The sequence below is a fragment of the Gossypium hirsutum genome, chromosome D11 (genome assembly GCF_007990345.1).
Source record: "Gossypium hirsutum isolate 1008001.06 chromosome D11, Gossypium_hirsutum_v2.1, whole genome shotgun sequence".
Lineage (NCBI taxonomy): Eukaryota > Viridiplantae > Streptophyta > Magnoliopsida > Malvales > Malvaceae > Gossypium > Gossypium hirsutum.
In genome coordinates this window covers 55,122,453-55,194,541 of record NC_053447.1, presented here as the reverse complement: position 1 = coordinate 55,194,541, position 72,089 = coordinate 55,122,453, and the positions used below count along the sequence as shown (strand labels likewise).

Here is a 72,089-nt window from a genome sequence, read left to right as displayed (position 1 = left end):
CTTCTATTTCACATTTAAAAGTATTTGGTTACACATGTTTTGTTCACGATCCAGAAGAGAAAAGAAGTAAGCTGGACAATAGATCACAGCCAGGGAAATTTGTTGGATATTTATTGCATGTAAATAACTAATACAATTGTACAAGTGTACACGTCATTCAAGTAATAAAGTGATAAGTAAGTATCATCTCCATAGGGATCGAAAATTTGTAAGAGATTGGTTAAGTTATTATAATATTGTTAACTATACTAAATAGAAAGAAATATTGTTAAATTGAATAAGATGTTGGTATAATGAACTAACATAATTTAATGCTAAAAACAGAGGATTGATATGGCAAATAAAATGTAGTGGCAAATTACAGAGAAAAGCAAGAGTAATTCTGTTATCGAATGAATAGGGCTGGAATTATTTACGTGAAATGCTCATATCAAAATAATATCATGGCAAAATATTGTCTAATCAACTACTCGGAGAGTTACTATTGTAACCTGCCTCTTTCGATAGTTAGATTTTAAGCTAAAAATTTAAGTTACTGTATGTCTACAGAACTCTAGATTAATAACTACAATGAATGTTCTTCTCTACACAACTCGCAACATCTATATCTAGAGTACTACGAATATTCTATCAAATATTCACTTGCATCAAATGATTCTAGATCCAGTATATTTAGCCTTTTCAGAATTAAAAATACATTTATGAACACAACATACAATCAGCTATATTTAGAGCTTGCATACATGTATTTAAAATAGGCATAAATCAAATGAAGTAGTGATATATACAATTTCAAATCATGAGCATTAGAGATGATAAACATCCACCCAAATAACTCCAACCCAAAAAAGATTTAGTTCATGGGTGGAAAAGTAAACACAAAATTTAAATCATTCATCAACATTAAAGAAGTTTGAATCACAGAAATCAGGAAAACTGAAGGGAGAACTGCATGATTTCTCGCCACACTTCAGCTTCTCTTTTATCTTCTGATCATACGTAAATCCAGGATAGATGTCTCTTCCCCTTTTTCACGCATGTATTCTGCTCTCTGTAGTTTCTATCCTTTCTTTCTCTAAAATTCTCTACTGGAGTTTTTCTCTGTGCAGAGAGAGGATTGTTGTACTAGTCTCTTTCTCACACAAATTCTCAACCTCTTTTCTTTTCTTCTTCTCTCTCCTTCTTTTATTAGGTAGATCTGTCCCACCTCAGCACACTTTTTTCATTCCTCTTTTCAGGTTGGATTTTCTAATACACGTACAGCTGGCTGAGAATGACTGGATAAAGTACTGAGTCATATTCTCGAAATTACCATAGCAAATTTGTTGGCAATCAATTTCACCATTTCCCACGGCAATATTTCACTTCCTTTATTTTTCCCTCTTCATCTTCTTGCTCCTCTCCAAATAATATAATGACCATTATATCACAACCCAAGCTTTGTTTTGTAATGTTCTAAAAATATCCTAAAATTGAAAATGTATTCACTTAATTACAACCAATTAATTCTATTTAGAGGCCTTAAATATAACTCTTTTCAAGAGTTATCAATATTCATGTGTTAAGAAAGGATGCAGAATCTATAATCCTTTCACCAAAAAGGTGATCATAAGCAGAGATGTGAAGTTCGATGAAACAAAAATATGGAATTGGATTGCAACAGTTGAAGAGATGTGTGAACAAGGGAGTCCAAGACCAGATCTACGAAACACTGTAAATAAAACTGAAAATGATGTAGTTGATGAGCAACCCGTGTGAGGACATCACTGAAATCTATCAATAGTGTAACCTAGCAAGGCAAGAACCAATCACTTTTGAAGAAGCTAAATGGCGAACAACTATGAAAGATGAGATCACCATGATTAACAAAAATGAAACATGAGACTTTGTGGATAGACCAGTTCATAAGAAAGTAATTGGTGTTAAATGGGTGTTTAGAACCAAGATCAATACTAATGGATTAGTCAACAGATATAAAGTAAGGTTGGTTATGAAGGGGTTTAACCAGCAATATGGAGTGGACTTCACTGAAACCTTTGCCCTTATTGCTAGGTTAGACACCATAAGGCTGTTTTTGACTGTTGCTGCTCAAAAAGGTTAGAGAATACATCAAGTGGATGTAAAGTCAACCTTCCTAAATGGTTATTTGAAGGAAGAGATTTATGTCGAACAACCGCAAGGGTTCACAGTTCTTGGGTGCGAGGCCAAGGCGTATAGACTGCACAAAGTGTTGTATAGTTTGAAGCAAGCACCAAGTGCGTGGTATAAAAGAATTGACAATCACCATATAGAAATGGGTTTTGAAAGAAGCATCAGCGAGCCCACTTTATATGTGAAGAAAAATGGTAATGAAATACTCCTCATTATTTCATTATATGTTAATGATTTACTTATGATTGGCAGCAACAACAAACTAATGATTGTATTCAAGGATCAGATGCAAGACAAGTTTGAAATGGCAGGCCTAGGTGAAATGACATACTTCCTTGGTCTAGAGATGAACCAAACTCACAATGCAATCTTTATAAACCAGAAGGGGTTCGCAATAAAAATCCTGTGAAGATATAGCATGGAGAAGTGTAAACCTGTGAGCACCCCTATTGCTCAAGGTGAGAAGCTCACTAGCAATGAAGATGTCGAAAAGTTATGCTACAGAAGCTTGGTAGGATGTCTGCTTTACTTGACAACATTCAGACCTGACATCATGTTTGTTGTAAGCTTGTAGTCAAGGTTCAAGAATTGTTTTAATGTGAACCACTACAAAGCAGCAAAAAGAGTTTTACGATACATAAGAGGAACTCTCGATCATGGAGTGAAATTTATGACTGAAAAGGTCAAGCTACTTGGGTATTCAGATAGTGATTGGATTGGATCCACTGAAGACATGAAGAGTACCTTAAGTTATTTCTTTACTCTAGGATCAAGTATGTTATGTTAGAGCTCGAAGAAGCAAGAACTAGTGGTACAGTCAACTATAGAAGCTGAGTATAGTGCAGCTACAGCTACTATAAATCAAGCCATTTGGTTGAGGAAATTGCTGAATGATTTAAATTTGAAGCAAGAAGAAGCAACATAGATTAAGTGTGATAATCAATCTGTTGTCGCAATTGCAAAAAATCCAGTGTTCAATGGTAGAACAAAACATTTTAAAATCAAGTATCACTTTGTGAGAGAAGTGGAGCAAGCCAAGGAAGTCACACTAGTTCACTGTAGTTTACAAGGTCAATTATCTGACATCTTAACAAAACCTCATGGGAAAATGAGGTTTGAAAAGCTACGTTATGATATTAGAGTTCAAAGCATGGAGGTTAAGGAGGAGTGTTGTGAAATGACTATCCATGCGAACTGCGAGCTCACTAGATGAGCTCACCAAGAACTATGAGCTCACCAAATTGTGCGAGCTCACCAAGACTGCGAGCTTACCAAACTTGAGAGCTTACAAGTTGCCAACTTACCAACTTGCATTGAAGCAATGATAATTTTGATTAGACATATTGGCATGTGATTAGACAAAAACCAACCAATGAAAAAGAGAGTTATATGAATCTAGTCTCTAGATTAAAGTCAAGTTGTAATATTTTATAATTATTTTCAGCTTATTTAAGCATATTTTCATGTAAACTAAGTATCAGTTTTTTAATAAAACAGTTCACCAAAAATTAACCTCTCCATTTTTCATCATTTTGCTTCTATTTCAACCCCTCCTTCATAAAAAAATCCAACATTTGGTAAGTGTAAAAGTAGTGAAGTAATTTTCTTTTCTTTCCATTGATGCAGTTTTTGTTAATGGCAAGTTCTGCAAAGACCCAAAGCTTGCAACCCTAGAAGACTTCTTCCTTTCAGGGCTCAACATTCGAGGAAATACATCAAACCGAGTAAGATCAGTGGTCACTCCAGCCAATGATGAACAAATACCAGGACTTAACACTCTTGGCATTTCTATAACTTGAGTTGACTATTCATCTTATGGGTGACTAAGCCCTCCTCACGCTCACACTCGTGCCAACGAAATCCTAGTCGTTTTGGAGGGCACACTCCGCGTTGGCTTCACTACATCGAACCCGGATAACCATCTCTTCACCAAAGTCTTAAACCCTGGAGATGCTTTTGTTTTCCCAATCGGTTTGATTCACATCCAGCAGAACATAGGGCAGACTCATGTTGTTGCCTTTTCTGCTTTCAGTAGCCAAAACCCAGGGACTATTACCATTCCAAGTGTACTGTTTGGTTCAGACCCTGCCATCTATTCTGATGTTCTTGCCAAGGCCTTCCAGATGGATAATAATATCGTTAACCAAATTCGATCCAATTATGGTGGGATAACCAAAAACTTGTCTAATTGATAATCGTCTTGTCTGGATAACGTTTCATTTGTTGCTTTGAATTTTGGTATTTCGTGGATTGAAATATAAAAATAAAAAATAAAGAGGTTTTGCTTATGTACTTTGGCTTAACAAAACCTTTCTGCATGTTATTACGATCATATGATATGGAATGTTGTACAATTACTGTCACACAAATCAAGATTCAAGAGTCATCCGTACACCCCCATCAAAAGTTTTTATATAAACCTTCAATAGTTTCACTGCCTCTCCCCCATGCGTTTCAAACACGAAACAGTGTCTCTCAAATTAATAAAGATTGAAAGCTTTGAAGAATCAACAAAGGCAGAAGCAATGGGTGAAATGACCCAAGAACAAGGCTTTGAAATTCCAAACCAGGAAGAAGATGACCTTAAACTCCAAGAACCCATCAACCTATCCCTCCTCCACCTTGATAACTTCAAGAACAACCAGCAAAACCGCCATTCGTGCACAACCTGTGCCTGCAATGTCACCGCTTCCAACCCAATGAAACGTCCTTCTCCTGAATCAATCGCTGAACACAAGTCCAAAAAGCCTTTGCTTGAGAATCACTACTCCCTTTCTGGCTTCTCCAAGATCCCTCTTCCTCTGCTTCAACGCTCTACTTCTGACCCTTATACACCTACAAAACCTAACCTTTCGGACACTGCAAAGGCCTTAGAAGATACCCCACTGTCAAAAGGAAGTGCTTCTTCTTCATTGCCTCCAAGAGCCCCTGTCTTAAGCAGGTCTATATCTGATCCCATTTTTTCTCCTGCCAAGTCCTTGTCAAGGTCTTCAAGCTCCTACGAGATGGGGGTGGAATTGATCAAGGAAGAGAGTCCCAGTGCCAAGGTTGGTTTTCTCTTTCATTTCAAACTGCTTTTGTTATTTTCTTGATCCATGACTGATTTATTATACATGCGAATGCCAGAGATTGAAGAGAATGAAGGAGCGGATGAAAGAAATGAGCAATTGGTGGGGTGAGGCTATGCGAGAAGTTGAAGATGTACTGTGCACCACTGAGGCAATCAAGGTTTGCTTTTCTAATTTCTGTGGCGTCTTTGCTTATTGGTTGCTGTTTGATTTCCAAGAAAATGGTGGAACTAAAAGGATTTTTGATTCTTGGTATTAATATGTGGAGCTTGTTGTTATAGGATAATGGTGAGCCAGATTGTGAAGAAGCTGTGAGAGTGGAGAAAATTGGGGAATGTTTGGACCTTCATTTCAAGTGCCCTTGCGGAAAAGGCTATAAAATTCTTCTATCTGGAAAGAACTGCTATTACAAGCTCATCTAGATTTGGTTCTTACCATCAACGGTTGAGTGCTCATCAATCATTATATGTCAACTTCATTTCTTTTGTTAGAATTTATTCTTCTGGTACCTGCACCAGTTTGAGGAATTGTAGCTTTTATTTTCTTTTTGGCACATCTTTGAACCGAGTAACCCGTTTCGGACTCCAACTTGCTTACTCTGATTCTTTAGATCACATCAATCATTCTTTTAGGTGAATTCAGATATACTTGTGGCTTCAATCCTGCAAATAATTAGTGTATGAATGAATGTAAGGTCTTGCATTTATTCTGGAGATCTGTAATGGAATAGATTTCTTTTGTCCATTGAACAACTTGCAACTTCATCATATGCTATAATTCAAACAGACAGGCTTATATAAGTAGAGAGAGTCTATAAGGAATGTTTGCATTAACAAGGGATGTCAATCATTCAACATTGCAGTATCATCAGAATTTGGATTGGAGACTTTTCACCATACTTTTGTCCAATTTAAAGGCCTTGGAAAGAACATCGGGATTAATAGATGGATCTGATCCAAACACTGCATTTGCTATTGTAATAACACCAGGATCTTGGCTGCTCAAAGCAGCAATAGCAACAGCTTTACTCTTTCCTGGATTGAATTGGAAGTGAACGAGACCAACTGGGAACACAAAAACGTCCCCCTTGTTTAAGACTTTTGCAATTACACGATTATCTGGGTTGGATGTAACAAAACCAACATAGAGCGTGCCTTCCAAGACCACAAGAATCTCCGTGGCACGAGGGTGAGTGTGAGGAGGGTTTAGACCACCATTAGCTGCGTAGTCAATTCGAGCCAAAGATATCCCGAGAGTGTTAAGTCCTGAGATTTGCGCAACATTAACAGGAGTGACAGATGACCCAACTGAATTTGATGTGATTTTTCCGATATTGAGTCCAGAAAAGAAGAAGTCATCTGCTGTGGCAAGCTTTGCGCCTTTGCATACTTTCCCATTTACAAACACTGCATGAAAGTAAGAAATGTCAGTAATATCATACCATCCATAAGAAAAGGGGTTCCATTAAGGTAGAAAGCAGCAATATTCTAGGTCCATAGACTGAAAGCTAAGGAAGATGGAACGTACCAGCATCATTGGGGTCATTTATGGCTACACAAAAGTCCTGAAGAGGGCTAGGATCAGAGGCATAGGCCAAAGAGGATGCCAGAGTTAAGATGAAAAGGGCTTGGAGGAAATGAAAGCCTTCCATGGAGGTAAGGTAGCTTTTTCTAGTTTAGATGGTTACAAGTTTTATTGATCGATGAGATATGAGAAGCCTTGCATGGAAGGACTAGGCATTTATAGGTTGAATACGATTGAACTAGTCTATGATGTTGGCTGGTTTTCTCTTAGTTTTATAATTTATGTATTTTCAAATCACTCTGTGAACCATTCTTCAGCTGGCTAATTTAACTCTTCTTCCATCGCATACACCAGTACATCTTGAAACAGACGATATCCTTTTCAGCTATCCCATGTTCCCGTCTTTTTTTTAGTTATGCTTCCGTCTTTTCTTTCATAACTTTTTCTGTTGAACTATAGGTGTTGGTCGGTTGGATTTTGACATCTGGTTTTCTATTTTTATTTTCTAATGGTGGAAATAGTCCACTTAAAACTCAATCAAGATAACTATAGAAATTTTTTATATATACAAGTAAACAATCACCTTATAATGGAGAAGGAGAAAAGGTTTGCAAAAACAGGGTTAAACCATATATCTTATATCAATCAATCACATATATTTGCCGCTGAGCCATCGGCAAAAATAAACCAACTTCTCAACTACCACTGCACTTCTCCACATAATAATTATAGAAATTTTGCTTCAAGCAAGTTACGCACTTAGATGATACCAATTCAAATTATATCATTCTCTTTCACCTCTTGCAATATTTTAATCTCAATATTGTAATGATAAAAAAATTATAATTAAATATTTCACCGTACTATAAATGAATATTAATTTTTTTTACTAAAACTTGTTACTATACATTAATTGACATTTTTTTAGGGTATATTTTAATTGACATTTATCTATACTTGAAGAATATAGGTAACTTTATCACTTAACATTTATATGATTGAACTTTGTCATTAAACTTTAAATCTTATTAAATTCTCTCACCAACTTTAAATTTTAACTAAAATTTAACATTTGATATCGATTTTGATAGTTTAAAAACAAAAAATATAATGAAAAATATCATTCAAATAATTTACTTTAATAGTTAATAATAAAATCAATAATTTAAAGACAACTAAAATTTAATCAATTAACTTCTAATTTGATTTAATAAAAGAAAGGCTTGAAAAACTTAAAATATAAAAGAGGAAAATTAATTTTTTATTATTATTATAAAATAAGAGGATTTTTTAGAAATATAAATAAGAGTTTAGTTTAATATTTAACATTATATTAATTTATTAATATTTTATTAAATTGTCCTCAAGTTATTTAAAAGTTAACTTTGGATAGTAAAATTCAATCAAGTAAACTGGTAAATTTTAATATAGAGTTAAAAGTAGAGTGGTAAATTTACCTTTAGTTGAAAAGTATAAGGGCAAATTTTAAAAAATAAATTAAAATATAGAGACAAATTTCAAATTTTACCTAAAAGTATAATGGTAAATTTGTGCATTAACCCCCAAAAAAGATATTTTATAGTGTTTTTCTGACATTAATATTACCTACTAGCTTTGGTAATAATAAATAAAGTAAACTACCCTATTAGTCCCTCTAAATATGAGTCGTTCCTATTTTAGTCATTCTATTTTTTTTTTGTTAATTTGACCACTCCACCGTTGAATGGTAACGAAAACTAAAGGTGCATTTTCACATTAGTCACTATAAAATTAGGGTAAACTACTCGTCAGTCACTCTAAATAAGGATTATTCCTATTTTTGTCACCCCAATTTTTTTCCTATAAATGCATTGTTAGTCTTCCGTTACTATTTAACAATGGGATGACTGATTTGATCAATTTCTTTTTTGGGTGTCCAAATTAACCAAAAAAATATTTTTGAGGTCACCAAATAATAACGACCCCTCTTCAGGGTGACTAACGATGTAGTTTACCCTAAAATATAATATAATTTCTCCAATGAAACCTTGGTGTGTTGGTTAAGATGGTTTTTGAGTATCTAAGTTCAAGCCCCACCATATGTAGGTTTGGTCTAATTTTTTTCGATTCTTCGTCTACTGTGCTTTTGTATTGGTTTGATATTCTACATTGTAGTTGGTTGGACATTATATTTGTAATTTTATTATACCTCTAACTGTACTATATTTGTGATAGTGAAACTTAAAAAAAATTATAATTTTATTTTATAAAATTTATTTTTTACATTTTTATATAAATTACTGATTAAGTAGCCTTAAAATGGTATGTAATTAAGAAGAGTTCAGTCACAATACTATATATAGTAGAATGACTCCATGACTAAATAAGGTTATAATTAATAGACAAAAAGCTAGAACTTAATTATAAATTATTTGAGCCCAATTACATGTGTCTAATCGGTCCATCCACTAACTCGTTCAAACCAAAAATGAATTGCATGCAGAACTAAATGAAGAACTAAATGAATAGAAATGATGAAGTTAGAGAAATATGCCACATTCACAAATGAATATGTTTTCTCACTGAGTATAGAAATGACTTGAGAGTAAATTTAACGTTTCTAAACTTTTATTTAATTAATTATATTTAAATAATCGAAGTTTGAAAATGGACGTAAATTAATTAGTCATTATGAATTCATTGAATATGAAAATTAAATGTATTTTCTCGTACATTCTTTTACAGTAAAGTTATCATTGAATGAAATTAGAATTAGATTGAGAAAATTATTCAATTAGAAAATTAATTAATTAAATTAATTAAATGAATAATATCTATTTTATAAATAAAAAACAAATTTATGCTAGATTAAATTATAAAGTGCTAGGTCAAAAGTTTTTGAAGCACATATAATTGGATTCAATACATAAGAAGCCCAATTCCCCTCATTTTACATGTGAGGGACGGTAACCCTAATGTTTTTTATCTAGGGTGTGCCTCATATATTGTTATTATGTCAAAAAATTAGTAGAAATTTATTTCATAGAACAAAATTTTATTTTCTGGAAATAAAAATTTCTACTAGTTTCTATGGAGAGAATTACTTTCCTACTAAAAGTAATAAATTTCTTTTGATTTTGTGTTTGGTTATTATTGTTCGATCCCAGACTCGATGCAATTTGGGTAAGAGGAGAGTCGAGAAAGTCGTTCGGTTGAAAGTCAAGAATGTTTCAAATTTGTCTTGCACAAAACATAGGTATTTTTCAATTTTCAATAGAATGCTTATTACTATAAATATCACAAACTGGCTCGGTTTTGAAAATTTTTAAACTTTTACTATAACAACAAACCATTTTCATAACTGGACTTTTCCAACACATATTACTTTGTTCACATGAGTTGAGATTTTCAACTAAGGTCTTTAGACCATATAGATTCATACCATGTTTATTTACATTACCATAGTCACTTATATTAAGATCATACTATGTTTTACATAACATGTTCATAACACTTTGTTTGATATTCAAATCTTAGCAATTCATCACTTGGTCATTTAACATATTGCTTAACATAGTTTACCAAAGTTTATTGAGCATGATCCTTAACCATCCATTCCATTAATAGTCTTAGCTTCTCAAATTCATTAAGTATCAAATTTTTTTATACTATTGACACAAAGTAAGCAAGTATGATAAGTCCCAAACTGAACTTACCTATCAACATGACTAAAATAATTGAAAGCTCATCCAATAAACATCACTTTAATCTTTACATTTTCCTTTGCTTGAGTATCCTACGATTAGCTCTTTTTCTACTCAAAATATAAACTACACATAGAAACATTGAATTAATAATTTGAAGTCAACATTAGATAGTCATGTAATGACCATTACACCTGTTGAAAACCCATAAATGCTTAGCTTTTATCAATTAGGATTTCATGTCCGAAATTGACAATTCATAATCCTTAGAATTTCACTCTAAAGACTTCAATCTCATAAAAAATCTATACAATCTAAAGTTCCTTTCAATTCTCACACTAAGGTTCCTTAAACCCATCCATGGCCATATATAAAACTTAACCAACCTTTGTTTTCAACACAATCCACTTACATATAAACTTAAAGTCACAGAATTCATGCTTAAAATAACTTAATACTCATGATCAAACCTCATCTCTCTATGTTTCCGAGCATAAATCAATAACCATCTTAAGCTAACACCTCAATAATACTCATATCTAATCAATGGGTCTCATCTATCTATCAATTTACACTAAACATCCATAAAAAATTTAAAGGAAAAACCATCCTTACTATGGCAATTGATATACGGCAATGGTGAAGAGAGCTTGAATAATTTCCCTTTCTTTCTCCTTTGGAGGGTCTAAGAGAAAAAGATAACATGAATGTTTCTAACTCTCTCTCCCACTATCTCATATTGATATATACTTAACTAATTTTATTTAATTTTAATTATAATTTTGTAAGGTTATGATTTCTTCTCAAAATAAATTAGTGGCCGTCAATGGCATGAATCAAGAGCGCACCCACTAAGCTTATAATAAATTCGGTTTAATTGCTTTCAATAGCTCCGTTTAATTATTCCTTCCGTTCCTAAAATTTTGCTACTTTCTCAATTTAATCCTTTCACATTAATTGCTAATTATTCAATTTAAATTTCTTAATAATTCTCGTCACTATTTTCATTTTCTTTTTGTAACCCCTTGATTGTATAACAAAATTTTTTCTAACGATTCTATTTGACAAATTACGGTCCAAAACCAAATTATTAGATAATGATGAATAGTGGGTCGTTATAATTCTTGTTTTCTTACGATTCCATCCGTAAATTATTTTACTATTAGCACATCATGTAATTCCCGATATCTTTCCTTTGTCATATTTAATTAATAAATGTTTTACATTTAACCGACACTCACATTCGAAATTTCATTTACGTGATCACCACTATTGTATGGCTTTCGACATAGTAAATTTTGGGCATTACGCAAAATTAATTACAAATTATTAGAAACCTTAATTTTATAGGTTTAATCAGTCACTCTGTCAACTCAACACAACTTTAGACTAAGTGTATATGAATTTATACCTTGATTGAATAAAAATCGACAACTAGAGAAATGGATTGCATGTATGACTATCCACATTAAATGCATTAGAACAAGAGATGACTTAATGATGAATTTAATTTCTTTGAATTATTATTTAATTGTCTATAAGTAAATAATTGGAGTTTGAAGTAAAAATTATATTAAGTAGACATCATAGTTTTACGAAAGGAGACAATTATATTTATTTACTTATAGATTTTGATATGCGTCCTGATTTAACAAAATTAGAATTGCATTGAGAAAATAATTTAATTGGATTAATTAATTAAATTTATTTTAAATAAATAATATTTTAGAAATGAAAAACTAGTTATTGAGTTGATTAAATTATATAAGTTGATTTAAAAACCAGATAACACACATAATTATACCCAACACATGAAAAGGTCAAATATGCCCATTTAACACATGATGAGTGGCATTGCTAGTGTCCTAGAAGGGATGGATGCCGCCACCATATGTAGTCCTAGTAGAACTTAGTGCTTTCTATTAAAATATTAGTATTTTGTCCTTTCATGTTCTAATAGAACTCTTGTGTTTTCTCCCTATAAATAGGGGCTTTGGGCTAAACCAAAAACATATCATCTTGAGCATTATTCTATCGAATTATAGTGAAATGTATTTTTTCAAGTAAAAGTCTATTTTTCGTTAGAACTCGAGTTAGGTTTTTATCTTATAGAGAGATTTAATTTTCAGTGGTGATTGGCTTGTAAGATTAGAGTCCGCTCTCTGAGCAAATCGAGGATTCAAGAGCAACAAAGAAAATTTTATTGGTTGAAAGTTAGGAAACTGACGAGACCACTTAGTTGAAAACACACGTATTAATTTGGTAAAATTTAATATTTTAAATTCCTACCGTGCAACAAAGTTAATTTCAAAATTAAAATTTTCCAACATCAAATTTTTACACAATTGACAAAATATTAATTAAATTTAATATTTTTCCTATTCTTTTTCTCTCTCCTTTACCCAGTTATTTTTCTTTCCTCTTCTTCATCCTCCTCTCCCCGCCCTTTTCTCTCCCATTAAAACTCTCCAAAAACGCAATCAGATTTATTGATACAATGATCGAATATTGAATTGTCATCACCAATGCACCCCTCCAAAGAGAAATCTTTGCTGCAGCTATTACCTTCATCCATTAGTTTCCCCAAGGGAACTAACACAACTAATTTACAGCTCTTTTCCATTGGCAACAATTAAAGTAGCAATGATCAATGACACTTGTCTTGAATTTCTGATGAGACAATATAGCTTCAACTTTATATGTAAACCACCCATTTTAGATGGAACAAACATCTTTACCTTTTTCCATTATTTAGATTTATTTATTTTAATTATTTTTGAAATTCTTTTAATTATATGGAAACCACTCATTTATTATGCTAAACCAATAGTTTGTAAACCACTAATATTTTTAAATAACTTTAGATGAAGAAGTATTGACCTCTACTCTCCTAAATTCGTAGCAATTTGTCAGTGGATCAATACCATCACTACACAAACACTTGTTAATGGTAACCACCTTTAGTTTTTAGCAACATATTTGCGGTCAATGCATGTTGTTTTATCCTTGATTTCTTGAGTTTAAAAGCTTCTCATTGCTTTTCTCATCATCCTTAAACCACTTTAAAGCTATAAGATTGTTGATCTTAATCTTTTAAATGTCCCGCTGGTGGAGTAGGAGCTTCAATTTTAGTGGTGCTTTGCTCCCCGCCCCCGCGCATATTCAACATAACTATTTTTCTAGTAACTACGAATGTTAGATAGTATTGTAATGAGCTCAACTCTAAACTCACTCAAATAAAACTGTAATTTTGAGTTGCTTAAGCCTGAAGTAGAACCATCTAGGAAATTCCTAAAATACCAAAAATAAGTGAGGCTTTAATATAATATTTAATTTAAATAAAATTAATGATAATACTCTAAAAAGACATACTTTTATGTGTTAATTGCATATATATTTTGAGTATGATCCTACTAATTTGGACTTTTTATGATTTTTTAACTTGTAGGGACTAAATTGAAGGCAAATGGAAGTCTGGGGTAAAAACGTGAATTTAAAGAAAAAATGGGTCAGCGTGCGAAATAGGAAAGAAATGGTGCTGAAAATACAAAGTGCAAAAGACTTGAGGCAAAAATTCAAAGAATAGATTTATGAACAGAAGACTTTATTTAAATTTGAATTCTATTTTTAGGATTATTGGTAGAATTATTATGATATTATTTAGATTTAATTTCAGATTGTATTTTTGTGAACAAACTAGGTTTTCTATGTACTATAAATAGGAGATGGAGTGACATGAATATTCACTCATCATTTTCTGTAAACAAAACTCATTCCCCCTAAAGCTCTTAGCCATTTGTTCATTTTATTTTTCAATAAAATTTCGTTCCATTAAACTTATTTCTTTTTTCTTGAAAAGAATGCACCACTAAACTCATCTAGCCAAAGGTTATCGAGATTCCTCAAAAAAGGTTCATGAGGCTTAAAACCCGTACTTAGCCTTCTCAACGAGTATTCATCGTTTCTCCACATACGGGACTGACGCTTCCGTCCATGTCTTTCTAAAAGTGATCTTTTCATCTTGTGTAAGGAACGACCGCTTTGTATGTTTTAGGAAGGTTGCACAGTCGGTTCGTTAACTTATTATGTCAGAAGTTATCTAGCCCGAGAGACAAAATGGCATGAAATTCACCATTAAGAAATGAGGATGTAGTGTAAGATGGTCCCACAAAAGTGATGATTGGCTAGAGTCAGGTTCCTTTAAATCGTCAAGCTAAAATCTAAGTGGAGCTGGTAGTCGTAGGCATCATCTTCAATTATAACAGGTTTATTCTTTCATGAGAAGGATCACCTAAAAGCCTAGGATTGAACCCAATGAGGATCGAGATAACTGGTGGCTAGAATCCCTCAAAGCGAAGAATCCATTTCCTCAATTCTATTTCTTTTTACAATTACAATTTTCAATTTCTACAATTTTCAACTCGTCCATAGTTTTAATTCTATATTTTTTTATTTTTCCCATGTATGTCATTTTTCTTGGGCACGACTGTGCCCAAGATTCCAAGGAACAAGAAGTTGTATCAATTCAGTCCCTGAGGATTTGACCCTACTTCCCTTACTATTCTTTTCGTTATTTCATAGGGATAAGTTATTTTTTGTGCTTTCAATGACACATCAAATTTTAGTGTCCTTGCTAGGGACTAGCAACATACTAACCTTGTTTCTTTTTCTTATGACCAAATCTGCCCCAAAAAATCTTGCATTCAATTCAAAGATAGAAAAGACTGTGAGAGCTAATTGCAAGGAAATGAAGCTACGAAAAAAGCAGTCAGAGGTTCAGAGTAACCCACCGTCGGAAATAGAAATAGGCGACGAAGTTGAGTCTAGGGTTAACGAAAACCTTACTCAAACACTAGAGAACGAAAGAATAGGAGTCCATCCACCAAAAGAAGTGTCTAACGCTAGGGTTAACATAAAATTGAATCTAGCATAAAAACCTATGACTCAAACGATTCGGTAATTGGCCGAAGCTCTTGCAGAACAGTAGCAGTTATGCATTGCATATCCTACTGTGAATACTAATTTTGAACTGAAGTCAAGATTAATCCAATTGCTCCTGACTTTTTGTGGATTACAAAATGAAAATCCACACAAACATCTAAAAGAGTTTCATATGGGTTGTCTTAGTATGAAACCTCAAGACGTAACTAATGATCAAATCAAATTATATGCTTTCCCTTTTCCCCTAACAGATTCTGCTAAGGAATGGTTATTTTATCTACCTTCTGGATCTATCACAACTTGGACTAATCTTTCCTATTTGTTTCTCAATAGATTTTTCCCAGCATCGCATGCAGCTGAGTTAAGGAAGGAGATTGTTGGGATAAGGCAAAGAAATGTGGAGTCTCTTTACGACTATTGGCAGCGATTTAAGAAGTTGTGTGCAAGTTTCCCACAATATGGGATAACAGAACAGTCTCTGCTCCAATACTTTTATGAGGACTTGAAGCCCATAGAAATGAATATGATAGATGCCGCTAATGGAGGGGTATTAGTTAACATGACCCCCCAATAGGCAAGGGACTTGATCTCCACGATGGTTGCAAATACTCAACAATTCTGAGCCAATCTTGAACCCACTAGAAGGGTTTACCAGATAAATAATTCAACTTTAGAAGATAAATTTGATAGACTTACTAATATCATGAATTCTCTTTTTGCAGTAAAAACAGGACCGACCCGGCTAGGCGAAATTTGTGCAACACCCGAACATACAAGAGATGCATGTCGTAGTTTGTGTGATGATACTATGACCCATTTGAATGCTGTGGAAAACTTTCCTAAACCACCCCAAAAGCGATATGACCCTTATGCTAATACATATAACCCAGGATGGAAAAACCATCCTAACTTGAGTTATGGGGCTAACCTACGATATAACCAGCCATACCAAAACCAGTTTCCACAACAAACGCGAGATTCAAGTACCTCTCTAGAAACCATGGTCAATAAATTAGCAGCTAATATGCTTGATTTTCAACAGAAAACTGAGGCATCTATAAGAGAGTTTACCACATAAATTGAGAAAAGGAACTCACAAGGAAAGTTATTGTCACAAACGGAACCTAACCCAAGACAAAACGCAAATGTAGTGACGTTGCGAAGTGGAAAAGAATTGGAACCAAACCCTAGTAGAAACCTTAATCAAGATTTCGCCCAGAAAAAGCATGAGAACAATGAAAAGGTCCAAACGAAACCTCCATTGCCTAAAATTCAACCCCTATTTCCAAGACGGTTGAACCAACATCGAAAAGGTAAAGAGGGCAAAGAGATCCTTAAAGCATTTAGAAACATTGAGATTAACATACCGTTGTTGGATGTCATCAAACAAATTCCACAATATGCCAAGCTCCTTAAGAAGCTTTACACCAACAAGCGAAAGTTAATTGGAAATGAAAGAGTAAGTGTTGGTGAAAATATATTTGAGCTGTTGCAACAGAGGATACCAGTAAAATGTAAATATAAAGGCATGTTTGCAATACCATGCAAAATAGGCCACTTAGGAATCAAAAAAGTTATGTCTGATTTAAGGGCCTCCATAAATGTAATGCCTTTTTTTCATTTATGAATCACTTAACATGAGTTTTTTGATGAAAACAAGTATTATCATTCAATTGGCAGGCAAGTCTATTGTGCATCCCAAATGAGTCCTTAAAGATGTACTAGTGAAAGTCAACGGACTTATATTTCCCATAGACTTTTATGTAGAGAAAATGGAAGAGGCTAACACTTATGGGTCTTCGGACATCTTGCTGGAGTGACCTTTCCTTAGTATCGCTAGCACCAAGATTGACGTGCATAGCGGAACACTCACGATAGAATTTGACAAGGAGATTGTAAAGGTTAACGTTTACGACGCTATTAGTCACTCAAGTGAAATCTTAAACGTAAATTGTGTCGACATAATTGACTCATTAGTAGGAGAAACTTTTGAGTCACCTTATGAAGATAAACTTGAAATGTTGTTTGATGATTTTGATTTAGGATGTATTTGTGAATCTATTAATGAATTCTTGCCTCCTATGAACACTAAACTTCTACATTCTGTTTTGCAAGCACCAGATTGAAAATTGAAACCACTTCTCGAGGATCTCAAATATGCATTTTTGGGGGAAGATAATTCATTGCCGATCATAGTTTCAAATAGAATCTCCAAGCTCAAAGAGGAAATTTTGATACAAGTACCAAAAAAGCATAATAAAGAAATTAGCTGCACCATCACTGACTTAAAAGGGATAAGCCCCTTGACATGTACATACAAGATTTACTTGGAGGAAAACACGAAACCAAAGTTAAAGGCACAAACACGGTTGAACCTGAATATGATGGATGTGGTAAAAAAATAATTAAGTTGTTGGATGCTGACATAATTTACCCCATTTCTGACAGCAGATTGGTAAGTCCGGTGCAAGTCGTGCCCAAGAAAATAAGCGTGATAGTAAAGAAAAATGTTAAGGGCGATTTGGTACCAACCCGTATGCAAAATGGGTGGCATGTCTCCATTGATTACAAGAAGTTGAATTCTTATACTAGAAAAGACCATTTCATGCTTTCTTTAATAGATCAAATGTTGAATGTTTAGCTGGAAAATTTTATTTTTGCTATCTTGATGGATACTCAGGTTTTTTTTCCAAATCCCAGTTACACCAGAGGACCAAGAAAATACCACTTTTACTTGCCCATTCGACACATTTGCGTACATGAGGATGCCATTCGGGCTTTGTAACGTGTCAGCCACCTTCCAAAAATGCATAATGAGTATATTTTCTAAATATGTAGAAAACATTATCGAAGTTTTTATGGATGATTTTACTGTGCATAGAATTTAATCTTGTCTTGAGTTACGAAAAGCTTCATTTTATGGTAGACAAAGGTTTAATTCTAGGACATATAGTTTCAGCTAAAGGGATTGAGGTCGATAGGGCCAAAACTTACATTATAAATTCTTTGTCATATCCCTCAACTGTAAGGGAAATCCGTTCTTTCCTTGGCCATACAGGGTTGTATAGGAGCTTTATAAAGAACTTCTCAAAAGTAGCTGAACCACTGTGCGAATTGTTGCAAAAAAGATAAGAAATTTGAGTTCAGCCCAAAATGCAAGGAGGCTTTTGACACACTCAAACAGAAGTTTGTTTCTGCTCTTATAGTACAAGCACCAAATTGGAACTATCACTTTTAAATCATGTGCGATGCAAGCAAACGAACTATGCGGGCCGTGTTAGGGCAAAAGATAGGCATGGAGCTCCATGTCATTTGTTATGCCTCAAAACCCCTAGATGCTACACAAAGCAACTACACCACTACAGAAAAAGAACTTTTGGATATTGTATTTGCTTTGGACAAATTTTAGTCTTATCTATTGGGATATAAAGTGATTATTTTTTCTGACCATGCAGCTCTTAGGTATTTGATCACGAGGAAGGAAGCAAAATCAAGGCTCATTAGATGGATTTTACTGCTCCAAGAATTCGACATCGAGATTCGAGACAAGAAGGGATAAGAAAACTTGGTGGCTGACCACTTGAGTAGGTTACAAACACCCTATGATGACTCTCTTATAAAGGATAGGTTAAAAACACCCTATGACAACACTCTTATAAGGGATGAGTTTCCTAATAAGGGCCAATTTTCGGCTAAAGCATATTTCCCCTGGTTTGTGGATATGGTAAACCTCTTTGCTACACGTTCATTACCCACTAGGTTGCTCGTCCCATAAGAGACAAGTTTAGAAGAAAAGCTTGATATTATATTTGGGATTACCCATACCTATGGAAACATTACTCGAATCAGATAATAAGACGATGTGTTTCAAAAATCGAGATAGCTTTTATACTCACTTTTTGTCATATCAAAGCTTGTGGAGGACACTTTGGCCTTAAACGGACTGCTCATAAGGTATTAGGGTGTGGACTATAGTGGCCCATAATTTTTTGATATGCATATGATATTTGTAAATCTTGCGATAGATGCCAACATACAGGTAACATAATTAAACGAAATCAAATGCCCCTATCTCTAATTCATGTATGTGATATTTTTGACGTGTGAGGCATCAACTTCATGGGTCCGTTTATTTCCACATTTAGAAATGTTTATATAATTCTTGCAGTAGACTATGTTTCTAAGTGGATAGAAGCAAAGCCTATTCGCAATGACAATGTTAAAATTGTCGTGGAGTTTCTAAAACGAACTATTTTTTCTAGTTTTGGCACACCTCGAGCCTTGATCAGCGATCACGGAACCCATTTTTGCAATAGGTGTAACACCCTTAACCCCTCTCTGTCGTCAGATTAGGGTCACAGGCATTACTAACACGTCATACAATTAATCAATCATAATTACACATATATATACTAGCCATTAACAATATAATATATAGGGGTAGGACACAAACAATCAAATTATATCATACTAGAATATTATAAATTCGAATAATGATTCATGCTATGCAATGTTAAACTTGGTCTTCCACTGTCTACACTTTTATCACTATTTATACATTGCCAAACTTAGTTTTCCACTGTCTACACTCTTATCACTATTTATCCCTTCTTAAATGTCAAAATTCGGATACATACAAGACTATTCCAATTATTAGCATCAGAATATTGGTTCATAATCCATCTACAATTATCTTTTTAATTTATCTTTGATGATGTTAGTGGAATGCACTTAATTTAGGTTTCTTAATCCACCCCAATTCAAAGTAAAAGCTACTCTTACAACCCCTATTACAAGTCTACGAAACCCTAAAAGTAGTTTAAAAATAGGCAGGGACTAATTTGAAACAATTCTGAAAGTTTAGGAAATAATTACAAAAATTCTGATTTCAGAGGTCACACACTTGTGTGGCTAGGTTATGTGCCTCACACAGCTAAGACACACGCCTATGTGGCTAGGCCGTGTAGCTCCCTAACTTGGGTGACATACCTATATGTGTTGCTCATGTGTGACACACGCTTGTGTGGCTAGGTCGTGTGCACCCAAAAGTACCTTAAAACTCAAGTTTACCATTTCCTATTTACTTGGGCACTAAGCAACTCAATTACCAATCATTTAACCTATTCAAAACACGATTAAACATGCCCAAAATACACCAAATTCATCACCTAATATGCCTAACCAATGTACCCTCATTGGTACCATATTTTATATGTTCAAATACATCAACAACACATCAAACATTCAAGACTTTCATTCATATCACATATACGATATTTTAACTAAATTTCAACTTCTAAAGTTACCAAATATGAAGCTAAGCACATACAAAGCATTATGCTAAGCTACCAAACTTTAAACTATCACATACCAAACTATAAACTAGGGTAACAACCAACATAGCCTCAACCACAACCATATACACATTTAACAATCATTTCACTAGCAAGTAAGTTAACAACATCTTATAAACAATATCAACAAAAGACTCCCCAGGTACATGCCATTACAAAATGAAATATCACCACACTTGAGCTCAGCATTTGTGATTTGATGCTGAGTCAGTGATATATTGAACAGTACCTAGCTTGCGCATGGAAAACAAAAACTCACGCTGAGTAAAACTCAGTGGTATTTCTATAATTCAAATAATATAAACTTGATATAAGTATTTGAAATGAAAAATGCAACAAGTATAATTCAAATAATAATGTTCATGTGTTTCAATTCAATAGTATAATTTTTGCTCATTCCTTATTCACATCTAGTAAGATTTTCACATGTTAAAATATATAAGTATATATCAATGGCATTTCATTTAACATTTGAATACATCAATCTCATGCAATGGCATGATTCATATCTTTGATCAATACTTGAATTCATTCAAGTTTCACATCTTAATTCATCATTTCATATTTCAATTCTCATCTCATAATCATTCCTCATATTTTCCATTTCAATATTTTCTCATCTCATACTCATTTCTCATCTTTTCCATTTCAGTATCCATCACATAAATTATTATTTTACTTTCCCCTATTAACATGACACGGACTCGGACGGATACACAAATCCAACAAATACACCAGTTTGGCACCTAGTGCCTCATCGGATAAATTCAAAGTAATAACTACGCCCAAAACTATATAAATTGACACCTAGTGTTTCATTGTTTAAACCAAAGCAAATTGGCACCCAGTGCCTCATCGACTCGAGGTCGAAGTAATCCCTAAACTCTTCCTATCCTATGGCATGGCATCTATATCTGACTCAGTCAGATACTGTTAATAGGGATTCATTTCACTTTTCAATACAACCAATGTCTCAATTTCATGAATGTATATAATCACATATAAGCATATATTCAATTTGATAATAATCACATTTTTCTCAATACACATATTCATAATCAATATATTTCATAATATACAAAATCAATCCATTTCATTTCAATTATGAATTTAATTCAATCCCAAAGTACCAAAGTACTCACCTCAAATGCTTACCATATGCAAACAATTACATATGCAATAATCTACTATTTAATTCGGATTATATAAACACAAACCATGATTTTCGAGTTATTCAATGTCGATTTTATCCTTCCTCTTTTTACTCAATGATCTTGGTACAACATTAGCTACAGAAATAAACAATTAAATCACATTAATATTACACATTTCAACTTCACATTAAATTTTAATTTTCACACTATATTTTGCTTATTCTTCAATTTAGTCTCTAAACCGAGACTACTTTTAACCTTCACAATTAACTTCATATTTTTATACTAATTTCACTCTAGACCACATTTAGCTTCCTCTTTTCTAGTTTGACCCTTTAATTTCAAATTTTTCACAATTTAGTCTCAGTTGATCAAAATCAGCAATTAATTCCACAATTTAGTCCTTTTCTATTTTTAACTTAAAAATATATCTATTTAATCCCTAATACTAAAACTATTAAACATTAACAACATTTAAAATCTTAACCAATGCTAAAATTAAAATATGGGTCAGGTAGTACTTAACACCGTGATTTCAAATATATAAAAATTATAAGAAAATAGGCTAAATTGACTAACCAATTGAAGTTGAAACTTAGTAACTCTTATGGTCGTGCGTTCTTCCTTCTTTTCTTTCTTTTTCTTTCTTTTATTTTCTATTTTATTTGCATGTCTTCTTTCACATTTCTTCACTTTCTATCTAATATAATTTCATTTATTATATATTATATATTATATAATACATATACATACTTTTAACTTTTAATTTATTATAATATATATAATAAGTTTACTTCATTAATATTGTCTACTAAACAAGGTAATTGGGTAATTACTACTTTAATCCCTCTATTAATTTTAATCTTATAATTTAACTTTTACTTTATACGCGATTTAATCCTTATACTATAATAATTTTTAATTCATGCAATTTTACTTAATCAAAGTCTAATTAGCTACACAACTAATTTTGTAAATATTTATTAAAAATATTTACGAGTTTGATTACGGGAATGAAATCCCAGGATTACACTTTTCGACACCCCTGATTATAGGGTCGTTACAATAGAGTTATTGAGGCACTTATGAAAAAATACAGGATTCACCACCGTATAACTACAGCCTATTACCCCCAAACGAATGACTAAGCTAAAATCTCGAGCCAAGATATCAAGACCATTTTAGAGAAAACGGTTCGGCCTAACCGAAAGGATTGGAGTCTTCAACTAAATGACACACTTTGGGTTTATCAGACGAAATATAACGGATCAATTGGTATGACCCCATATCGGTTTGTTTTTGGCAAGGGTTGCCACCTTCCGGTAGAATTGGAACATAAGGCCTACTGAGCTGTACGACAATGTAACATGGAATTGGAACCTGAGGGAAGAGCAAAGAAATTAGACATCCAAGAATTGGAGGAAATTCGTAATAATGCCTATGAGAATGCTCGTATCTATAGGGACAAAACAAAATTGTTCCATGACAAAAATATCCCGAAAGCATTTCTCAATAGGACAAAAAGTGTTACTTTACAACTCTATGCTAAAATTGTTCCCCGGTAAGCTTCGGTCTTGATGGCAAGGACCCTTTTACTGTAACTAAATTATTCACACATGGTGTAGTTGAAATAGAAAGTGAAGAGTCGAGAAAACGGTTCACAGTCAATGGTTAAAGGTTGGAGCCCTTTTATGAGAATTTTCAAACCCATACGGTTGAAAAAATTCAGGTGGAACCTCCATAATACTAATCGGGACGCCAAGCTAACGACATAAAACAAACACTTGAAGGGAGGCAACCCAAGTTTTATTTATTTATTTATTTATTTTCTTTATTTTATTATTTATTTTCTTTATTTTTACTTTTTATTTTTTATTTTTACTTTCATGTTAATAAATTTCTCTTCTTATGTCTAGGAGAACCGACGAGAAAAAAAAATTGGAACGACATCTTGAAAGAATGGGCATGCTTTCGCAAAACCCCATATTCTACCCTAATCCAAGTTTTCTATGTACTATAAATAGGAACAAACTAGGCTTTCTATGTACTATAAATAGGGGATGGAGTGACATGAATATTCACTTATCATTTTCTATAAGAAAACTCCTTCTCCCTAAAGCTCTTAGCCTTTTGCTTAATTTATTTTTCAATAAAATTTTGTTCCATTAAACTTATTTCTTTTTTCTCGAGAAGCATGAACCACTAAACTCAGCTAACCAAAGGTTATCGAGATTTCTCGAAAAAGGTTCATGAGGCTTAGAACCCACACTTAGCCTTCTCAAGGAGTATTTCGTTTCTCCGCATTACGAGAATGACGCTTTCGTCCATGTCCTTCCAAAAGTGATCGTTTAATCTTGTGCAAGGAACGGCCACTTTATATGTTTTGAGAAGGTTGCACAGTCGGTTTGTTAACTTACTGCGTCAGAAGTTATCGAGCCCAAGAGACGAAATGGCGTGGCATTCACCATTGAGAAAATGATGATCTAGTGTAAGATGGTCCCACAAAAGCGACGGTTGGCTAGAGTCAGGTTCTTCTAAATTGTAAGGCTAAAATCTAAGTGGAGTTGGTGGTCGTAGGAGTCCTCTTCCACTATAACTAGCTTATTTTGTCATGACAAGGATCACCTAAAAGCCTAGGATTGAACCCAAGGAGGATCGAGATAACCGGTGGCTGGAATCCCTCAAATTGAAGAATCCCTTTCCTCAATTTTGTTTCTTTTTACAATTACAATTTTCAATTTATACAATTTTCAACTCATCCATATTTTTAATTCTATTTTTTTCCCAGGTACGTTGTTTTTCTTAGGCACGACTGTGCCCAGAATTTCGAGGAGCAATAAGTTGTAGCAATCTAGTCCTTGAGGATTTGACCCTCCTTCCCTTATACTATTCTTTTTGTTATTTTATAGGGATAAGTTATTTTTGATACTTTCAATGACACGCCAATTAAATATTAAATAAACTATTCAAATAAAGGGATGTAAAACATTAATAAAATAAAGCAAACCTACTTTAAGATTTTCATCATTTTCTCTTCAACTAAATTGCTCATATCTACTGACCTCCCTTTTAACTTAAACCTCCTTCATTTTCATCTTCCAGAAATATTTTTTCCTATTGGTCAAGAATACTTCTTGTATTTGCTTCAAAATCATTATCGAACTTTTTGAAAGAAAATCTTATAAATTTCAACGTGAAATGTGATAAACAATAACGCAAAAGCCAAAACCATATAATATTTATTCCATTACTTATAGTGGTCGAATAATTAGAATTAGTTTTATGGAGATTTACTTCCAACTAGGATATGGGCTTTACATAGTCCTAATTCAAGTTAACTTAGGTAAGGGTTTATATTTAATTTTGAAATTTCGTGTTTATCTATTGAAAGTTCAAATTGTATCTTGTAAAATTCTCTTTAATGGTGAAAAGCACAGTGCGATCGTAGACATCAAAGGTTTTTCTTCGAACCACACAAATTCGGTGTCCTTGTGTGTTGATTAGCAGCAACCTTCTCTCTCTCCACCCCCATAACAAGCTAGCTTGAAATAGAGCTAGTGGCACTTTAATTCGTTAGAGATTTTTTGTCCACTTCTTGGTGATCTTTAGACGTACTACAAGCACATTTGCAGAACTGTTTAAATTTGTCTTGATATTTCTGGTGAGCCATTGAAGATGTTTCTTCCCCTCCACCAATCTATTAATAAAATAAAGTGGAATTCTTTGCGCCATATATATAGCGAGTTGTGATTGAGGTAGAGTTCTTATGTCAATCTAAAACTTAAATGGGTCTTTTTTATTTATCAATTATAAAATATTTTTTATTTTTCCTTAAAAAATATAGTTTAAAGTTCAAATTAAAAAATAAAACTTAATAAAATATTTATCGTAAATAATATTTATCTTAATATTAAATTTATTTTTAATATTTTTCATAAAGATAAATATTATTATAATAAATAAATATCATTTAATTATCATAAAAATAAATATTATTTATTTTAATATTTAAATTTATTTATCCTTTCATAAAAATTCAGAACACAATTGAAATCTCATTGACAATATGACTAAATTTCAAGTTAAAAGAACATAAATATACTATATATATTTGAAAACTATATGAAAACAAAATAAGAAAAAAAAAAGATAATTGGTATGATAAACTTGATTTGATAATTTATTTGTTTAAGGCCTCAAATTTATCATTTAGGAATTTTTCTTAAAAAATATAATTAAACATTTTATATATTTTTAAAATACTTTTCAATAATTTTTTAATAAATTTTAAATTTTTTGAATTTATATATATTTACAAAACTTTGGAAAAATATTTTACAAATATTTTGAATTTTTTAAGACTATTTTGAATTTTTTGTAATTTTTGTTAAGAGTGACCAAATTGCACATACTCGAAATTGTCAAGGAATCAATGGGTATTTACATCAATTTGCTATTCGAGTTTTTTAAACTATTCAAATTGTAAAATTCAACTCGATTTAAACTTGAAAAATCGAATTATTTATTTCAATTGATTCAAAAAAACCAAATAACTTAAGTAACTCAATTAAGTTAACTTAAAATTAAAAAAAACAATTTTTTTAATCAAATTGAATTTTTTTCACCTCTATTCATAATATAACTTATAAAATCAATTGCAAGAAATTCTCAATCCAAAACTTGCGCCGATGGGGACTTTGTTGATGGTGAATTTATGGAACCATCAAAGCTGCAAGAAATGATAAATAAAATAATAATTGCTATAAACCTCGGTGTTTCTTTTTCTGGATAAATTTAGGTTCAGTTTAGTGTTAATCTAAGAAATAATTTTAGGTAAGAAACATTTCTGGGGAGATGTTCAAATTTTCTGCTTTCGTGAAAAGTACTTTTTCTCTTAAAAATAATTTTGTTTAGTAATATTTTTATTTCAATAATGTTTTTTGTCCCAAATTAAAAAAAACAATACTAAACTGCCCATATTTAATTTTCTCAAATCTCAAATAGAGCACGTAAAAAATACTAAACCCCATGTATATGTATAAGAAGGATGGATGTAATGGTAAAACATGAATCAAGACTGCAACACTATGGGGTGAATGTTTAAATTTTCATAAAATCAGGAATGAATCTCAAATCTAGCACACTTGATGACCTTTGAAACTGATTACTTCATCATAAGTTTTATACAAGTAATTTGATGGTGCACTACAATTGCATTATACTACTGCAAAATAGCATATAGAAGGACAATAAATAACAAATATAAATAAAGAACAAAGCGAATTGTAAAACATCAGTTTGTAATACATACATGTCCATTTGAAGAATAATAAGCACAATATCATATTGAAGTTAAAACAACAAATAAACCCAATCTGAGTTCAAAATAAGCACACTCTCCATAACAATAAAAGGGGTAGAGAGGGAGGAGAAACAAAAGAGTCGATTACCATTGGAAGTTGCCACCAAAGAACCTCCAGTGACCTCACTGCCAACCGACGAGGGGGAATGGGCAAAAAGAAGGCAGAGAGAGAACAAGGCAAAGGGGAGGAAGGAGGAAGAAAGGGGCCAAAACCGAGTTCAAGAGGCATATTAATTATTGTGATTAATTATCTTTAATTGTTTACCATTAAAATTGATTGCGATTAAATTATTCTTTTTTTTAGAGAACTTAATTCATTAAATATCGAAATTGAAATAAATTAAAAAACTTTTTTTTACCAAATGTACTCCACTCAGCTTTTGCTTTTTAAATATCTCCTACTCTTTTTCAATTATAATAACGATGTTAATTGCAGGTAACTTGAATAGAGATGGGAGAAACAAAGATTCCATTCAAAGCTAAATAAAGCTGTTGAGTACTTGAGAGCCAACAATTTGAGAATGATAGTTTACCACAATGTTCCCTAACCAAGGAGGATTTATTGCGAAAAGAAAATTCCTGAATCTCATCGTATTCATGTATATTATCATATCATAATAAATTTGTTTGTAGGTTGGATTGGGCTGAACCGAGTTTGAGTCCAACTCATACAAAATATCTATATTCATTTTCTTTACATCAAACTGATACAATCCAAAATATAGGTTAAAGCCAGCCAGCAATAGCAAAACATATTAGGTACCGCGTAGCATTTGCATCCAAAAACACTATTGGAACCCACCCATTGTTTGAAAAGTCAAAAAAGGGTGGGCACCGAAAGTAGAAAGTAAAATTGGTTGGCAAGTTGGGTTAAAAGTTGACATGGGATAATTGCAATTTTGGTCCCTAATTGTATAGGGACATTGCAAGTTGATCCTTGAACCTCAACTATAAATAGGCCTAACCATTTCTTACTTTCTTCATCTCACACTTGCCATTCTCTACTTAAGGCAATTGTTCTCTCTCCCTATTTGTAAACTTTCACTTGTATTTTTGGAGTGAAATATATTTGGTAGTGCCCGAGGACGTAGGCAAAATTTGCTGAACCTCGTTAAAATTCTAGTGTTCTTTATTTTTTGTTCTGCATATTTTGCAAGTATCATTGTAGTGATTTATTGTGCTATTAAATTACGATAGAGGGATATTCTGGCTAGGAAAGATCTGGTATGTAAGCGATCCTCCTGATCCACCTCTCTTTCCTGGGAATTGAACTTAGTGTGATTTTTCAGTACAATAATTTTACTCTTTCACATGCTTCCGCGCAACAATTGGTACCAGAGCCAGGTTCGTACTTGGGGAATACGACCGTTTATGGTACTATTCACGTATACGGCACTATTCACGTATACGATACTATTCACATATATGGCACTATTCACGTATACGGTACTGTTCACGTATACAGTAGTTGGGATTGAGGAGAAAAATGGCAGCAGCATCGTCATCAGCAAGGACTACTGTGACAAATGCAAAATTTGAAGTAGAGAAATTTGACGGTACCAATAATTTTGGTATGTGGCAATGTGAGATCCTGGATGTCTTATGTCAGCAAGAGCTAGATATAGCCCTTGAAGAAAAACCTGACAAGATGGATGACAAGGAGTGGGCCAAGATCAATAGACAGGCGTGTGGTACAATCCGCCTATGTTTGGCCAAAGAGCAGAAGTACTCTGTCATGAGGGAGACATCAGCGAAGAAGTTATGGGATACACTGGAAGAAAAGTTTCTAACGAAAAGTCTTGAAAATAGGCTTTATATGAAAAAGTAACTTTATCGATTCACGTATGCACCCGGTATGTCGATGAATGACCATGTGAACTCATTCAATAAAATTTTAGCAGACTTGCTAAATTTGGATGAGAAATTTGAAGATGAAGACAAGGCATTATTGTTGTTGAATTCCCTTCCTGATGAATATGATCATCTTACCACCACATTGCTTCATGGGAAGGACACGATCACATTTGATGCAGTCTGTAGTGCGTTGTATAGATCTGAGACTCGAAAGAAAGATAAAAGAGATCACAGAGATACAACCGCAGAAGTCTTAATAGTAAGAGGTCGTTCACACAGCAGCAAATCTGGTAGAAGGGGAAAGTCCAAAGGGAGACCCGCCAAAGATGAATGTGCCTTTTGCCGTGAAAAAGGGCATTGGAAAAAGAATTGTCCTAAGCTACAAAAGGGCAAGGCTATTTCTAATGCATGTGTAGCAGAGCATAATGAGGAGTCAGACTTTAGCTTGGTTGGCATGGCAATGGCATGTCAAACGGATGAGTGGATTTTGGATTCAGGATGTACTTACCATATGTGTCCTAATAAGGACTGGTTTTCTAGTCTTAAAGAGCTAGAAGGTGGAATTGTTCTTATGGGCAATGATAGTGCTTGTAAGACAATGGGAGTGGGTACAGTCCAATTGAAGAATCACGACGGCTCAATCCAAGTCTTGACAGATGTTCGCTACGTACCTAGCCTGAAGAAAAATCTCATCTCATTAGGTGCCCTAGAATCTAAAGGGCTCACAATCACTTTGAGAGATGGATTACTAAAAGTAGTAGCTGGGCAACTGACGGTGATGAAAGGCACAAGAAGAAATAACTTGTATTTTTTAAATGGAAGTACAGTTATTGGATCAACATCAACAGTTTCTACAAAAGATGTAGATTCAGAGGCTACCAGATTATGGCATATGCGATTGGGACATGCTGGTGAAAAAGCTTTGCAGACATTGGTGAAGCAAGGCTTATTGAAATGTGCAAATTCTTGCAAAATGGAATTCTGTGAACATTGTGTTCTGGGCAAGCAGAAGAGGGTAAAATTTGGTCCAGCAATTCACAATACGAAAGGAATTCTGGACTACGTTCACAGTGATGTGTGGGGACCTACCAAAGTAGCTTCTTTGGGAGGTATGCACTATTTTGTTACTTTTGTTGATGATTATTCAAGAAAAGTATGGGTGTATCTAATGAAAAGAAAAAGTGAAGTTTTGGATGCATTTCTGAAATGGAAGAAGATGGTGGAGACTCAGACTGGTCGAAAGGTCAAATGACTTCGATCAGATAATGGTACTGAGTACAAAAATGATCCATTTCTACAAGTATGCCAAGATGAGGGCATTGTGCGACACTTCATTGTTCGGGATACACCACAGCAAAATGGGGTGGCAGAACGAATGAATCGAACTATACTGGAGAAAGTTCGATGTATGTTGTCCAATGCTGGATTGGGCAAAGAATTTTGGGCTGAGGCAGTTACATATGCGTGCCATCTAATTAACCGTTTGCCATCAGCTGCAATAAATGGAAAAACTCCTATGGAGATGTGGACTGGTAAATCTGCTACTGATTATGATTCTTTGCATGTATTTGGTTCCACTGCATATTATCATGTAAAAGAATCTAAGTTAGACCCAAGAGCAAAGAAAGCATTATTCTTGGGTATAACTGATGGAGTAAAAGTATATCGTCTCTGGTGTCCTGATACAAGGAAGATTGTTTTCAGTAGAGATGTGACTTTTGATGAATCAACCATGTTGAAGTACAAGGATTCACAAAAGGATGACAAAACCAGTAGTACTTTGCAGCAGGTGGAGCTTGAAAAGGTTAACGATGATCCAGCTAATATTGAAGGGACAAATGATGAAGAGGTTCCTACCCAAGAACCTCTACAGCAACAAGATTCAATTGCATATAGAAGGCCAAGAAGAGAGATTCATAAGCCTGCTCACTTTGATGATATAGTGGCCTATGCACTTCCAATTACAGATGATGATGTTCCTTCTACTTACACAGAAGTAATAAGTAACCCTGATGGTGTAAAGTGGAAGCAAGCAATGAATGAAGAAATGCAGTCTCTTCATAAAAATAAGACTTGGGAGTTGGTGACACTACCCAAGGGAAAGAAGGCAATTGGATGCAAATGGGTAAATGCAAAGAAGGAAGGATTTCCTGATAAAAATGAAATTCGATACAAGGCTAGATTAGTAGCAAAAGGTTACGCTCAGAAAGAAGGAATAGACTACAATGAAGTGTTTTCTCCAGTTGTGAAGCATTCGTCTATTCGGATTTTGCTAGCCTTGGTTGCGCAATATGATCTTGAACTAGTTCAGCTTGATGTGAAGACCGCGTTTTTACACGGTGATTTGGAAGAGGAAATCTATATGACTCAGCCAGATGGATTCAAGGTTGCTGGAAAAGAAAATTGGGTTTGCAAACTGACAAAGTCGCTTTTTGGATTGAAGCAATCTCCGAGGCAGTGGTACAAGCGATTTGATCAGTTCATGAAAGGGCAAAGGTACACAAGAAGTAAATTTGATCATTGCGTGTATTTTCAGAAGCTACAAGAAGGAACTTTCATATACTTGCTCTTATATGTTGATGATATGCTAATAGCATCTAAGAGCAAAGTTGAGATTGAAAGATTGAAGACTCAACTCAATCTCGAATTTGAGATGAAAGATCTAGGAGAAGCTAAAAAGATTCTCGGCATGGAAATATGGAGAGATAGAGCTCATGATAGAGTTAGCCTGTCTCAGAAGCAGTATTTGAAAAAGGTACTACAACAGTTTGGCATGAACGAGTAGACAAAACCTGTAAGTACCCCGTTGGCTTCTCATTTCAAGCTTTCTGCACAACTATCTCCTTCGACGAATACGGAACGAGAATACATGTTGCAAGTTCCGTATTCTAATGCAGTGGGTAGCTTGATGTATGCAATGGTGTGTACAAGACCCGACATTTCACAGGCAGTTAGTATAGTGAGCAGGTATATGCATAATCCTGGAAAAGGACATTGGCAAGCTGTGAAATGGATTCTACGGTATATTCAGAAGACCGTGGATGTTGGATTACTGTTCAAGCAGGATAATACACTTGGTAAAGGTGTTATTGGGTACGTTGATTCTGACTATGCCGGTGATTTGGACAAGCGAAGATCAACCACCGGTTATGTGTTTACACTTGCTGGAGGACCAATAAGTTGGAAGTCTACACTACAGTCTACAGTTGCATTGTCAACCACAGAAGCCGAGTACATGGCTGTAACAGAGGCTGTAAAGGAGGCTATTTGGTTACAAGGTATGGCTCAAACCTTGGGGTTGGTTCAGGAGCATATTAACGTGTATTGTGATAGTCAAAGTGCTATTCATTTAGCAAAGAATCAAGTCTATCATGCACGTACAAAACATATCGACGTACGATTCCATTTTGTGCGGGAAATTATTGAAGAGAGAAAAATTTGTCTTCAGAAGATCAAGACTGCAGATAATCCCGCAGATATGATGACCAAGGTGGTAACATCAACCAAGTTCGAACATTGTTTGAACTTGATTAATATCCTGCAAGTTTAACAGTTGAAGAAGGCACTATCAAGTATTGTTGTCAAAGGCAGAAAGAATTGTGTGAAGATAAGATTATCCTAATCAAATCTTCAAGGTGGAGATTATTGGAACCCACCCATTGTTTGAAAAGTCAAAAAAAGGTGGGCACCGAAAGTAGAAAGTAAAATTGGTTGGCAAGTTGGGTTAAAAGTTGGCATGGGATAATTGCAATTTTGGTCCCTAATTGTATAGGGACATTGCAAGTTGATCCTTGAACCTCAACTATAAATAGGCCTAACCATTTCTTACTTTCTTCATCCCACACTTGCCATTCTCTACTTAAGGCAATTGTTCTCTCTCCCTATTTGTAAACTTTCACTTGTATTTTTGGAGTGAAATATATTTGGTAGTGCCCGAGGACGTAGGCAAAATTTGCTGAACCTCGTTAAAATTCTAGTGTTCTTTATTTTTTGTTTTGCATATTTTGCAAGTGTCATTGTAGTGATTTATTGTGCTATTAAATTACGATAGAGGGATATTCTGGCTAGGAAAGATCTGGTATGTAAGCGATCCTCGTGATCCACCTCTCTTTCCTGGGAATTGAACTTAGTGTGATTTTTCAGTACAATAATTTTACTCTTTCACACGCTTCCGCGCAACAAACACAAATTATTTTAGCATTTAAAGTCTAGTAAAGCAAATGCGCCGTACATATCGGTAATTCATCAAATTCCAAAATATAGGCATGGCAAATACATCATCTTCATGCATTTCATCAGTTTCTTAAAGATTGTATCTATCATTTATGAATATCCATTTTGTTCCCTGGATCCTGAAGTATGATTATAATAACAACTTTGCCATGACCAGCTCTCTACAGTCTACACGACAGCCGCCTCAAGAATTAGAAACCGAATACGATGATTTGTAATCCTTATATTTAGTAATAATAAATCACTTCCACTCTCATAGTGCGTGGCTCTGGTGGATTCTGCATCATCACCTTCCCTTCTAAGACTTCTTCGCTCATCAGACTGCCCACCATCTTTTTCGCTTGTATGTAAATAATATATAGCTAGTTACATAAGATTATGATAACAAAAAATAATATCAATACCACATGATACAGAGACTTCTGTTTTTAGTTATGGACATGAAAGACACAAAATTCGGATGAGAACTTCCTGAGATATCCATGTACATTCAGAATTTTCACTAGAAACGAAAGCTGAAATTTTGAAGAGGAAGACCAGTGTTAAGTGTGTCAACATTTCACTCGGGATTCTAGATAAGGCTGCTTTTTAGGTCAATTTTGTTTTAAATTATTATAATAGGCATTTCATATTGTACTTACCACTTATCTGTGAGGTCTTTTATTATTTATCACCAAAAAAAACACAGCTCTGGATTAGCAACAAGGCACCCAAATGAAATGCATCCAATTGATGTCAAAGCTAACGGAAAAAAAAGGCAATTAATAAATGTACCTCGGTTGGAGTAGGAAAGAGATATGAGATAACCTTTGAAGAATTGGCAAACCCCACATTTTCCTTGTGTGTATGTGTGCGTGTGTATGTTTTTTAAGGTGCTGGTTTCAGTGACTCCTATCTATAAATAAGCCTGTAAGCCATGAAGAATTTGTGTCTCATCTAGAAGGATTTAAGATTAGCTTAAGTCAAAATGAAAGTTCATTGTAGTTTCCTAGCAGTTTTTGCCTTATTGGCGTTGGCTTCCATTTTGGTCACCTCAGCTTATGACCCAAGCCCTCTCCAGGATACCTGTGTAGCCATCAATGACCCCAAGACTGGAAGTATGCTCTCTTCTTTTTCTTTTTTCTTTTTTTTGTAATCATTGAATTAATGTCTCAAAGGAAAGTTAAGTCAACGTTTGAACTAACGCTCTCTTTGGCTTTCTATAAGCTTTTAACCAGCACTTTTTTTTTACTGCAGTATTTGTCAATGGAAAGTTATGCAAGGACCCGAAGTTTGTTACAGCAGATGATTTCTTCTACTCAGGGCTTAACATCCCAAGAGACACATCAAATCCTGTTGGATCAGTTGTGACTCCGGTGAATGTTGACCAAATACCAGGCCTTAACACTATGGGCATATCCTTGGTTCGTATCGACTATGCACCCTATGGAGGGCTCAATGCACCTCACACTCACCCTCGTACAACCGAGATCTTAATTGTCCTGGAAGGCACACTCTATGTTGGTTTCGTTACCTCCAACCCCGATAATCGCCTCATATCCAAAGTCCTTTATCCGGGAGACGTTTTCGTCTTCCCTATCGGCCTCATTCACTTCCAGCAAAATGTGGGAAAGACTAATGTCGTCGCCTTTGCTGGTTTGAGTAGCCAGAATCCTGGGGTGATTACCATAGCAAATGCTGTTTTTGGATCGAATCCACCTATCAATCCTGATGTTCTTACAAGAGCTTTCCAGCTTGACAACAATGTGGTGAAGTATCTCCAGTCTCGATTCGGGTGGAAAAACAATTGAGGGGATAGGCTTTGACATAGTAGCCATGAACCGGTAGCTTGTTTGCAATCGCCTCATCATACTAAGCAAGAATAAAGGCATGATTATATCTTAAATTAACCACAACATCAATCAAATAACATGTATCTTTCCTGTTGGAGATTGATCGATTAAGCAACGAGCAAGTAAAAATAGCAAAATAAATTAAGAAATTGAACACACAAATTTAATGTGAAAAAACCCTTCTAAAGAGGATAAAAAACCATGGGCAAAGATAATTTTATTATAATGGCAAAAGAACGAAGAGTACAAAAGATAAAGATAAAAACTAAACCCCGAAAACCCGAAAACAAAGAACCCTCAAAATGTAAACACAAAATTCTCTAAATGTGTTATGAGTTCTAATATCTTATGGGTATATATTTTCTAAGGTTGTAAAAGTGCCTATTTATAGGCTAAATTCATAGGTCAAATAATAATAAAACAATCTAGACTAATCAAAGTTTGATTGAAACAAATAAACAGAGTTTAACTCGAAGATTATTTCTCAAATTTGACTGAAATAAGATTCATACTTAACAAATCTCCACCTTGACTCATATTTCCACAACGCCATCTTTTCCAAAGCCCGCAATTGGCCTATCCTGAACTATACAGGGAATTCACTAAGTCAAATCTGTGCTTAGAAACTGGAAGACTTCTATCCTTCAACTTGTACACTGCCAAATCAAAACTAACCTGGGTCTGATTTTCACAAACACAGTGCCTTAACTATTCAAAACCTGCATCCAAAAGAGAACCTCTCTTCAACAAAATAGTCATACTTTTTTCCCTCCTAAGACCAAGTTGCCTCTACTCCAAACAAGTTGATTTTGACTCCGTAACGGATGAGGGACGTCCCATTTCACCGGTCACTATAGAACCTTCTAGAATAAAAGACTGTCGATCCTTTTACCTTTTAAAAAAATGAGAGTTCCACGAGATACCTTAATGCCGCTTGACTTGATGTTGATCTGCATCCTTTCAAGTCTAAAATACTCAAGGAGATGAGATTTTTTTGTAAATCAGGTACATACTTTACATCGAAGAGTGTCCTAATCGTCCAATCATGCAACCTAATTTTAACAGTACCAATGCTAGTTACCTTACTGGATGAATTGTTTCTCATGCGCACAACTCCACCTTCAACCAAACTGTATATGGAGATCCATTCTCTATTGGGACATGTATAGAAAGAACATCCCGAATTTAGGATCCACTCGGACGTAAGCTTGGAGTTATCGATCGTTGACACTAACAAGAAATCATCACCGCTTTCATCAGCCAAATTAGCACCAATTACATCTTTCTTGTTACTTTCAGTAGCTCTTTATTTCGTAGTTTATCACAATCTACTTTGATGTGACCTAACTTTTTAAAATAGCAACACATTTTGTCTCGCTTCTTTGATGCTACCAAAACGGAAGGTTGCCTATCTACCTTGCTATCCAAACCAAACTCATTGTCGAGTTTGTCTATACTCAACAAATGACCCTTCACATCTTCGAACAAGAGTTTGCCTTTGTCATAAATCAGGGTCTCCCTGAAAGACTTGTATGAAAGGGGTAAAGAGTATAATAATAGCATAGCCTGATCTTCATCGTCAATTTGAACCTCAAAATTCTATAAATCATTTAAAAGAGTAATGAATTGACTCATACGATCTCTAATAAGCTCACATTCATTCAAGCGAAACGTAAATAGACATTGTTTAAACACTAAACGGTTAGCCAGATACTTAGTCACATAAAGGGTTTCTAACCTTTTCCACAATGCGGATGAGGTCTTCTCTATCAATACCTCCTGCAATACCGTATTCACGAGGCACAATTAGATTGTAGACAAGACCTTTTTATCAAGCTCTTCCCATTTTGTTTGATTTATATTCTCAGGCTTTTTCTCGGTAACAACCTTTTTCAGGCCTGTTTGAACTAGAATTGCCATCATCCGAACTTGCCACAGATTGAAATTTGTGACACCATCGAACTTCTCAATTCCAAACCTTGTTGCTGCCATTTCTGAACTGGCTGATCTATGAAAATTGAACTAGCTCTGATACCACTTGTTGGGGATTGACCCGATTAAGTAACAAACAAGTAAAAATAGCGAAAGAAATTAAGAAACTGAACACACAAATTTAATGTGGAAAAATCTCTCCAAGGAGGATAAAAAACCACAGACAAAGATAATTTTACTATAATGGAAAAAATGAAGAGTATAAAAGATGCAGATAAAAACTAAACCCCAAAAACCCAAAAATAAAGTACCCTCAAAACGTAAATACAAAATTCCCTAAATGTGTTATGAGTTCTAATCTCTAATGGGTATATATTTTCTAAGGTTGTAAAAGAGCCTATTTATAGGCTAAATTCATAGTTCAAATAATAATAAAATAATCTAGACTAATCAGAATTTGATTGAAACAAATAAACAAAGTTTAACTCGAAGATTATTTATCAAATTTGACTGAAATAGGAGTCATACTTAACACTTCCAAAGAAACACTCACATGCATGTTAGACTAATTTCTTGTGTATGAAAAAAGAGATAATAAATGAAATAATCTCATTTAATATAATATTCCATGTCTCCTCCTAATTAACATGGCATAACCTTCATAGAAGTTATTCTTGATTACATCGAGAAAGTAATTTGTTCCTTTAGGAGGAAGGTGCAAAGCTATAAATTTCAATCGATTGGAATTAAGGACGTTCCTTCCATTTTTTTAACTACTTCTCAGTAATTAATTTTATTGTTAATTATTGACCCAAGTTTTGAAGTGGTGGTCTATATGCCAATGGAAATGTCCACTTGCATTATCAATGGCTATACACATATTTGTCTTATTTGTTGTTATGTTCAATCAAAATATTTGATGATTAGTTTTCATCTTTTTAATGATCTTCTGCAGTTAATCTTGTGTTTATCATTGGACAAAAGATTAATCAAGCAATATTATTTTTCAAGCATTTTTATGTGGCCTACTTACCATATATATTGAGATACGCAATCAATTAAGATATAACTTGATTTTATTAAGGGTAATTGAGTTGATGAGGTTTGGTAGATCAAGATGGATTAAAGGTTACCTTGCTCCAAATAGGGAGGCTTGTTCAACATTAATTAAGGTTTTATTGTCAAGGGAAGTGGCCACTTCCGCTAGCAACTCGACCAGCAATATAACTTACTTTATTTGTAGTTAGAAATCTTTTCAACTAAATCAGTTCAGCAATGACTTAAGGTAGTGTTTGGAAAGCCGCCCAGTAATTGGATTTGGGTGTAATTGCTTATAATTACACGAGTGACATGTTTGGATAACCATTATAATTGGTAGATCCCACTGGATTAGGTGTATTTGAAGCACCCAAATTACATTTTCCAATTCGTAGGAGTGTGAGAATTTGAGCAATCATGTTGTAATTAAACCTAAATTCAATTTAAAAAATGACTTTTATACAAGTTATAATTTTTCATTTTTTAAGCATGAACATGTATGAATGTTTGGGACGGTTATGACTAAAGATTTATTATATTATAAATCCTAAAAAAATATATTATAAAAATAATTTATGCGTATTTTATAAATTTATAAAAAAATTATATTATTTAAATTTAATTTTTTTTGCCAAAAAGTTTATTTTAAATATAATTTACATGTGATAAAAGTGTTATAGTATATTTATTTATTGTTAGAATTAAGTGACCCAAATCCTTATTTAAATTAAATACTGAGGTAAAATAAAATAAAAGTAAAATCCCTATAGAATTATACTTCTTTTATTTTATTTTAGAATAAGGTTTTTAAACCTTATTAAACTCCATCTATTTGATATTATTAGAATAAGGAGTTTCACTCCTATTAGAATAAGATTTACAAGCCTATAAATAGGCATAGTCTACTCCTCTTGTAATTAATTCGAATTCGACATAGTGAATTTTCTTCTCCTCTGCCCGTGGTTTTTTCCCGAAAGGGTTTCCACGTAAAATTTGTGTTTTCTTTATTTTTCTATTTCTATTTTATTTGCTATATATTGTCTTTACCGACATTATATTTTTAACAAATTGGTATCAGAGCTTCCGGGTTGTTCATCTCAATCACGGTAATTACGTCTTTGAAGTACGAAATTTTGCTGTTGGATCGTAACACCAGATTTGCGTTGTGGCAGATAAAGATGCAAGTAGTTCTTGCACAGATGGACTAAGAGGAAGCCCTACTAGGGGTAGATAAGATGCCTTCAACATTGACGGAAGAAGAAAAGAAGCACAAGGCTCGAAAGGCATTAACACAGTTACATCTGCATTTGTCTAATGAAATTTTGCAGGATGTGATGAAGGAAAAGACTGTTGCCGGATTATGGAAGAGGTTGGAACAGATATGTATGTTGGAAACTCTAGCTAGCAAGCCACATATGAAGCAGCGTCTTTATGCTCATCGTTTGGAGGAAGGTGCATCTGTGCACGAACACTTAACAGTGTTCAAAGAAATTCTCTCAAACTTGGAGGCCATGGAGGTTCAGTATGATAAGGAAGATCTAGGGTTGATTCTACTTTGTTCATTGCCCCCGTCTTATTCATTCTTTAGAGATACGATTTTATATAGCCGCGAGTCTCTCACAATTGATGAGGTTTATGATTCGTTAACCTCGTATGATAAGATGAAGCATCTTGTGCTTAAAATCGACTCTCAGGGAGAGGGTCTTATTGTTCATGGGAGACAATATCAGAATACTGATGATGATCGTGGAAGCACACAGGAACAGAATCCTCGCAGTAAATCTAAGGGTAGATCGAAGTCTTCAAACAGAGGTAAAACTTGTAACTTTTGCAAGAAGAAATGGCACATTAAATCTGAGTGCTATAAGCTACAGAACAAGATCAAAAGGGAAGCTGTGAATCAAAATGGAAAACAACTAGAAAATTCTGGTAAAGCTGATGTTGTAGAAGATTACAGCGATGGTGAACTTCTAGTCGCTTCTGTCGACAATTCCAAAGTGAGCGAGGAGTGGATCCTTGATTCGGGTTGCACCTTCCACATAAGTCCCAATCGAGATTGGTTTACAACTTACGAAACAGTGTCAGAAGATATTGTGTTGATGGGAAATAATGCTTCATGTAGAATTGCAGGCGTTGCAACAATTAGAGTTAAGATGTTTAATGGAGTTGTCAAAACACTCAGTGACGTATGACATGCTCCAGAATTAAAAAGAAATTTAATTTCGTTGAGTACTCTTGATTCAAAAGGGTACAAATACACAGCTGAAAGTGGGGTTTTGAAGATTTCCAAAGGTTCCCTCATTGTGATGAAAGGGCAGAGAAAGACTGCCAAGTTATATATTTTGCAGGGTTCTACTGCTACTGATGATGCAGTTGTATCATCCTCTTCCTTGTCAGATGATGATATTACTAAACTTTGGCATGTGCGCCTAGGGCATATGAGTGAGAATGGCATGGTAGAATTGAGCGAAAAAGGACTTTTGAATGGGCAAGGAATTTGCAAACTGAAGTTCTGTGAGCACTGCATTTTTGGGAAGCAAAAGAGAGTTCGATTCACCAGAGGAATCCATAACACGAAGGGAACATTAGACTATATTCATTCTGATCAGTGGGGGCCATCCAGGGTGCCTTCGAGAGGTGGAGCTAGTTATATGCCAACTTTTATTGATGATTTTTCTAGAAAAGTGTGACCGTTCTTCCTGAAGCAGAAAACTGATGTGTTTTCCTCATTTAAGTCTTGAAAAACCATGATTGAAGAACAGATGGGAAAGCAAATAAAATACCTCCGCACAGACAATGACTTAGAGTTCTGTTCTAATGAATTTAATAAATTGTGCAAGTTAGAAGGGATCGTGAGACACTTGACAATTCGTCATACTCCACAACAAAACGGCGTTGCAGAATGAATGAACAGAACGATAATGGAGAAGGTTCGATGTATGTTGTCAAATGCCAACTTATCAATGTCATTTTGGGCAAAAGCAGCCTCTACTGCATGTTTTTTGATCAACTGATCTCCATCCGTTGCCATTAAGAAAAAGACTCTACTAGAGATATGGTCTGGTAATCCTGTTGACTATTCTAATTTAAAGATCTGTGGTTGTCCTGCGTATGCTCATGTTGATAATGGAAAATTGGAACCGAGCTCTATTAAATGTGTTTTTCTTGGTTATAAAGCTGGTGTAAAAGGGTATAAGTTATGGTGACTTGAAAATAGAAAAGTTGTGATTAGTAGAGATGTTGTTTTTGATGAAACTACTATGCTACCTAACTTATCTCTTAAAGAGTCTTCCAATAAAGAAAATAAAAAGCAGGTGGAGCATCAGATTAATCTAGAATCTACAACAGAGTCGACTACTAAAGCCAGTACAAAAATTTAAAATAGAGTTGCTTCTTTACCACAATACTATATCGCCAAAACAGAACTAGAAAAGAAATTAAACCTCCAAAGAAGTATACCAAGGCTGATCTAGTTGTTTATGCTTTAAATGTGGCTGAAGATATAGATGCAAACCAAGAGCCATCTAATTATTCTAAGGTGGTTACTTGTGAAGATTCAGAAAAGTGGATGTTTGCTATGCAAGAGGAGATGGAATCACTCCACAAAAACAAAACATGGAATCTTGTGAAACTTCCCAAAGGTAAAAAGGTTGTTCGTTGTAAATGGGTGTTTAAAAAGAAAGAGGGGACTCCAAGAGTTGAAGAACCCAGATATAAAGCAAGGCTTGTTGCAAAGGGCTACAGTCAAATTCCAGGAGTGGACTTCACAAATGTGTTCTTTCCAGTTGTGAAGCATAGTTTGATTCGAGCTTTGCTTGGTATTGTGCCCATGCATGATTTGGAGCATGAGCAGTTAGATGTAAAAACTGCATTTTTGTATGGAGAACTTGAGGAGGATATTTACATGCAGCAACCAGAGGGTTTTACTGTCTCAAAAAAAGAGGACTATGTTTGCTTGCTGAAAAAGTCTCTTTACAGTTTGAAATAGTTACCAAGACAGTGGTATAAGAGGTTTGATTCCTTTATGACTTCTCATGATTTTAAAAGAAGTAGCTTTGACAGTTGTGTTTACTTTAAGAAAAACAATGATGATTCTTTTGTGTATCTACTCCTTTATGTTGATGACATGTTGATAGCAGCGAAAGGTAAAGGAGAGATAAGAAAGGTCAAAGCCCAACTAAGTGAAGAATTTAAGATGAAAGACTTTGGACCAGCAAAGAAGATACTTGGTATGGAGATTCTCAGGGATAGAAAAGTAAGTAAATTGTACCTAAGTCAAAAATGGTACATTGAGAAAGTTCTTTCCAGATTCCATATGCAGAATGCTAAGCCTGTTAGTACTCCTTTAGCAGTCCATATTAGACTTTCATCGGCTTTGTCTCCACAATCAGATGATGAGATTGAGTACATGTCACATGTTCCATACTCTAGTGCAGTAGGATCTCTCATGTATGCCATGGTTTGTTCACATCCAGATTTATCATATACAGTTAGTGCAGTTAGCAGATACATGGTAAATCTCGGTAAAGAACATTAGAAAGCAGTTCAGTGGGTTTTAAGATACTTACGAGGTACTACCGATGTTTGCTTACAGTTTGGAAGAACTAGAGATGGAGTCATTGGGTATGTTGATGCTGATTTTGCTGGAGACCTCGATAGAAGAAGATCCCTCACAGGTTATGTCTTTACAATCGGAGGTTGTGGAATCAGTTGGAAAGCCACTTTGCAAACTACAGTCGCTTTGTCTACCAATGAAGCTGAGTACATGGCGATTATTGAGGCTTATAAAGAAGCTATTTGGTTGAAGGGAATCTTTAGTGAACTCAATGAAGACCTTCAAATCAATACAGTATTTTGTGACAGTCAGAATGCCATCTTCCTTACAAAAGATCAAATGTTTCATGAGAGAACAAAACACATTGATATTCGGTATCATTTTGTTCGTGATATTATTGCTCGTGGTGATATTGTTGTGAGCAAAATTAGTACTCATGAAAATCCTACAGATATGATGACTAAGTCACTTCCTATAACCAAGTTCGAGCACTGCTTAGACTTGATTGGTGTTCATTGTTGAAAATAAACCCTTAAGGGGTTTTATGGAAGAGGTGGAGAAACTTGTTCGTTGAGAGTTCACGATGAAGAACTTGTTCATTAAGAATTCGTGTCAAGGTGGAGATTGTTAGAATTAAATGATCCAAATCCTTATTTAAATTAAATACTGAGGTAAAATAAAATAAAAGTAGAATCCTTATAGAATTATACTTCTTTTATTTTATTTTAGAATGAGGTTTTTAAACCTTATTAAACTCCATCTATTTGATATTATTAGAATAAGGAGTTTCACTCCTATTAGAATAAGGTTTACAAGCCTATAAATAGGCATAGTCTACTCCTCTTGTAATTAATTCGAATTCGACATAGTGAATTTTCTTCTCTTCTGCCCGTGATTTTTCCCCGAAAGGGTTTTCACGTAAAATCTGTGTGTTCTTTATTTTTCTATTTCTATTTTCTTTGCTATATATTGTCATTACCGACATTATATTTTTAACATTTATAAAAAGTTATGGCCAAAAAGTATAGATATCATTTATTTATGTGTCATGCTAGATATTATAAAAATAATACGCTTATTTGTAAAAGAAATAGACGTGTTATAGTTTTTTGTCATAATTTATTTGTAAAAAATAACTTTCTAAAATTATGAAAAAATATATTATTTATAAGAATTTTTATGAAATTTATTGGACAAATATTTTTCTATAGAAGTTTTATATTATAAATTATATATTATCTTTTACTTAATTTACATAAGTTATAACCTAGCATAATTCTTTAACCTAGCATAATTCTTTAACCTAGCATAATTCTTTCTCCAAATTAAGCTTATATAAGTTATTTTGATTCAAGCTACAACTATTTGCATCGTGAACTGAAATATTATGTGGTTGACAAGATATTTGTTGTTTTAAAAAATATTTTATATATTCACAACATCACCTTAGTATAGCATAAAAAAACAAGTTAGGATCGTACTAGCATGTTGCATACTTCATAACTTAACCATAGGTGGATTTGGGATGATTCATACTTCGAAGAGTACATGAAAGAAAGAGATCTTGATAATCTTAATAATACATGTTAAGATTCAAATGATGATGAACTCGGTCAAGGACCAACATTTCAGGAAAAAGGAGCTTATGTTAGATATTAAAGAGGCAATAACCTAACAAATATGGAACACTAGAACAATTAGATTAAATTACATATGATGTTTATTTTTTCTTATTATTTTATTAGTTACCATATTACTAAATACTTTTTTAGACTAGCATAATACATATGATGATTTTATTTTCATTTTTGTTACTTGTTTAGAAAAAAATTTATCGTGCTAATAATTTTTATAGTAAATCATATTTTTTAAAATATAAATTATGGAACTATGTAATTACAATTTGTACTACCAAACATGACATAAGGAATAATAATGTAATTACTCTCTATCAACCAAACACATCTAGGGAATTAAAATTCTTTGTAATTATAAGAGAGTGAAATTACTATTCAATTACTTATTGTTGTCTAAATAGACCCTAAATAATTTTGTGGACTGTTTTGGCCCATATTTGAAGATACATCTTATGGAGTAACAAATCTTTGAAGATTCAATTAGATCGAATCAAGCAATTGAATATCGTGAAATATGGAAATTGAATCAGGGCTGGTTAGAAGACTTATCTTAAATATCTTTTATTTATTCTACATTCTATTAGGATATTTGTAAAGCCTTTTTATGAGGCTATTTTAGTGGGATCTTGATTGTCATTTATCTTATCTAACCAAGCCATTAACTCTTATATATTAGAGGCTTGTGTAAGTTAGTATTATGTGAAAAGAGCACTTATCAATTCATAGAGGAATTTTGTTGTTGTGAGAGACTGTAAAATCTTTTGTTGTTGGTTTTACAAACTAAGGTCTTAAGGGGAGAATGTACTGATGAAAGATCTAGTATTCGAAGTACAATAGTGAGGATTCTTCACTGTGGTGTGTTGGAACTAGGACTAGTGGTTGTATTGATTGAAAGATAATTGATTCATCTCACTAAGCTAGGCTCCAAAAGATGTAGGAAAATTGAACTGCATAATTAATTCATTGTCCTTGGTTTTTTATTTTGTTTTTCATAGTACTCGAAAAAGTGTCCACTTTCGCAGTCACTTCTGCTCATACTCTATTTTTTTGCGATTATCATATAGTTTAGGTCAACAATTGGTACCAAATCCTCCAACTTAACATAGCTAGTGGGGTTCCTAGTGTCAATACTCGCTTGAAATGGTAAATTTTTCATTATTTCAACTCCTGTGTTGGATGGAACAAATTATGCTTATTGGAACGCAATAATGAAAGCTTTCATAAATTCTGTTGATGAAAAGTCATAGAGATCAATTTTCAATGGTTGGGAGCCCCCTACTGTTGATGTTCTTAGTGTCAAAACTCCCAAAGCTGAAACTACTTGGACAACATAAGAAGAGAGACCTGTAAATGTGAACTTAAAGACTATTAATAAAATCTTTTGTGTTGTTGGTAATCAAAAGTTTAAAAGGATTTCTAAATGCACTACTAGAAATGAAGCTTGGTTAATCCTTGAGACTTCTCATGAAGGAACCAACACGATGAAACAATTAAAACTATAGATTTTGACCACCAAATTTGAGACCTATAGAATATTGGGAAATGAAACTATTAGTGACTTCTATGCAAGAATGTGTGATATGTCCAATCAATCTTTTGATCTTGAAAATGAATATTTGAACTCGAAGTTGGTGAGGAAAGTTTTTTAATATCTACCTAAGAGATTTGCAATCAAGGTGACAACTATCGAGGAGGCTAAAGACATCGATTAATTACAGATTGAGGAACCCATATGTTCACTTCAAACTTTCGAGATGAACCTTTTTGAATTTAGAAAGCTCAGATCCAAAGGTGAAAAAATATTGTTGTCCAAATGACAGATGTAACAGCTTGTTTTTTAGTGGTGTCAGAAATAGTGGTTTCGAGGCCACCAAATCTGACGAGTAAGTTCATAAATATTATTATTTAATATTTACGAGTCAAATGTGATTTTAAAAATGTTTTTAATTTGATAATTTATGTTATATAATTTATTTATAAAGTTCAAGTGGTATGACCCTAAGGTCAAGTGGTTTTAGAAAATAAGGTATCGGGACCTAGTTTCTATAAACCGAGCGGGCCTATTTTATAAATATTTACAGAATATCATTAAGGTGGTATTAAAGTTTCGTTGAAAATTTTTAATGTTTTGATAGTTAATTAAACAAAAAGGACTAAATCGTAAAAGTTGAAAAATTCAATCACTATTAGTTTAAAGGTGTTAATTGATTAAAGAATCATAATTGGATGGCCTTAATGGGTAAATTACTCATTCTTCATATGGTGGACGGTTTAATTTTTAATTTCCTTTAATTTTATATATGTTTTATACATTATTCTTAATAACCAAATAATATAATAATGTTAAAATCAGAAAACATAAACTTTTCTTCTTCATTTTGGTTGTTCATCATCGAATTCACCACGAGAAAAGATTATCCATTTCTTTTAATTTTTATGTTTTTGAGATCGTTGCAATTAGGTCCAGCTAGCTCGTACCTTTAATTTTGAAACTGTTAAAGATTTTGAATGTTTCCATTGATGAAACTTGTGATTTTAGGTGTTAAATGATGAATTTGAGATATTAGTTGTTATTGAAAAGTATTTTATCAAGTGATTTTTGATGAATTTTCTAATTAGGGACTAAATTGTTAAAATAGTAAAAATACAAGGATTTCATGTGAAATTTTTGCATGAATGGGCTTTTTTGAATACCATGAGTATTCGTCTAGGCTCAATTTTGAGAAAAAAATGGTTAATTTGCATGTTTTGGGCTCAAGGACTAAATTGAATAAAAGGAAAATTTTAGGAGTAATTTTGTAAAAATGTCAAAATGAATAAATTGCATAAAATATATTATTTTACTGTATAAATTAATAAATTGAATGAAATTATTACCTTAGATCAAGATCAAGTGGAAAATCGAGGAAAATAATAAAACTATCAAAATGCCCCTAAACTTTGGTATTTCTGCAGTTTAGTGAGGTAAGTTTGTATGAACTGTACTATGAATAGATATATATGTTATTATACAATTTATCTTGTAATGAAACGAGAGCTTCAACGATGTACGATGACTATCAAGTCTTGTTTGAACCTTAGGTTTACTATATTTTGAGTGCTGAACCTGAACGTCCTACCGATGGCTGAGTTTTTGGCATGTGTTGCAGTTACTTGACAGCTTGTGTGGGCAGCACCATGTAACTACGTTTCGAGTAACAGCTTCTGTGAGCAGCCTAGGTTACCATGTCTTGAGTGCTGGTCTTGAATGTCCTACCGATGGTTGAGATCCAGCATTAGTTGCAGATACTCGATAGCTTGTGTGAGCAGCATCGTGTAGCATACATTTCGACCGACAGCTTATGTGAGCAGACCCATTTTACAGCTCGTGTGAGCTACGACTATATGTTTAGCACACTTTGTGTGAGCTTTCCTGCATATCCAATATTATTCTAAGTGATTAAACAAGCATGAAAAGGGATGAACCCGTAAGGGTTCCGATATATTTCACTGCGATAATTATGGAAAGGTATGATGTATCGATGATTCAAGTAAGAACATTCATGATTATGAAAAGTGTGATTTAAGTGATGCTATGTTTATGTCTTATGTGTTATGCAAATGAAATGGTAAAGAAAACGATATGAATTAAGACATGAAACTATATGAATATCCTATATATGGCGATACATGGAAATTATGTAAGTTAAGATGAGTAATAGATTCAAGTGATACATGTTGAGATTAAATGGCTATCCATGTTAATATGCTTATGATTTGTATCATGTATGCTAACATGTTTGGTGTGAATGCTTAGACTTTAGCCAAGCTTTGGTTCGATCATGCCATGTTAATTTATAGGTTATGCATTGTAATGGTAAGTTTCCAAATGGAAATATGATTGTGTTCATGAAAGAGTGGTAAGGTTTAAATTATGTAATTTCTTATGAAATGGTTTATCATGTGGTTAATTCCAAAAGAGCTATGTTTAAATGCACTAGTTTCTGGCTATGGTTGATGATATGCTTATGACTTGTGTGTTATGCATAAGGAATGGGTGTGGAAAGGTAATGAAATAGAAAGTTCATACTTGATTTGTTAAATGATGAAAAAGGGAATGATAAGTTGAACTAATGTTGTTATTTAAGTTAAATAAAGTAAATGCAATGGAAAGTAATGAAATGCAAATGAAAATAAGAAAATCTGAAAGGGTTTAAAGTTTTATAAAATCCTATTATGCTAGGGATGATATGTATATGTGATGCTGTGGATTTATTCACTTTGTGAGTTGTTGAATATGGATTCATGAATCTTGTGGAATTGGTATAGGATTATTCTTGATATGTATAAATTTCATATTTGAAATGGATTGATATGACTAAATTTTATACGAGCTTACTAAGCTTTCATTGCTTATATAGTTGTCTTTCCTTTACTTTTCAGATTATCAGAAGCTTGATCGGGTTGGAAGCTCGTCAGAGATCTATCATATTATCCGACATTTATACCAGTATTTTTCGATGTCTTGGTTAAGGTTATAATGGCATGTATAGGTGGATCATGTCTAATATTTAATTTAAGAGTTTCGTATATATGTCATCTTGCTTGATGGTTATGGCATGAAATTTTGCCTTGGATTGAAGTACTTAAGGTACTATTGATATGTGTTAATGTATCTTTAAATGGCCAAATTGGTATGGTTGTTATGTATCAATTATGTTATATTTTAGCATGAAAACAAGTTAAGTGAAAATTGTTTAAATGTGCACATGTATTGGTGATTTGGTTGGTATTATAGCCATTATGTTTTGGCTTGTAATTATGGCATTTTGAATTATTAAAATGGTTGTTAGGTTGATATAGGTTTGAGGCCTTATGGTGGTTGATTTTGTAATCTTTATGATGCTTAAATGATGGAAGCTGAAATGGTATTTAAAATGTATGTAATGGTATGTTCTTTGACTTGGTTAAATGTGGTTATTTTGGTATATGGAATGTAGTTGACATATATGGCTAATGGTGATAATTGTTAAATGATAAATTTGGTATATATGAGTGTGGATTTGATATGTGTACAAAATGGTAAGTTTGGCTAAACTAAGCATTTAGTTATACATGTATGATTGTTATGATTTGAGGTGCTCATTGGGCATATTGGTTGTGTGAATATATATACCTTATTGATTTAGCTTGTTGATGCATTATTTGATGCATTTTGAATGCTTGATTACATGTGGAAAATTGGTTGTAGGTGCGTGCATGATTAGGGAAGAAAAAAGGCTTGGAAATGACCTATTTTTCATCCACACAGCCAGAGACATGGGCATGTGTCTCAGGCATGTGTGACACACGGCGTAATACAGTCGTGTGTCCCCTGTAGCTTACTAAGGATTGCAAGTCAAGAAGCTACACAGCCTAGCACACGGCCTAGCACACGGGCGTGTGAGGCCATTTCGAAGGGTACACGGCCTGGCACACGGGTGTGTGGCTTGGCTGTGTGACACAAGTCAGAGAGTTACACAGGCATAGGCACAGGCTAGGACATGTCCCTACTTCAAATGTCCACACAACATCAGATGCGAGCGTGTGTCTCAGCCGTGTGACCCTTGTAGTTTGAAATTTTTCATCTTTTCCTGAAAAATTCTAAATGTTTTCGATTTAGTCCTAATTTGTTTCTAATGTGTTTTTAGGGCCTCGAGGGCTTGTATAAGGGACAATATGTATGTTATTGATGGAATTTTCTATGATTGATGTTGTGAAGTAAATGATTAAAATTTTAAATAGTTTTAAAATGTAAACCCCAGTAATGCTCTATAACCTTATTCTGGCGACGAATATGGGTTAAGGGTGTTACATTTATTGGTATCAGAGCTACGGTTTAGTCAGTTTTTAGACAGAACGTAGCATGTATGAAGTCTAGAAATACATTCCATTATATAACCTGTGATAGTGTGATGTCTCTTGACTCTAATGAGATTTGTTCCATTTTAGACAGAGATGCTTTCCAACCGAGCTAATCCCGATAATGCTAGAAGTGATATTCATGTATATGAGTAAAAAATTACTAAGGATGAGTAGAAACTCATAAAGGCATGAATAAATGTTTATAATGTTTATAATGTTATGTTATGTTATGTTATGTTATGTGTACATATGAGAGTTAATTTAGAAGCTTTACGATCTCTACCCCCTCACCCTCAAAGTCTTATACAATGGAATTAACAAGAATTATGTTGATTAAGTCGGAAAAAGTGACGTTAAAGAATTTAGTGATTGAATTAGAAATAATGTGGTCAAAGTCGAGAATTGGTTAGTAAGTACAGACGGTTCTAAAAGAGATATTTGATTTTTTTAAGATCATTTGGGATACGCAACATCACTGTTAAAGAAGAAGTCATTCACAGGTAATCGGCTTAGTCAAGTATGGTATCTAAAGAACAGATTAACCGAAATTTCTTCTGAATTGATTTCTTTAGTGAACGAGATAATTTTGGATTATCGGTGACTTTAGTAGTCAATAGAATAGTGTTGAAATTGAAAAGATATTCGAATGCAACAATTTTAGTCAGTATCATACAATGATCTCTTCTGGGTATTCTATATGTTCATTTATTCTCAGAGGTATATGTAATAGTTCATCTTCAGATGTGATTATTATCATAAGAGAATGCTAGCTACCCATAATGTTACATGGAAGTATTGTTAGGCTGGTTGATTTATGATCGACATTGCTCTATCTTTCTTTGGCATTCTCTTCCATTATGTTTGATAGAAAATTTGACAATAAAATTCATATGATGCTATTATTCTGTTTCTACTAGTTGTTGCTCTGCTTTATATATATGAAAATTTGTTCTCTCTGTCAGAACTGATTCCAGTGCATATGAACGGTGTTCTTTTTCTGGATTTATTCTGAGGAATCATTGAGCTCTTTATCATTCAATATGCATTCTAAAAAATTCAGTATAGCTTCACATCTTGGATTTCATTATCTCGGTTTTCTTACCATTCTTATTGTTTAATCTATCAAACATGGTTCCACTGTAAAGGATATTTATTGGCCGAAGATAATTATATCTATTACGGTTATGATTCCTTGTTCGATCATGGGAGCACGGTGATACAAATCTCAGGGTTTTTAGAGGTTGTGTTTCTGCACTGGTTATTTTTAGAACAACTGTAACACCCCAAACTCAGCCTAGACGTTATGGCCGTATCTTGCAATGTCACACGATACTATTTTTGAAACCTTGTTGTTACGTTAAACACATTCCATGTTATTATATTTAGTAAACCTTTGTTAGAACTTAGGAAGTTGCCTTTATTCATTTAAAACATTTGTTTTGAAACATCCCTCGTTGTAGAAGCTTTAATAAAATAGTCTAAGTGATCATACGTTTAGAAACTACTTTATCTTTTTGAAAACCGAATTTCCAATGACCAGCATGTATAAATCCATAAAGTAAAATAAATAAATAAAAACCCAAAATTTAAAACCAAATTCCCAGAGGGTCCTTAAATTACAACCCAAATAATCAATAATAATTAAATCATAAAACGTAAATTGAAAACCATGAAGTCGAAAAATTTCTGTGCTCGCCGTTGAGTCCTCCGTCGCACTGATCCGTCTAAGTTTGGCGATTGCCTGTGCACATTAAACAAAAAGGGTGAGTTTGCGTAAACTCAGTGTGTAATCCCGCAGAAACAAACAAACAATTAGTATTCATAGTGCACAGTTGAACAGTCTTGGGCCTAAGCCCTTTTCAGTATCAGTGACAGTTTGAGCCTTAGCCCTTCTCAGTACAGTGTCAAAAATGGAGTAGGCCCTTAGCCTATCACAGTATCAGTAGCAGTAACAGTTATGCAATAGCAAAATCCTACCCATCCAGCCTCTACACACCATCTTCGTCCAGCCCTACACTCCATGTGAGGATATAATCAACCCACCCATCCCTACACTCCAAGTAGTACCGAATGCGGCACAAAAAAGTAGCTTGTAGCTAGGCTGCCAGTAAATTAGGCTTAAAGCCTTTCAATACACTTCCTCCGAATAACAACCCCTAACCCAATGCAATGCAACATATAATGGATGATATGTGTAACACGTAGGAATGGATGATATGTGTAACACGTAGGTTTGTGCAACTGCACACAATCGTTATCAAGTAATAAGTAAGTATCAAGTTATCATCTCCACAGGGATTGTACATGTGCTAAGTCATTTAATTTGTAAAATTATATTAATAATTTGGTAAATAAAAACAAAATATAGTTGAGAAGTGGTGATTAAAATATATTAAACTAAATGCAATGATCCCTAATGCAAATTATCCTAAGTATGCAAACTATATGAATGAAATAGATTTTAGTAAAATTAAACACAATTTGCAACAATTATAACATAAATAAACTAGGATAATTACTTTAATTAAACTCAATTTATTATCAACATGCTTAATAACATTCGGAAAAACATTTCATGGCAACTCGATCTTTTATGAGTTTGGAAACCACATTAGGTCATTTCAGAATCCTTTACTTAGTAAATACGCATTTTACTGATCCTTATTTACAAAAGGTTTCTTAGTATTCGTGTGAAGTAACAGGGACGTGTCAGGTTTGAAACAATTTAATAACACAAATCTAAAAACTCTGCAGATAACAGAGCTTGGTCAGAGTTGTTATGCAACCTACAATTTAATCGGGTCAGGATCTAAATTGAGCATGCACATTTCAATTATGTGTCCATTAGTCATCATCTGGTCAGGAACGCTCAACTAATTCAGGTGCATTCCACTCACGTATGAATGAAATATAGACTTGATTTTAATTGAAAACATGATCGATTGAGGCACAAACATTATAAGCATGAATCAAATAAATATTATTTAATCAAAGCAATCATCCTAGCTTAAATGAAATAAAGCTAACATTCTTGTAAACAAGAACAAAGAACATATAGCAAACATCTTTAGATTAAATTAAAGAAATGAAATATTAAACCCAATTCAGAGTAGCTGTCACCCAAGACTTTGACTGAAGAGGTCCTTCGCTTCTTTGCTTTGCTCCTTTGCTGATGGTTCTCCAAGGTGGCCGACCAAAGTTTCTTTGAGAGGCTAGTTTTGCTAAAAAATCCTTATGCAAGGATGATGATAGGCATGAGGGGGAAAGATAAGAGAGGAGAGAATGATGAATGAGTGAGTGAGGGATGATTGAAAAAAGTGAGAAATGAGCTCTTATTTATAGGTGAGGTAAGGGAGCTAGTTTGCTAAAAATAGGAGTGTCCATCTTTTGAAACTTCTGCCAAGGATGGTCGGCCATGAATTGAGGAAATTTGGCTGATTCTGCTTGATTCTTGGTCAATTTGAGTGCCACCACAACTCAGGACTAAGACTCGATCACCAACAAATCTTCGGGAAAATCTCTGATTTCTTTAACTTTTCAAGGACCTTGTGTAATTAATCCAAAAATTAATTTATGATCAGCGTTGTGCAGCTGAAAATTGGGTTGACTTGGTCCCCAATTTGAACGATTTTACAATTAGAAGAAAACTCTTAGACCTGTCCACAAATAGTAGATAGTTTAGAGGAAATTTTAAGCGCTTCAATTAATTAATTTACTTAATAATTAAAACCCAATTTATTAATGTAATATCTAAAATGAATTATTAAATATAACTTTATATTTTATTATTTAATCTAATCATGCATGGCCCACTTTATAGCTTAAAAATATAATATGCTCAAACTAATATAAAATAAGTTATTTTATGCATGAAAACTATATAATAAAGCATAAAATCACATTTTAATAATTTTCATGTCCTAATTTCATATTTTCGCATATTTCATTAATTTATTAAACAATTACTTGGTTTTTACAACAAATTTAAGTAATAAGGTGATGAATTATATAGGAAAAATCTTATATATTTTTCAGTTTACACACCCCCAAACTTAAATCATTGCTCGTCCTGAGTAATGTTCATGCACAGCACAAGGTCTTGCTAAGGCAAATTTTGCTAGGAGTGTAAGTAGCATCAATCTTCGTCTCATAATCATGCATCAATAAATTCATGCTCATAGATCTTATTTATTAACAAGTAACTCATATACAAACATTTTGAAAATTTTATTCTAAGTTTCAAGATATGCCAACATGACTCATAGTTTTCATGTATGTCACAGCCATAGATAATATTCTTCATTCAACACAATTTCTCATCAATCAAGCAAAACAATCATAAGGCTTATTTATGATCCTCATATGTTGAACTTAATACTTTCTCTCCACTAATGTAAGTGACATAATTATCAAATCAATAGGTCTTTTATAAGGTTGTAATGGGGCTCAGTTAAAGGTAGAGATTTTAATAGATGAGACATTTCAGTTTCAAAATCTTAACCTTTAACTTGTCTTGGATTTCTCGAAATTCAACCTTTTTCTTCAAATGAAACTTTGGCACTCCCTCAAACTTATTTTGAACTCATACTCATATATTTTCTTTTTGGAAATTGAGCAAACCTTTCTTCACTTTGTCTTTTTTTTAAGCATAGCTGTATACATCTTCTGAAAATTTCCCTCAAATGTTGTTTACCAAGACAAATTTAGTTAAGGTGGTGCATAAAATTAGGATAACTTCAAAAGATAGAGATACGGCTTGTAATGTAGGTTTATTACAATGAACAGACCTTTAAGCTCAAAATTATTGTTTCAAGTGTCTAATATAATAAGGTGGGCTTGAAAAGGCTCAAACGATCCAAAGAAAAATGGTGCCTATATCATTTTAGATTTTTATGTCTCCTAGGATTTCGCCTCAAGAAAGTTACTAAGACAATTATAAAGATATAAACCTTCATGCATGTCTAATCTCAAGAGAAACTAAGTTTTCATGGCAAACATAAAAACATTCCACTATTCATGATAACATACAATCACCCAGATAAAATCATCATTCATTCTTGCATACAAGCTATCTTATTAAAAAGAATTTCTCTAAACATTCATTTATTAAAACATACTTATGAAAGAAATGATTTGAAACATACTTGAAAATTTTAAAAATTTGAGCAATTTGCCTTACCCCTTTTAAAAAGAAGCAATGTCCTCATTGCAATAACAAACTAATGAAGGAAAACTGAACACCAGGTAGGGATGTAAAGAAAGAAAGGTGAGTCAATAAGACTACTTAAATACCAAGTCTTTCCTTATAACCCAATCCTAAACATGTTCATTCTCATTACCATATCACTTAGTCTTGTTCTTTCTAAAAAAGTATTTATTCATGCTTGTTATGTTTTATTTTGCAGAAATTAAATCCTAATTACTAAAGAAATAAATTCCTAAAGACTTAAAAACAATTAAATAAATAACAAGACAAGAATCCCCCATTTTATTTTTTTGACTCATTCCCTTTGTCAGTTTGCATCTTCAGTATCTTCTGTCCATGTCTCAAAGATAGCATCTGGAAACTTAGGAACAAAAGTGTTAGAGATATTCTTAAAACTATTTCGAATTGAATCATCCCTAATTTTTGCATATTTCCAGTAAGTTTGCTGTTGTTTGTGCATGAACTTGCACATGTCCATCATAATTGACAGCTCTGATTTCTTTGAAGTACTTGCAAGAGTCAGCATTGGAGTTGTAAATTCTAGTTCAACACTTAGCTTGACTGGTTCTTCTTCTAGCTCAACGCTAGGTTCAGGGTTTTCAGCTCTTTCAGTTGGTTGATGACTATTTGGTTCCTTATCAAATTCTTCTTCTTTAGTGTCTGTAACTAAATCAGCTTCAGTTTCAATTTTATTTGTTGACTCTTCAGTTTCTGGCTCAATTGGTTCCTCTTGCTCGCCTTAATTCAGCTCATGCACTCTCTCTACTAACCTTTCAAGATCTTGACTTGTAATGCACCCTTGGACATACTGCCCCTTCAGATTTGCTTGTGTTTTAACATGGGCCCTTAAGCAAAGTGAAGTGATTAATGATGGGAAATAAGCACTTCCTGCCTTCTTTTTAGCATAATCGTGAATCTCCTTGAGGATAATTTTCCCAATATTAATGGACTTTTTTGTCAAAATTGCATATAACAAAAGCATTCGTTCCATCGAGACGGTGGAACTATGTGAGATAGGCATAAAACTGTAGCGAACTAAATAAAACCATACCTTCGCTACTGGTTTTAAGTATTCTCTTCGACAAGAATGGCTCCCATACTTTCTTACAATCCATTGGGATCCTGGATTTTTCACAATATCAAGCACTTGTTGAAGAAAATCCCAATTGATATTGTTCATCATAGGGTAGTACTCATCTTCTTCAACATCAGGTAAATTAAACAAATCATTAATGGACTTAGAACTAAGAGGTACCTTTTTCTTTCGAACGATGACTTCATTAGCATCATTCATAGTCAAACTAGCATAGAATTCTTGAACTAGTTCATCATCGGGAAGTGAACGAGCATCACAGATTGTTCCCACTTGAGAGCATTGATTATCTTTCTAATCGGCACAGAACAACAATCACATCATTGCTTTTCAGGTTTAAACCTTTTCTCGGCATCATAGGTTGATGTTTGAAAATTGAATCAAATCGCTGCTTCACTTCTTCATCGATCACAATCGGGTTTTCAGGAGTAGTCTTTGAAGATCTGGTTCTTTTACGAGACATGGTATCTCTTCTCGATAATTCGGCAAAGTTTCTACTTATAGGGGCAGAATAAAAATAGACAAAAGGGGGTAGAACTTGCTTCGGCAATCCTTACGATGGCGAGGGATTTACGGCGATGATGGCAACGTGCAATAGCAATGGTGGTGTGCAGTGGTGATAACGGCTACGTGCGTCGGTGACGTCGATGCTCCGATGATTCTCTTGCGGCGGAACTAGGTGATCTTAGAAAAAGAAAAGAAAAGGACTAAGGGTTTCCTTCCGGATTTGAGGCTAGCGGCACAAGAAGGAGGTTTGGGATTTTTAGGGTTAAGCAAATTGCTTTGAGATATATGAAAATAGTTGAATGAAAAAAGGTTTATATATGGAAAAATTAGGGCAACATGTAGTAAAAATTTAGCCACAGTAAGGTTACTTGGGCGGCAAACAATGGAAGTGGCGGCACTAGGTGTGGATTTTCCTTTCTGCTATATTGGGCCTCAAATTCAAACTTGTGTTTACAGACTTATTCAACAAAGAGAAATTGATTAGTACTTGGGTCAAATTTGACCCCCTTTATTAACATAAAAATTTAAAATTAATCAAAATAAATTAAACTAGAAAAAAAAAACATTTTAAAACTTAATTAGAAAATTTCTTCTTAACAAATTACATTAAATTAATTCCCAGGAAAGGTTGGAGGGGTCATAGCGGTCTCGCTTAAGTTCCAATCTCCTTAGATAGAATTAATGAAATGTACTTAATTAAGAAAATAAATTCTAATTATTTATTTATTTACAAGACGAGTTCATGAAAAATCAAGGGTCTGTTAATTTGAGCGAGGATTCAACTCGCTCAACTTCACCATCCCAATAATGTTTGAGACGTTGACCATTAACTTTAAACTTGCCTCCATAAGGATAAACTCGGTAGATGGTATAGGGTTCTTTCCATCAGGATTTTAGATTCCCTCGAAATAACTTCAGCCTTGAATTAAACAACAACACATTCTGACCTTCTTTAACCTCTCGAAGTTGTATATGAGTATCATGTCGTCTCTTTGATTTTTCTTTGCATATTTTGGCATTCTCATAGGAAAGCAACCTCAGCTCCTCCAACTCATCCAGTTGTAACATCCTTCTCTCACCGACTTGCTTAAGATTAGAATTTAACTGCTTCAAAGCCCAGTGAGCTTTATTCTCCAATTCTAATGGCAAATGACAGGCCTTTCCAAAGACTAACCGATAAGGAGTCATTCCTATCGGCACATCAATTAACATTCTTCCCGTGGCTAAGAAAGTTCTCCCAAGGATGATCGGCACTTCCTTGTCTGCTTCAAAATCTAAGACAATAAAATCAGCAGGAAAAATAAATTTATCGACTCTTACCAAAACATCCTCGAGCTTTCCTTCGGAATATGCTAAAGATTGATCCACTAGCTGAAGCGTCACAATTGTAGGTCTTACTTCACATATCCCTAATATCTTGAAAATAGACTTAGGCATCAAGTTGATACTCGCTCCTAAGTCACACAAAGTTTTACCACAGTAAGATTCACCAATGTTACAGGGTATAATAAAGCTTCCTGGTTCTTTCAACTTCGTTGGCAATTTGTTCTGCAGGAACGCATTGCACTCCTTTGTCAAGGCAACAGTTTCATACTCACCCAGTTGTTTCTTCTTGGATAGTATATCCTTCATAAACTTCACATAATTTGACATTTGTTGTAAAGCCTCCACCAACGGAATATTGATGTGTAACTGCTTCAGAACATCTAAAAACTTCTTGAATTGCACCTCATGTTTCTGCTTGTGTTGCTGCAATCTTTGCGGATATGGAGGTGATGGAACTTTCGGTTAAACCGGACAATTATTCTGAATAGGTAAATCTGCATCCAAAGAAGATCTTAAAATATCTGAATTCACTAAGTCAAGGTTTACCTTGTCAGACTTTGTAGATTCTGATTCCTTTGGTGTAGGAACTTCAACAGCTGGTTGATTTTTCTCAACGAGCTTATTTTCAACATCAATCAATCGAGGTTCTAGAATTTTACCACTTCGTAATGCCAGTACCTTGATATGTTCTTTACCCAAATTTCTTGGATTCTCAGTATCGCTCGGCAAGGTTCCTTGTGGTCTATTACGTAGCTCCATAGCTAACTGACCCATTTGGTTTTTAGAAAAATTATCAGTGTTGTTGCTTGGCTTTTGATCAAAGCGTCATTCTTCGCCGTGTACGCTTTCAACAAGTTCTCCAAACTGTTTGATGCCTCAGCTTGAGGTGGTTTTGGAGCTTGCTGATTAAACCCTTGAGATTGGTTAGGTCTTTGCTGTAATAAGTTGTTGTTTGGTCCATTTCCTTGATTGCTCCAAGAAAAGTTAAGATGATTATGCCATGAAGGATTGTAAAAGTTGGACTGGGGTCCTTGTCCACTCCTATTTTGATATTGGTTCCCCACATAGTACACTGACTCAAGATTTGATGGACAATTCTCAAAAGAATGACCTTCCCCACAGTACACACAGGAAACTACTTCAAACGGACTTGATGGTTGAGCTGCAAAATTATTAGTACTATTAGCGGTTAGCTATTTTAACATAGAGGAAATAGACGATACCAGAGCTGATAACGAAGTGAAGGAGTCAACTTCATGAACTCCGGCTATGCGTCTTCCTGAAGTTGTTCGATTTGTTGGGCATTGATAGTTATTACTCGCGATCCTCTCGATGATCTCATAAGCCTCATTATAAAAATTAGACAAATTTGCACCATTCACGAAAGCATATACCATCAATCTCATATGTGCATTGAGACCATTATAGAATGTCTCCAACTGGATACAGTGACGAATCCCATGATGAGGACACTTACAAAGTAACTCCTTGAATCGCTCTCAAGCCTCATACAAAGACTCGTCATCTAATTGTTGGAAAGTTGTGATCTTGTTCCTCAACTTAGCGTTTTAGCTAGGTGGGAAATACTTAACCAAAAATCTCTCTACTAATTCTTGCCATGTAGATATGGAACTTCGTGGTAATGAATTGAGTCATGCTCGTTCTTGATCTCGCAACAAGTACAGAAACAACTTCAACCTCAGTGCGTCTTCAGTCACACCGGCTATCTTGAATGAATCACTCACCTCCATAAACAATCGAAGGTGGAGATGTAGATTTTCTATGGGCATAACACTAAATTGGCTCACCATTTGTAGCATTTGAAACATCATTGGTTTCAATTCAAACTGGGTTGCCTCAATATCTGCCCTTCTAATTCCTGGGTTTAACTCATAAAGAAGTGGCACAGCATATTGTCTGATGCATCGATCCCTCTCATCAGCAATGATGCATCGATCTTTCATAAGTTTGGAAACCACATTGGGTCCTTTGGGAATCCTTTACTTAGTAAATATGCATTTTACCGATCCTTATTTACTAAGGGTTCTTAGTATTTGTGTGAAGTAACAGGGACGTGTCAGGTTTGAAATAATTTAATCACACAAATCTAAAAACTATGCAGATAACAGAGCTTGGTCAAAGTTGTTATACAACCTACAATTTAATCGGGTCAGGATTTAAATTGAGCATGCACATTTCAATTACGTGTCCATTAGTCGTCGTCTGGTCAGGAACGCTCAGCTAATTCAAGTGCATTCCAATCACGTATGAATGAAATATAGACTTGATTTTAATTGAAAACATGATCGATTGAGGCACAAACATTGTAAGCATGAATCAAATAAATATTATTTGATCAAAGCAATCATCCTAGCTTAAATGAAATAAAGCTAACATTCTTGTAAAAAAGAACAAAGAACACATAGCAAACACCTTTAGATTAAATTAAAGAAAAGAAAGATTAAACCCAATTCAGAGTGGCTGTCACCCAAGACTCTGACTGAAGAGGTTCTTCACTTCTTTACTTTGCTCCTTTGCTGATGGTTCTCCAAGGTGGCCGACCAAGGGTTCTTTAAGAGGCTAGTTTTGCTAAACAATCCTTATGCAAGGATGATGATAGGCATGAGGGGAAAGATAGCTAAGAGTGGAGAGAATGATGAATGAGTGAGGGATGATTGAAAAAAGTGAGAAATGAGCTCTTTTTTATAGGTGAGGCAAGGGAGCTAGTTTGCTAAAAATATGAGTGTCCATCTTTTGAAACTTCTGGAAAGGATGGTCTGCCATGAATTGAGGAAATGTGGCTGATTCTGCTTGATTCTTGGTCAATTTGAGTGCCACCACAACTCAGGACTAAGACTCAGTCACCAACAAATCTTTGGGAAAATCTCTGATTTCTTTAAGTCTTCAAGGACCTTGTGTAATTAAACCAAAAATTAATTTATGATCAGCCATGTGCAGCTGAAAATTGGGTTGAATTGGTCCCCAATTTGGACTGTTTTACAATTAGAAAAAAACTCTTAGAACTGTCCAAAAATAGTACATAGTTTAGAGGACCAAATAATATAATTTTAACCATTTCAATTAATTAATTTACTTAGTTAATTAAAACTCAATTTATTAATGAAATATTTAAAATGAATTATTAAATATAACTTTATATTTTATTATTTAATCTAATCATGATTGGCCCACTTTATAGCTTAAAAAAATAATATGCTCAAACTAATATAAAATAAGTCATTTTATGCATGAAAACTATATAAGAAAGCATAAAATCACATTTTAATAATTTTCATGTCCTAATTTCATATTTTCTCATATTTCATTAATTTAAGTAAAAAGATGATGAATTATATAGGAAAAATCCTATATATTTTTCAGTTTACAATATGCTATTATGCAATTTCAGTACATATATTCGGTTCAGATATTAACATGCTCAGTACAGATATCATTCAGTCAATTTCGCACATTTAGAGGTTTAAGTAGTGCTTACCGACTTTACAATAGGTTCACAGTCGACTTGGGCGACCCGTGCAACCTTAGAAACATTCTAGTAAAAATGAGCCTACACGCTCGTGTGTGCTCGTGTGGCCCACTCAGCCCAAATTGGCCTTGGCCGTGTGATCCATTTTTAATGTCACCCATGCTATCTAAATATTCATATATGTTATCACTATTTACTTATATGTTCATTCAAAGTTGTCTACTTGAGTCATTATCCCTAAATTATTTCTATCTTGAGCTACAGAATTCCAAATTAAGATCCGCTTGATGTTTTCGAAACTAGACTCAAATAGTTTTCTACCATAAAATTTTCATATTTTATAGTTTATCAAATAAGTACAGTAAAATCTTCAACTCTATCCCAATTCTGTTGTTTAACAACTTCAACCTTTCCTTACTAAAAATTATTTATCTTTTAGTACGAAATTCAGATGATTTTTTTGTTTGTTTCTCTTGAAAATTGACTTGTTAAGGATTTAAATAGATAAATTTAAGCCCATAATTATTTTTTAAATTTTTTTTATAATTTTCTCAAACTCAGAATAAGGGAACCCAAACCCATTCTAACCTTGTCTCACAAAATTCATTATAACTCATAACTTACAATTTCATTGCTTACACTGTTTGTTCCATGAAAAACTAGACTCAAAAAAATTTAATTTCATATTTTATTCATCCTCTAACTCAATTTCCACTATTTTTGATGATTTTTCAAAGTTAGACTACTGCTGTTGTCCAAAACTATTTTAGTGCAGAATGTTGATTTCCAAGTTTATAACACCCTTATTTCCTTTCTCTACAATTTTTCGCATCATTTTCTCTTATTTCTCTTATTTCTCAACAGCAAGCAATTTTTGTTTTTCTCGCCAAATCTCATTTTCTACATTTCGGGTACACACCTGGTATCGTTTTTGATGCATAAGCACTCCTAAGCCTCTAGAACCTAAAAATTGACCAACAAATCTCAAGATTAATCACTTAATTCGTTTTTATTCAACCAATTTTGGAAGGAACTTGACTAAAAACCTAACAAAACCCTTACCTCTCTTGAGTAACCACGACTTCGCACAATCACAACGTCAATTCAAAACCCCAGCCCCTTGTTTCACTCCTAAACACCAAGAAGAAATCCCCCTTTTCGAGATTAACCAAGAATGATTAACAATAGATAAAACCGTTACTTACCGAACCCACGCAACCAATGATGAACAACCAAATCAATTGGAAAATAAAGAAAGAAATGGAAAGGGAAAAATTAATGGAAATTTCGGCAGCAACTAGGGGAAAAAATTGGTAGATGAGGGAAAAAAGAAGAAGAAAATGTCAGAAAAAATTTGGGTAATTGGAGAGAAAACCGAAACTCTACTTTTTTTTCTGCAACAAAAAGATAATTAGATTATTTTTTGATAACCTCTCCCCTATTATCTCCTAAAATCACTCCATATTAACCCACTAAAACACAACTCTTAGCCGAAATTAAAGCAAAAATACTATCTCCACGTCATCATAGAGAATTGAACACAGGACGTCCTTCAAACCAACACTCTACTTATCCAGCAGACCAGCAGGCCCATTCTATTAATTAATTGCCAACTTTTACTTAAAAGCCTATTGACCAAAGATAGGGCTTATTCATAAAAATATCAAAATTTCCCCAAGTCCTGGCTTGAACTTAGGACCTCTCACACACCCAGAACACTTAACCACTGAAGCAAATACACAGTTGTGTCACACCTTCGCGAGAACAAAAATAGAAATTTTGGGGCGTTACAACTACATTTGGTTTTTCTCTTTTGTTTCGAAATGGACTATTGATGTTGAGGTATTATGCTATCTGTACGGTTGAAACGTCATTCTTATTATAGCACTATGGTTTAATTCATCTAATGGTTGTGGCTCCGATATGGTTCAAAGCTTCGATGTTAATAATTGAAATAGTTTTATTATATATCCCTTTATAGCTTTCATGAAGGAGTAGGCATCAGAAAACGTGTAGATGGTGGAAGACCGAGCTCAACTTGGATATTGGTTCTCATTCCTCAGGCCAAAATATTCGAAAACAATCACCTATCACTTACCGATTATCCGTGCATTAACACTACATGTTAGTATCTTTTGTAAAACACTATCATTATCATAAAACATATATATCATGCATACATTTGCACTTTTCACAACAACTACCATATCCACATATCACATATTTGAGCTTCTCATCACAATGCACAATTTCATAATCATATAAGCACAAAACCACAAAATAAATATAAATACAAGAAAACTTAGACTCAAAATTTAGAGTTGGGGTTTAGACTAGTATTAAATTACAAAATAACACATGACTCGTGTCTACAAGTAGCGATCCTAAACACTCACCACTTTATTTTTTCGTCGAAAAGTTGAAAGCTCAACTAACTCTTCCTTAACTCGTAGCAGGCTCTAATGAGTTTGAGGCTTCACATGTAATAATCATACAATAAACACAATCAAATAGCAACCAAGGACTCACTTAAACCATCCAAAACACATGCCTAAGCTAAGTTCTCATGTAACCAAAACTTTTAACATAATAAACTTTAAATTCAAACATCTTGCTCTATACTCAATATTTTCACCTAAAACTAATTTCGTTCATCTTATAATTCACCTATGTCTAATTTTCAACCTTTAAACTATAATAAAATACTCAATTCATGGTATTGACTTTTTTTCGACATGTTCATGATTATTTTTCGAAAATCCATTTAAAACTCAATAATTCTTTGATGAAACTTCAAAGTAAGTTTAGAAAGCTCTAATTATATAAAAAATAATTTAAAAAATTACTTTGAAACCACGTTTTTACTCAAAGTCCCAAAATCCACCATTAACGACCCAATTTTTGACTTTTATTTGAAACATGCAATTTGATGGCTAATCATTTAGTTTTAAGGACTAAATACCTTGAAAAACTCATAAGGAATCAAAACATTACCTTTGATTGACGAAAATTGAACTTTTGACGTAAACTCAACAAAAAACCCAATAACTTGAAAATGGTGAAAGCAATGGAGTTTTGGGTATTTCTAAAGAGATTTTATGGATGTTTATGACTTAGATAATAGTATAAATCAAAGAATCACAGTTTGGGAGTGAAAATTGAGTGGGGAGAGCTAGAAAAATCAAAGGGATGACAAGTACAATGAAAGGAGAAAACTGATGTGAAAACATGTTGATGGGGGAAGCAATAGGTTCAATTTTAAAAATTAGCTAAACTGCAACATAAATGCTCACAGTTTTGACTCTGTTATAAATCAATCCTTTTTCTAAAATTAATGGTTTCAAAAGCACATTTCAAAAAATTGATTTAGCCACTAAGATGCCATAGTCGAATAAAATTTCGGTTTACCATGCTACGAAATTTCAAGCATTTTAGAGCTAAAATTCTTAAAATACCCCTAAAACTCCTAGGACCTATTTTGGGATGTTACAATTCTCCCTCTCTAAAAAGAATTTCATCCTTGAAATTACCTGAAATAAATAAATAAGGGTATTGCTGCCTCATCGCCTCTTTAGCTTCCGAATTAGCTTCTTTAGTCTTATGGTTGCGCTACAAAAATTTAGCCAACAGAACTCTCTTATTACGTGAAACCTTCTCTTCACGTGCTAAAATTTCAAATGGTTCTTCCTCATAAGAAAGATCATCTCGAACTTCAATTTCCTCAACTGGCACTACATACGATGGATCTGAACAATACTTCATTAACAGAGACACATGAAAAACATCATGAATTCACTCAAGTTCTAGCGGCAACTTGAGACGGTAAGTTACCGACCGATCCTCTCAACAACTTCATAAGGTCCAATATACCTTGAAATCAATTTACAGTTCCTAACAAATCTCAAAACTTTCTTCATGGGGAAAACCTTTAAGAATACCTTATTGCCAACTTGAAATTTCATATCTTAACATTTCAAATCCACATAAGATTTCTACCTATTAGACGCTACTTTCAAATGATCACAAATCAATTTTACCTTCTCTTTAGTTTCATGAACTAAATCCGGTCAAACAACTCACTTTTCATCCAATTTTGTCTAATACATAGGAATTCTACACTTCCTACCAGACAACGCTTCAAACGGTGTCATATGAATACTAGCTTCAAAACTATTGCTGTAAATAAACTCTCCCAACGACAAATATCGCTCCCAACCACCACTAAACTCAATCACACAGCTTCGTAGCATATCTTCCAAAACTTGAATTACCCTTTTGGACTGACCATCTGTTTAGCAATGATAAGTTGTACTGAATTTAAGTTTCAACCCCAAAACCTCTTGCAAACCATTCTAAAACCTCGATGTAAAACACAGATCCCTATCAGAAATAATCAAAACTGGAACTCCATGAAGACAAACAATCTCAGCAATATACAACTCAGCTAACTTCTACAAATAATAGTTAGTACACACATCTAAGAAATACACACTCTTCAAAAATCGATCAACTATAACACATACGAAATCTTTAATCGACGGAGTCAAAGGCAAACCCTAAACAAAATCCATAGTGCTCTTTTCCCACTTCCATTCAAGAATTGTAATCAGTTGCATCAAATCCGAATGAAACTGATGTTTAGCTTTCACCTTTTAACAAACCAAACATCAAGTCACAAAATCCATACCATTACACTTTAAACCAAGCCACCAATAAGATTCTCTAATATCATGATACATCTTCCCACTACCAAGATGCATAGCGTAAGAGTTACTAAGTGCCTCAATAAGAACCGATTGCCTTAAATCTACATCATACGGCACACACAACCTACCTCAAAAATTCAAGATACCATCACTATCAACATCAAAATCTCCCTTAATAGCTTGCTCAACCTATAAAATCCTCTTTACTGACTCCCCATCTATAGACTGCTTCTCCTTAATTTGTTGCGACAAATTCAGCCTCACTTGAAGTTCAACTAACAAACCACCATCACTACCCAAAATTAAGCGTGTAAGCATAGCTTTGAACTCTGCCACCGACTTTCTACCCAAAGCATCAACAACTACATTTGCCTTGCCAGGTTAATACTTTATCACAGAATCATAATCCTTTAACAGCTCAATCCAACGCCTTTGCCTTAAATTCAGCTCCTTTTTGGTGAGGAGGTACTTAAGACTCTTATGATCCGTGTAAAGTGCGCATTTCTCTCCACACAAGTAATGGTGCAAAACCTTAAGTGCAAAACCCACAACAGCTAGCTCCAAATCATGAGTAGGATAATTGCGCTCATGCGTCTTCAACTGTCTCGAAGCATAAGTGACAACTTTTCCCTCTTGCATCAATACACAACCAAGTCTCAAATACGAAGCCTCACTATGAACCACAAAATCTTTTCTAGGTTCCAGTTGAATCAACACTGGTGCTTCAGTCAAAACTGTCTTAAGCTTATCAAAACTCTTCTGCCTAGCACCAGTCCATTCAAACACCACATCTTTCTGAGGCAGTTTCCTTAAGGATGCAATAATAAAAGAAGACCCTCAACGAACATATGATACTAACCAGCTAAACCTAAGAAACTCCTAACTTCAACAATGCTCCTAAGCGGCATCCATTCTAAAATAGCCTTAATCTTCTTAAGATCCACCCAAATCCCTTTTGCCAATACAACATGTCCTAAAAATACAACATCCTTACGTTAAAATTCACACTTGCTTAACTTCGCATACAACAGCTTATCTCGAAGAATCTACAAAAAAAACCCTCAAATGTTCGTCGTGATCCTCCTCAGAACAAGAATTCACCAAAATATCATCTATAAAGAGAACCACAAATTGTTCCAAATACGAGTGAAACACACGATTCATCAAATCAATGAATGCAGCGAGGGCATTAGTTAATCCAAACGGTATCACTAAGAACTCATAATGCCCATATCGAGTCTTAAAAGTAGTTTTCAACACATTAGACTCATTCACCTTCACCTGATAATGCCCAGATCCAAGAGTAATCTTCGAACACATCGTTGGACCTTAAAACTAATCGAACAGATCACTAATTCGAGGCAAAGGATACTTATTCTAAATTTTCAGCTTGTTTAACTATCTATAGTCAATACATATTCGCATCGTACCATCCTTCTTCTTCACAAATAAAATTGATGCACCCTACGGAGATACACTTGATCGGATAAACACTCTATCAAGTAACTCTTACAACTGAATCTTTAACTCCTTGAGCTCTTTTGGTGACATGCAATAGGGCAAAATGGACACCAGTGTAGTACTAGGATAAAGCTCAATTCCAAACTCAACTTTTTGATTTGGTGGCAAACCAGGTAACTCTTTAGGAAACATGTCAGGAAAATCCCTAACAGTGTGAATATCATGAACTCTTAACTCTTTACTAACAGAATTCATCACATATGCTAAATAAGTCTCACAACCTTTTACTCTCATCTTTCTAACCTTCATAGTCGAAACCATGTTAGACATAAAACTCGGTCTTTCGCCAACAATAACAATTTCCAAACCGTCACTATTACTCAAAGTAATTCACTTAGTCTCAAAATCTACCCTAACCTTATGCTTAGTTAACTAATCCATACCAAGTATCACATGAAATCTGTAAAACAGCAATTCCATAAGATCAACAAATAAAACATGTTATTGGATCGTAAAAGGGCATTTATGATAAACTTTATTCACTACTACATTGTCACCGAAAGAACTAATAACAGTCATACCCAAACCAATAGTCTCAACAGGAACCTCTACCTTACTTGTCAATTCACTCAAGATATATGAATGCGTTGATCTAGAATCAACTGAAGAAAACAATAAAGTAGATTGTAAAGTAAAAATACCTGCGATAACATCAATCAGATCTTGATCCTCCGGCTCTTTAATAGCATAAACCCATGCTAAACCTCCAAACTCAACCTGTGTAGCAACAGTATGAGCAACAATCCGTTGTCCAGCCAGTTTCCCATTACCTCTATCGTTACCATGGTCTCTAGTAGGCGCAGAAGCAGGTGCCGAACTCTGAGTCTATGAAACCTCAATCCTATTCAGACATTCCCTTAGGAAATGTTCTTTTGAACCATATTTAAAAAGTCCACCTATCAACTTATAACACTCTTCAGAATGCCTACGCTCATAGTGTGCACAAAGCAACCATCCAGAACCACCCATCAAACCACTAGCACTAACCACGGTACCACATTACTGCCTAGCCTGGCTTGATCGAGCCCTATGTCTCGCACCTTTACCGGAACTATGACTATCACACCCCTTCTTAGGTGGTTGATCCGATGTACCATCAGACCCTCTCTTACCATATTCAATAACCACAGAACGAGGTGGTTCAGCTAAAGTCTCATCAACTACTTTACCTCCTTAACTAACTCATCAAACATCTCCACATTCTGAGCTATGGTTCAGCCCAAAACGAAACCATTTACAATGGTCCCTCTCAGATGGTATCATCTCAAAATCATACTAACTAAGTCACACAAACTCAGACTCATAATCAGCCACAGATAAGTCACCTTGAACCAAATCCACAAACTCACACTTATGAGCTTTCATATACTGTTAGGAAATTTCAAGAACATAGAGTGTTTTAGACTCATAACTTTTCAAACTCCAAACACACAATAATCGACTAGGTTCGAGCGTAATGAACTTAGGGATCTAATACCACCAAATATTATACCCTATACTCAGCCCTATCGTCGAGCCCGAATATCAGGATGCCACACCACTGTCTCATGTCATAAATATTACAAATAAGTTCATTGTTAAATATTCATCTTTCATTTTAGCATTTGCACAAGTTTTAAGTCAAATAAATTACTAATTATCATTAAGACATGCTACACACACTTTGATGGATCATATAATAACATTTCTGCATGCATTAGAACCACTTAGCAAAATTTCCAATACAAGTACATATGTATTGATACTAGCACATAGATATCGATATTTTTCTAGTACGGTATCGATACCGTTGATAAGCTATAAAAGTAATATATTTTAATCACATTCTTAATGTGTTTTTGGATGATTATTTTTGCAAAATGGTGAATTTGATGCTCCTAATCCCTTTAATTCATGTTTTTACACTTAGGTGACCATTTGGGTGCAAAATGAGCAAAAATAAAAGAAAAAAAAGCAAATTTTAGGAGCCACAAGGGCTGGGCACATGCGCATGTGATTCACACGGGCTAGACACACGCCCATGTGCCAGTCCATGTCGATTTCGCACCCTGCTTCCCAAATAGGCAAAAAAAACACAATTTTTAGGCTTTCTAACATTCTAAAGCCTATAAATACCAATTAGAACAATAGATAACGGGGCCATCAGAGAATATCGAAGAAAACACATATAGAACACCATCGCAGCCAACTCAGAAGTAGATCTCCATCAAGATCGAAGATCTCTTTTTCATTTCTTTCAAAAATTTTATAAATTTATTTGTTTCTTATGGTTTTTCTGACTTTGAGATGTTTTTATTCAGGATTATGAACTAATTTCCTAGATACCTCGGGAAGATGAAACTTGTGACGAATTCTATTATTTAATTTTTTTTACATGAATAATACTTTATTCTTGTTCTCAATTATGTGTGCTTATTTCTTGTTTTAATATTTTCGGGATATTAATTCATGTTTAATATGCTTAATTCAATGGAGCAAAAGTCTCTGTCTAAGAGTAGATCTAGCATAATGGAGTGGAGTTGCATGCAATCCTAGAAATAGGACGACACAAATCTACCGAATTAGAGTCAAATCTAATATGGGAATCCATAAATCGAGTTAATGCGACAATAGAGGTTTTAATTAGAAAGAGATTTCAATTAATCATCCTAGAGTCAGTTCTTCTTACTCTCGAAAGATATATTAACATAATTAAGGGATTTCTACGGATCAAGACATCAAGTGAATGAATCGTTTAAATAAGATAAATAATAATAGGAGTCTAGTTAGATTCTTTCCTGGATATTGGCTCTCTCATTGGTTATCTTTAGATTATTTTCCTGATTCGTTCTCTGTTGCGTTCTTAGTTAAATTAGTTTAGTAATTTTAGATTAAAAACACGTCACTACAATTTTTTGACTAAATACTAAGAACACAGTAATTAATAATAATTTTAGTCCTCGTGGATACAATATCTTTACTCACCGTACCTATACTATTGCTCGATAGTGCGCTTGCCTTTGTCGTATTTATAGTTAGTTTTGTGACCACCATGTTTTTGGTGCCATTGTCAGGGACTAAAATATTAGGAACACTTTATTTTTATTAATTTATCCATTTTTATTTTATTTTATATTTTTGTTTTTAGTTTAATTTTTACATTCTAATTTTCTCATACTTCCATTAGAATAATTTTTTGTTGATTTGAGATTTTTGTTGGTGTGTTTTGGATTAATTTGTAGATATTTGTGCATTGGTTGATTTAAACTTTAAGACATGAGAGAATCAATCATGATAAGTTTTTTTCAGAATTAAAAATATTAGGTTGTTTCCCTGAATTGAGGTATTATCTTCAAGTTTTAAATTTGCATGTTTGAGATCAAAAACCATGATTTTTTGTGATATTTTAAGCCTTTATAGCATAAATTTTTCATGCTCATTTATTATTGGTTAAGAGTTTGTCAACCTGATTTGTTAATCTAGAACTTGCTTCAGTTATGCATGTCAAGACCACACCTTTGATTTGATATACTGGTATGAAAAAGGCACTTAGATTTTAACCCACTTATCCCATAAAAAGCATTCATTTTAAATTAACCCTTACTGAACCCCGTTGAGCCTAATACACTGTTTCTTGACTTACCCATTAATGTTAACCCATCACTCATTTATTTTCATTGAGACTTCTTCCTGTTTTATTAACTCCCCTTTTTGTCAAGATTTGATTTGGTTAGTTGCCTAGCTATGCTCTTTTAGTTGATTTGCTGAATTATTTCTTATTGTTCTTGTAAAAAAAGGATCAAAAAGAAAAATTTTATTGATTATTAATTACTTTTATTTGCTGATTGAGCTTGAACAGTTAATTTCATATTTTGAGAAGAAGCTCGTTTTTATTCTTGAATAAGTTCTTGATTGATGCACTTGTTTTTAATTTAGCATTTGTTTACTTTTTCTAGTTTGGTAATTTATCAACTCGATCTCGATTATAACCATTTTTTTTTGCCTTTACTCACACCATTAACTTAAGCTCCATTACAACCTCTTAAAGACCTTTTGATTAGTG

The 72,089-nt window shown here is 33.9% G+C and overlaps 3 protein-coding genes, 1 non-coding gene and 1 pseudogene across 4 annotated transcripts; 4 read left to right on the top strand and 1 right to left on the bottom strand.

Moving 5' to 3' along the window:
- The first annotated feature begins 1,990 nt into the window (after positions 1-1,990).
- LOC107963083 (germin-like protein subfamily 1 member 7) lies at positions 1,991-4,343 on the top strand (annotated as a pseudogene).
- Positions 4,344-4,566: 223 nt separating this feature from the next.
- Positions 4,567-5,963, top strand: LOC107963422 (uncharacterized). Its single transcript, XM_016899945.2, has 3 exons — positions 4,567-5,198; positions 5,278-5,379; positions 5,501-5,963. Exons 1-3 carry the CDS (start codon positions 4,599-4,601, stop codon positions 5,639-5,641), a joined length of 843 nt encoding a protein of 280 aa, XP_016755434.1. The 5' UTR covers positions 4,567-4,598; the 3' UTR covers positions 5,642-5,963.
- LOC107963423 (germin-like protein subfamily 1 member 11) lies at positions 5,945-7,146 on the bottom strand. Its single transcript, XM_016899946.2, has 2 exons — positions 6,747-7,146; positions 5,945-6,625 (listed from the first exon to the last, which is right to left on the bottom strand). The coding sequence occupies exons 1-2, from the start codon at positions 6,868-6,870 to the stop codon at positions 6,087-6,089; spliced, it is 663 nt and encodes a 220-aa protein (XP_016755435.2). The 5' UTR covers positions 6,871-7,146; the 3' UTR covers positions 5,945-6,086.
- A 27,145-nt stretch (positions 7,147-34,291) lies between these two features.
- LOC107963421 (germin-like protein subfamily 1 member 17) lies at positions 34,292-35,114 on the top strand. The gene is made up of 2 exons (XM_016899944.1): positions 34,292-34,421; positions 34,561-35,114. Exons 1-2 carry the CDS (start codon positions 34,292-34,294, stop codon positions 35,112-35,114), a joined length of 684 nt encoding a protein of 227 aa, XP_016755433.1.
- A 24,674-nt stretch (positions 35,115-59,788) lies between these two features.
- Positions 59,789-59,895, top strand: LOC121223840 (small nucleolar RNA R71). Its single transcript, XR_005921306.1, has one exon. It is a non-coding gene; the product is annotated as a small nucleolar RNA R71 (small nucleolar RNA).
- Positions 59,896-72,089: the final 12,194 nt, after the last annotated feature.

Excerpts from the sequence above, each read along its gene's own strand:
- LOC107963422 (XM_016899945.2), top strand. The coding sequence starts at position 4,599 with ATGCGTTTCAAACACGAAACAGTGTCTCTCAAATTAATAAAGATTGAA. Across the intron at positions 5,199-5,277 it reads AAGAGAGTCCCAGTGCCAAG|AGATTGAAGAGAATGAAGGA; the intron begins GTTGGTTTTCTC and ends TGCGAATGCCAG. Across the intron at positions 5,380-5,500 it reads GCACCACTGAGGCAATCAAG|GATAATGGTGAGCCAGATTG; the intron begins GTTTGCTTTTCT and ends TTGTTGTTATAG.
- LOC107963423 (XM_016899946.2), bottom strand. The coding sequence starts at position 6,870 with ATGGAAGGCTTTCATTTCCTCCAAGCCCTTTTCATCTTAACTCTGGCA. Across the intron at positions 6,626-6,746 it reads AAATGACCCCAATGATGCTG|TGTTTGTAAATGGGAAAGTA; the intron begins GTACGTTCCATC and ends ACTTTCATGCAG.
- LOC107963421 (XM_016899944.1), top strand. The coding sequence starts at position 34,292 with ATGAAAGTTCATTGTAGTTTCCTAGCAGTTTTTGCCTTATTGGCGTTG. Across the intron at positions 34,422-34,560 it reads CAATGACCCCAAGACTGGAA|TATTTGTCAATGGAAAGTTA; the intron begins GTATGCTCTCTT and ends TTTTTACTGCAG.